A 72,089-nucleotide genomic window follows, 5' to 3' on the forward strand; every position below is an offset into this window, starting at 1 on the left:
TTTTCATCAATGTTAGGCCTATATATAGACCTTAAAACCCTAGCTCTCTTTTCCATACGAATTTCCTAACCCTAGCTAAGAAAGAGAGAGGAAAAGAGAGAGAAAGTGAGAGAGAAAGTTGGTGAATCATCTTAGATTTTTTCCTGTTGCTCTTCATCCTTAAACCTTCACTTTTGAATCGTTATTCCGGCGATTCTGAGTTCATCCTTGGGTAAGTTAACCTAACCCTAATATGTTTTAGAGCTTAGATGAGTCTATGTGTTGTTGTAGCTCATTTCTATTCTTGCCTTAGGTTGTTCTGTCGCCGTTGACGAAGACATATCGTCTGAAATCAGTTCGGTGTTCTTTTCTGGTTTAAGGTGCGGACTTTAATCGTATAAGTTATGGTTTTCAAGGCTTTCAATGCCAGCTAATGGTTTATTCTTGCTATGGATGAGATTTCACATGCCAAATGTTATATTTATTTTGCGTTCCTGATATGCATGTGTTATATTGAGATTTGTGTATTCTATGTATATGTATAAAGTACCGTATACGTATAAAATATGAACATGTGATTGCCATGATTATTTGTCCTGTATTTGTGCTTGATGTATGCGTGACAACGCCTTGGCAAAAGGAATTGTCCAAATGCGTGTATTTCAACATACGTCATGTATGTTGAACTTTGTAGTCTAAGTGTTTGTAGAAATGTCTGAATGATCTGATGCGTAATATATCAACCTAGTATGGGCGTTGAGAAGCGATTCTCAACTCTCCTATTAGTGTGTATGATTTCCTTCATGCAAGTTACATTCCTTGTTGTTTAATTTCAAGTATTACTTATGTGAAAATCCATGTTAAGTTGATATTCTTCAAATGCTTACATCCCACATGATTTGAGTTGTTATTCCATTATTATTCTAAATTGTCGATATGAACATCTGTTATAGTGGAATGTGTTTGGGACTATGAATAGTCCAGGAAATCGGTAATCGACCTTGAGATTGTGGCTGAGGCTGCTTTCGCCACAAAGGACATGATTTGACAAACCTGAGTCGTATTAGAGTTGTCGGCAGTGGTTTGGCCACACGGAGTGTTTGCGCACTCTATGTCGTTCAACCCAACGTGCGCTCGTGCTAGTCGAGTTCGTCAAGTAACCCGATTCTCCGATGTATGTTCACCATGTATGGACGCTATTGCTTGAATCTAAGGTACCAAACTTACCAGTGCAAATCCTATTAATCGTTGTACCTTGATCCGCTAAGACTCATGAGTCAGACATGGTGGTATGGGACACCGTGGTCGAGCTGTCGGCCTACGCTGGGGTGACGAGCCTCCCCGTAGTGACCAGTGAGCAACCAAACTCGTGAGCCGATTATGGTGGTATGGGACACTATATTCATGCTGTCAGCCTACATTGATTGGTGACGAGCCCTTTGTAGTGACCTCGAGCATACCTGGATACCGCATTGAGGTGACGAGCCTTAGTGTAGTAACGAAGGTATGATAGGCGTGCATTGATTGGTGACGAGCCCTTTGCAACGACCTAAAACTATATGATCGTATGAGATGATCTAGGACTGACGACCCTAGAATAGATCACTGTTTGGACATTGATATGAGGAAGGTATCTTAGCTTCCCAATCCTGCTATATGAAAAGGACTAATAACAACTTGGTAATCATGTTCATGCACAGCATTTGCATGTGCTTGGAAGAGGTGGCGCACTTTGAGGCAATGTCATGCGTAACGTAAGATGAAGACGCTGAGGGTGTACGCGTGAGGGCATGCATCATTCTACATACATCCTTGCATTAACAAGAGTACTTAGGACATGTTTGATTTTTTTGCTTTGTCATTACTGCTTGATTGAATTGATAACATGTTAACCTTTGCTTTATTGTTCCACTGAGTTGATCACTCACTCCCACGTTCTAGGATGGTGTTTAAACACCCACCAGACTCTATCTTAGTTGCAGATGTTGATGCGACTTTTGAGGCTGAGCCGGAGTTCGATGATGATGATGCTGCATTTTCTTTCATGCAGTTTTCAGACGGGTTCTAGTGAGCCTTGTTCTGATGCGTGGGATTCTGGGATTTCTTTTAGGTATAGATGATGTAATTGATACTGGTAATTTTGATAGTAACACTTGTAAGTATAACCTGGTATGTATATGTATTTCAGGGATTTACACATGTACACTTATATTCCTTTAAGTCTTCCGCTTGCGTTCTTCACTTATCCTTGAATTATATTTGTAGTTTGGCTTAATCTATTCCATGTTTTATGTACTCATACAGACAACATACATCCATTATTAAATATGTTGCATAAGTGATGTTTTGGAACTCGGGAGCTGAGTTATGCTCGACCCCCGAATTTCAGGGCGTTACAGTTGATGACCAACTACATGATGAAATTAGTCCATAAATTGATATAAAGGATGAACTGGACCCATGCATAATAGGTAAATCAGACAACAAATCCACTTCACCCCTTATACCTCAATCGTCGAACAACTTACCATTCATTAAGGATCATCCCATCAATCAAATCATTGGAGATCCTAATGATGGTGTGAAAACTTGACACCAGTTTGAAGGTATTTCAAGTCATCTGTGCTTCACCTCAAAAATTGATCTGAAGAATGTTATAGAAGCACTCCAAGATGAATTTTGAATTGCGGCTATGCAAGATGAGCTCCAACAGTTTGAAAGGAATGAGGTGTGGCAACTAGTTCCTAGGCCACTTGATACTAATATCATCGGAACCAAATGGGTTTTCAAGAACAAGTCCGATGAATCTGGAAATGTAGTAAGGAGCAAGGCAAGACTCGTGGCACAAGGCTACTCACAAATTGAGGGCATTAATTTTGATGAGATAATTGCCCCCGTAGCTCGCCTCAAGTCCATACGAATTCTCATGTCTATTGCTTGTGCTTTGAAATTTAAATTATTCCAAATGGACGTAAAAAACACATTTCTCAATGGTGTACTCAATGAAGAAGTATACGTAGAACAACCAAAGGGATTTCTGGATCCTAAGTATCCTCAACACATATACAAATTGAGCAAAGCGCTTTATGGTCTAAAGCAAGCACCCCGAGCATGGTATGAGCGCTTGACGCAATTTTTGCTCGACCACCATTTTTTGTAGGGGCATTGTTGATAAAACACTATTTATGCAAAAGACTGGGAATATCTTGCTTATTGCCTAGATTTACGTAGATGATATAGTTTTTGGATCCACTTGTAACTATGCTTCTCATGAATTCGCTGAATTGATGAAATCTAAATTCGAGATGAGCATGGTTGGTGAGCTGAATTTCTTTCTAGGACTACAAGTAAAACAAATGGTAAATGGAATATTTGTATTTCAGTCTAAATACGTAAAAGATTTGATAAAAAGATTTGGACTTGAATCTTGCCGCACCTATAATACTCCCACGAGCACCACTCTCAAACTTGAATCTTACCGCACTTATAAACTCCCATGAACAAAACACATATATTATGATGGGTCCCACTGTCCACGTGTGGACAGCGTGGACAGACACATACACCACAGCAGGCCCCACCGTCCCAATATCTGGATGGTAGGGATAAAACATATACATCACATGGGCCCCACAACTGATGGACGGCGTGGGTGTACCACATACATCAAGGTGGGTCCACGTGGTGGCCCACCAAAGTTTTGGATTAGCTGATATTTGTGATTTCCTTCATCTAGGTTCTCTCCCCCCGAAAAAAAAAGGGCAGGAGCAAGGTGGGCGTCATGATCGGACAGTCTGGATCAAGTGGGCCACAAGCCATCACAAGAGAGAGAGAGAGAGACGGCGTGCGATGGAGGGCTCCACCACATGAGCCCTCCCTTCCATGCATTACAAAACATACATCAAGTGGGTCCCATTACTTGTGGGCCCACGAATCAAAATTGATGGTGGAGATCCTTTTTTCCACAAAAAATGCAAGGTCTAGATGACCTTTTCTCAATGGGAAAAATAAACATCATAATAGGGTTCATGGAGAATGGCCCCATCATGGGATGAACATATGAATCAAGGCGGGCCATCGGCCACACTTAGGGTCCAAAGTGAGATCCATACCATTAATCGGTAGGCCCCACTTGGCCTATCATCAAAAGCATAATCTAATCCTACAAATCACCCATTGATTATACTTCTTCTAGGCTCATTGGAATGCTAAGCTCCTTGGCTTCAACTTTGATGGAGGATGATGAAGATTGAAGGTGGAGACGAGAGTTTAGGGGGTAGGAAGTGGGCCACACTTGGTTCTTCTCTTGGAAATGCTTGGACGTCCACTCCTTAATAGCTTGGAATGGTACAGAGAATGAGAGGGAGAGAGAATGTGATGGGATGAAAGGGATGGGATGTGTGTAAGAAAGGGATGGGTGTGTATAAAAAAGGGATGGGTGGAGAGAGAGAGAGAGCTAACTTTGGGGATGGCTTGTGTAAGAGAGGGATGGGTTGTGTACTTAATTAGTACTTGATTGATTAATGTGATGGATGGTAGAGATTCTCTCAAAATTCCCAACGTGCAGCGTTTTTCTCAAAATAAACGTGGGCTCACAACTCCTGGACTGGGTATCGCATCGGTGCGCAAGTTATGGCGTTGGAATCGCGGCGACGGCGCGGTCGCAATGGTATAAGTCTGGGGCCAAGTCGACTCAGATCTACGGGATGCGACTTAGGGTCACGCGCAAATGCCGATTATATGTCGCGGGTTACTGGAATTCGACGGGAAGGATCGCAGGAGTTTAAGAAACGGTACGAACTAAGATATAGGCCTTACAATTTTGATATCTTCTTATCTTATTTTGTAATTATGAGATCTGTAAAATTCATGATCCACTATTGTCTCTTGGGCATGGTGGATGGTTGAATTCCCTACGATCATCACAATGGTGCTTCATGTGGGAACTAATTCAATGAAAAGTTCAGATTTGGTTTAACTGCTCTATCATCCAACTGGATAGGATAGGACTTCGATTCCAATTATGTTTGTTGGATCAAGTAAAGTAGCATCTTAATAGCTACAAGTGGATCATTGGCGCTCTAGTTTCCCCTTTATTATTTATAGTTTATTCATAATTAATCTCTCTTATTCCATATTTTAGTTTAGATCTTATTCTAGTTATAGCTCTAATTATTTTCGTAATACGTACAAGGTAAGTCCCTATGGATTCGACCTTGGTCTCACGGAGTTATTACTATAATACAACCCTACACTTGGGGTTGTCAATAAGTTTTTAGCGCCATTGTCGGGGACTTCATCTGCATTTTTTGAGATTGATTAGTATTGGAATTAGTTTAGGATTAGGGCTAATTTTTTATTTTTTATTTTATGTTTTTAGGTTAGGTTTTTCTCAATTTGTTTTTAAAAACTAACCTTGTTTTCTGTTTCGTAGTAACTTACATAACAATTCCAATCTGGTTAGTTCTCTCCAACTCTTTTCTTTTCAGATTTCTAATTTATGTAGTTTTTGTTTTTCTTAGGTTTTAGTTGTTTAGAACTTGAAGGTTGTGAGTGTTTCATGCCCAAGTGGGTTCATGACAACACTTAAAGACTTTTGAGTGAAGGAGGTTTGGTTGAAGAACTCATAATCCATCGACGAGTTAGAAAACCCCCAAATATTCCTGAATCATCATCTAAGATCATGACTGAAGCGCATTATGTTGATAAGGATCCTGTGCATCACACACCACCTGTTAGGACAATGCATGGTGAGAATGAAGAGCATTGGGTCCCATCGGTTCAAATTTTACGAGATTATTTACAACCACCAAGAAGAAGTACACATTCCTATATAATTTTTCCAATCAATATAGGAAACATGGACTTCAAACTTGGGACAATCCAACTACTTCCTAAATTTCGTGGACTTGATTCAGAAAGTCCACATATGCATATTAAAGAATTTGAAGAGATTATTACAACCATACATTTTAATGATGTTCTTCCTGATACAATTAGCCTTAATTAAATTATTTTCATTCTCTCTAAAAGAAAAGGCCAAATCATGGTTTCATTCATTAAGGCCTAAATCCATTGGCAAATGGGCAGAGATGAGCCAAGAGTTCCTTAAAAAGTTCTTCCCAGCTCATAAAACCAACACTCTTAGATGAGAAATAATGAACTTCTCTCAGAAAAATAATGAGACTTTCTTCAAGTGTTGGGAACGGTTCAAAGACTTGCTCCTTGCTTGCCGACACTATGGTTATGAAACTTGGTGAACAATTGATCTTTTTTATGATGGACTTAGTCCAAATATACGCCAATTCGTACAGATGATGTGTAATGGCAAGTTCATGAATAAGGAACCAGAAGAAGCTTGGGATTACTTTGAAATGCTAGCTAAAAATGCTCAATCATGGGAGACATCAAACCGAGCTAGTAATCCCAAGGAAGTACCAAGAGAGAAAGGAGTACATGTACTCAAGGAGGAGGATGACATTAGTGCACGGTTGGCTAACCTCACACAAAAAATTGAGGAGTGAAAATCTAGGAAGGAATCAACTCGACCCAAAACAGTCATTGAAACCGTATGTGGAATTTATGAGAGCAATGTACAACTAACTAAAGATTGTCCTACAATCCCGTCTTTTCAAGAGGTGTTACAAGTTCAAGCAAATGGGTACCAACGACCCTTCAGTGCATCAAATTCCAACACGCACACTCCTGATTAGCGGAACCTTAATTGGAGAAATGGTCCAACTGTAAATGTAACTAATTATCCCCAAGGGCCATCTAGTGGACCCCCACCCAGGAGAACCCTCGAGGATACTTTGGATGCATTCAGGCAGGGGCAACTGCAGGCTATGAATGAACTTAGAATGTTGGTTGCAAGACTTGAGACACGATTAAATGTTAGGGAGACTAGAGCCTTTCTAGCCCAGCCTCAACCTAACCCAAAAGGTCAAGTTCAAACAAGTGGTCTCAACTCTTCAACACAACATATGGAACATGTTCAAGCCATCACCACCTTAAGAAGTGGAAATGAAATTGACAAAGAAATTCTGAGGAAGGTTGAGAAACCTAAGGAATCCAAAAATTCAAAGGATGGTGATGAATCTAACAATGCTCCATATGACAAAAAGCCATCGCGGGAATACAAACTTGTGGCCCCATTTCCCCAACGTCTCATCACATAAAAAAGGCCAAGTGAGAATCAAGAGATTTTAGAGGTTTTTCAACAAGTCAAGATCAACATCCCCTTGTTGGATGCAATTAAACAATTCCCTTCCTATACAAAATTTCTGAAAGATTTATGTGTGGTGAAGCAAAAGCTGAACATACATAAGAAAACATTTTAACTGAACAAGTGAGTGCCATCATAAATCAAAATACTCCCCAAAAATATAAGGATCCTGGAAGTCCCACAATCTCATGTGTGATAGGAAACTTTCGGGTTGATAAAACACTTTTAAACCTTGGGGCTATTGTTAATTTGGTACCATACTCAGTATACAAGCAATTGGGTCTTGGTGATTTGAAACCCACTAAAACAATGTTATAATTGGCCGACCTCTTGATTACAATACCAAGAGGTATGTTAGAAGATGTGTTGATCTAAGTTGATAGATTCTACTACCTGGTTGATTTTATCGTCTTGGAAACGTACCCGATTACAAATGTGGGCACTCAAATTCCTGTCATATTAGGCCAACCATTCCTAGGCACAACTAATGCCATAATTAATTACCGGAATGGAATTATAAAAATATATTTTGTGAATATGACCGTAGAATTGAATGTGTTTAACTTGCATAAACCACAAGAGGATGAGGACATGATTCATGAGGTGGACTTGATTGAAAATTTGAAGAAGAAGAGCCTCTTTCAATTCAAACTCTTGAATCATTGGAAGTCTGCTTGGCACACTTTGCAAATTCAAATGATCCCATGATACAAGAAATAGTGAATGCCGTGCGAGATTGTGTTCCGATACCTGATATTGGTTGGGAAGTTGATAACACTCCCTCTACTAACATTGAATTTTCACCATCACAGGTGAAGGAGATGCATTCTAAACTGAAGCCTACGACTTCAGATTTTAAAAAGACCACGTAGAACAAAATTTCTATTATTCAATTGTTTATGGTCTCTCATTCACCTCAGCTTACTAATATTGAGAAATTGTCTGCTGCAAGTGAATCATACATTCATCGAACACCTCAGGACATAAAGAAGAAATTCGTTAATGAGGTGATCAAGTTTCTCTGGACGGTAATGGTCCAGGACATCCAAACTTGCTTTAAAGTATGTTATTGGATGATCTTGTTGAACACTTTGTTGAAAAATTTGTGAAGTTATTTGCCAAAGGAAGAATTGTTGCCTTTAGATAATTGTTAGATTAGGATTAAATTTCTTGCTTTCCTAGGATTACGATAGTTGTTTTAATTGGTGTTTAGTCTTCGTGCTAACCCATTACATGCTGAACTTTGGAAAAACTTCAACTTCTTCTTTAGGTACTATCTTTCTGTCGCTTCCCTTTATTTTTGTTATCTCATATGCATTACATGTTCACATTTGTTACATTGAGGATGATGTAGATTTTAGGTTGGAGGGTGTGGATTAAGTGGACTAATAAATGTTTTCTTATTTTTCGAGCAAGAATTTTGAAATTTTTCAAAATTTCAAAGTTAAAAACTTGTTTGGAAAGTGATAGTTTGCGTAATTAAGAATGTTTTGAGTATGATGATATGATAGAGAGTTGAACTTTGAATGGTTGGAGTTTGATCAACTGAGTAGACCATTGATAAGACCTTCCAATTGATTGATTAAAAGAAAAGTTTGAATATTACTTTGATCCAATTCACACATTCATACTTGATTTATTTTCCGTGGAGAATACTAGAATTTGTGATTATTAGTATGTATATTACTGATAAGCATTGAGAATCAAGTCTAGAGATCTTCATCCACCTTAAAAGAAGAGAAAAACCAATTAAAAAACAATAAGATTGACAAAAAGGCCATGTGTTCAAATGAAAAATTCTCTGAAAAAGAAAAAAAAGACTGAAATTAATATAAAAGGGGGCCATCGATATAAAATCAAAAATTGAAAAAAGAAGAAAAATGGGATAAGTTTGGAATCAAAGTTTATGTTAATCTAATTGACTTGAAATGATGTGCATTGCTAACATTATGAAACAATAGTTGTTTTATATGGAAAGTAAGTTGGGAATCACTGAGCACATTAGGAAATTGATATATAAACTTATACTATTAATTAATTGATGAAGGAGTACTTGACCCAATTTTTTACTTGTGAAATTTGGCTCTAAGTTTTTAATTTTCACTCACTCCTCTTTGAAATCCTACTCATTTATACTTGATTGCATAAAAGGTTGTTTTCCAAGAGAAGTTTTGAAACTCGAGGATTGAGGATTACTTCACACATGTTTTGCTTGGGACTAGCAAAATTGTTACACCCCAAACTCAGAAACCAGGCTCACAAAATTTCCAATCACCGAATCCGGTGCTGACAGTCTCCGTAGTACCCCATTCTCAGCTCCCAGCGCCCATACGCCAGATTCCGATCCTGAGATCCTACAAGGAGGATTTTCCAACGTACATTTATCTCATAAGAAGCATAACCATAAGTTTACCCAAATCACAAAGGCAACATCATCATCACATATCCACTAATATAAACATTTGAATACAATGTTGAAAAGGAAATACATATGTCAAAATCAAAGCTCCAGGGGTTTGCTGCACGCTCCAAGCTTAACGCTGCTGCGACCTAACGCCAGCTGCACGCATCTATCGTGTATAAGCTTATAGAAACCTTAGAGGGTGGCGCAAGTGTGTGTATAAGGTAAGTGCCAAGTATACAATACAGGTCCATAAATCATACAATGTCAGAAATACTAGCAACTCTATAAATCATATAATATCAGAGTATGCAATGCAGATCAATTATGCAATGCTGAGACATAAAGAGACAAATATCATATGCCGAGGATGGCAAGCAATATGCAATTCCTAATGAGTTCACGAATACCATTAGCCGTATCTAGGCCATATAAATGTAGAAACATAATAACCCAAAATGCTATATGCCGCGGATGTAATACAATATGTGGTACGAATGAAATGACCAAGCTGAAGTGTGAAGTTGGAATGATAGTACGTAGTATCACAAGCTATGGGGTCCATCACAAGGGACTTCTATCCAAACCAATCCCATACCTAAATTTGGATAGTCAGACTCAATGTGGTAGACTCCTGATCTCAGGTTAGTCACGCACCCCAACCGAAATCCTGGCCATTGTGAAGGTACATAACAATTAGTTGCACATCACCAGCCTGAGTGGATAGTGAATGAATGAATGAATAAGTAAAATGCTGAGTATACAACTCCTACTCGATAAGTCCACATATCGTACTGTATATCTCTGAGATCATCACCGGGATCTAGTACACTCTACATGCAATCGCTGCCCACAGGACGCGTAACCATGCAATTGGAAGAGACCTCACTATTCGCCTGACCATTAATCAGCCAATATCTACCTGGCATGTCGATAGCGGACTCAATTACGAGCTGATCAAACTCAGCCTAGCTATGCCCACTACCCTCAGGCGAGTAAGGCCATAAACCCTTCCCAACCAACCACGACATAGTAGGAGACGCGGCCTACTGGTATTTGGCACTCAGGCGCTCATGTATCCACTCGGTCTAGATATTGGGGCATCTCTTAGCCACGGAGGTTTATGAATTTCTATCCAGGAATATCTATGTCGCCCTGATGCTAGTAATAGATTTTTCGTGTCCCATCTGGCCATCCACGACATGCATGTGGAGGCTATGGCCCTGATGTCGCTAGGGCGTACAGTAATCACAACACACAATGCAAGATGCATGAGTCATACAATCCAGTCATGCATTAATCTTGCGCATACCGTGCACTTATGTGAGACAATCTCCGCCTATCAGGGAGTCTCATAACAACCTGCCCAATGACATATGCAATGGTTAACCACATCACATAACAAACATGCAGATGATGCGTATGGGCATGTATCATGATGCTATGCTGTCACATCAATATTGACAACCGGCATCGATAATCGGCCTAGATAATTAGCCCGACAATCAGAATCGGTTTCGATAATTGGAATCGGTAATCGACCTAACAAAGGGCCTAAGGGAAGGTCACAATGTGGACATTTAACCATCATTGCTCCCAAGGAGTGGCCCACATAGAGCCAAATGTATCGTGGGCTCATGGCCTCATACAAGGACCTAATACACATCACTATAGGCCTCACTTATGGGCCGTATATACATCACAATGGGCCTCGGCACATGGGCCATAATTACATCTCATCGGGCCTCACTCATGGGCCGCATATACATCACAATGGGCCACATCTTAGGGCCTCATAAACATCACAATGGACCACAACAATAGCCCTCAAATGAACCATAGTGGGCCTCGGCACATGGGCCATAAATACATCACATCGAAACTCACTCATGGGCCGCACATACATCACAATGGGCCTTGGCACATGGGCCATAAATACATTATATCGGGCCTCATATACATCAAGTGGACCGTATCAACAGGCCGCACCAATGGGCCTCATAAACGTTGAGTGGGCTGCATCAACGGGCCGCACCAATGGGCCTCATAAACATCAAGTGGGCCGCATCAACAGGTCACACTAATGGGCTTAATATACATCACAATGGCCATTCACACGGGCCTAATATACATCACAATAGGCCCCATCGCCTGGCCCTCAAATGCATCACAATGGGCCTCGTCACTTGGGCCCAACATACATCACAATGGCCCTCATTACATGGGCCAAATACATATCACAATGGGCCGCATCACACGGGCCACATATACATCAAGTGGGCTGCATCATATGGGCCTCAGATACATCAAATGGGCCACAATACGTGGACCTCATATACATCAAATGGGCCACATCATATGGGCCATAACTCCATCACAATGGGCCTCATCAAATGAGCCACAAATACATCATATCGGGCCTTATCAATGGACTATAAATCCATCACAATGGGCCTCATCAAATGGGTCGCAAATGCATCAAATTGGGCCTTAAACAAGGGCCACACACACACATACACACACACACATATAAAGGTAGGCCCCATGATCTGGATGGTTTGGATATAATATATACATCGCATGGGTCCCACCGTCCATATCTGGACGGTGGACAGCATGAATGAACTCATGCATCAAGATAGGACCCAACGTCTAGATCATGGTGGGCCACGTCCAAAAAAATGGGTGGACGACTTGGAATAAAACACATATTATGGGGGGGGGGGGGGGGTCCCACCATCCTGATCAAGTGGACGGTGAGGATATACGATACATGCATCAAGGTGGATCCCACCCCACACATGTGACACGTGTGGGTCGGCCCCACGTTCCAGACAAATGGACAGGGTGTATAAAACACATACATCAAAGAGGGGCCCACAACACTTGCTGACGTCAATACCTCAGCTATCTAACTGGTGTGAGGTACTCCAGCCAATCCGCATCCACCATCCATGGATTGGACAGTGTGGATGCAATACATTAAATCAAGGTGGGCCCCACACACTGCCATGGTGGGGGCCACGTCCAGTGAATGGACGGTTAGGATATAACAAATACCTCATGTAAGATCTAAAGAACTTGCTTATGTCAATCAGCTATATAGCTAGTGCGTGGTAGCCCAGCCAATCAGTTTCCACGGTAAGTGGGTCCCACATGGGGCCCACCATAATGTTTATTTTCCATCCCATCTATTTATAAGGTCACAAAGACCTGAATAAAGAGGAAAAACAAATTTCATATCGATCCAAAACTTTTGTGACCCAAAAAGGGCTCAATGGTAGACATTCAATCTCCTACTGATTTTTGGTGGTGTGGACCACCTGGGTTCCGTGTATGGCTGATTTTTGGGGTGACCCGCTGATTAAAGGGGACCCATCAAATGCACGGTGTTGATGTTCAACACACATCATGGTGAGGCCTGAGGTGGGGCCCACTGATCTTACCAGTTCCAAGCAGCAGGACACTGCTTGCTGTAGTGTCCTTTAGACACTGGTAGCAATAACGTCCAGAGCTGTTTAATATATATATATATATATATATATATATATTTCTAAGAATTTTTATAGGTGGGGCCCACATTAGGAAAATCCACACTGATTATTGGTCTCCCCGGCTTGTAACAGATCTAACGAGTCCAATATACATATTTTTTGGCATATAGAAACATCACAGCGGGCCTTAATAGTTTAAATCACCCAAAACCATTATTTTCTATATTATGGCCTGCCAGAGATTCGGATTGGCTTCATTTTTCGGCTTAAAGCTTAAAATGAGTTGGGAAAAAGGGTGGATGGTGTGGATCAGATACATTCATCAAGGTAGGGTCCATGTGTGTGGACAGTGTGAGTATATATAAAATATATACATCACGTGGGCTCCCTAGGTGCACGGTGTGTAGTTAACACATATACCATAGTGGGTTTCCACCATCCAGATAGCTGGATGGTGGATGGCATGGATGAAACGTATACATATGGTGGGTCCACATGTGTGGCCCACCCACTTATATCAAGCTGACATTTGTGTTTTCCTCCAATCAGGCCCATCCAAACAAACTGCCAGGTGGGCCCACTCGGTGGACGGCATGGATAAAATACATTCATCATGGTGGGCCGCAAAATATGGAAGAGAGATAGAGAGAGAAAGAGAGAAAGATGGTGTAGTGAAGGGACCTCGCCACTATGGGCCCCTCATATGATTACAACATATACATCGAATTGGGTCCCATCTCAAGTGGGCGATCAAATTAAAAATCAACGGTAGATCACCCGCCGTTAAATCTTAGACTTCTCTTTCCACTGATGCGTTCTAGAGCTCTAAGGGATACATTTTAACGGTTGAGATGAAGCTTGGAGGGTGGGATTGGATGGTAGGAAGGTGGGCCACACAAAGCTTCTTTCTCCATGGAAGCTTGGACGTCCACCTCTCTCATGGGTGTTGCTTGGGAGATGGGTTTGAGAGAGAGAGAGAGATGATGTAAGAGAGGGAGAGAGATGGTGAGTGATGGGTGAGTGAGTGATGGGTGTACTTGACATGTATGGGTTGTGTAAGAGAGAGAGTTGACTTTGGGGATGAGTGTTGTACTTGGGGATATGTGTTGTACTTTGACTAGTGATGTGATTGATTTGAAAGGTTCTCTTGGGTTTGCAAATGCGCAACATTTTCTCGAAATAGATGCGGGCCCACATCTCCTGGCCTTGGTATCACATCAGCGCGTGAGATGCGGTGACTGCGCGGTTGCTAAGATATAAGTCTCGGGTCGAGCCGCCTGAGGTTGACAAGGTACGACTCAGGGTTACGCGTAAATGCTATCTACGTGTTGCAAGTCACCGAAATTCAATCGGGAGGATCGCGGAAGCCTATGGAACGGTACGGTCTAGGATACGGGCCTCACAAAAATGCTAGTTGGGGTGTGTGTTAAGTGTCAAATATTACATATTTTTCCCTTGTTATTCATTGGCTTTGGGAACATAAATGTGCTTAATTGATCTATTTTCACTTGTTTTCTTTTACGAGGTGATTTTGAGAGCTAAGGAGAAAAGAACACTTAAAGGAAAGATTTATGCTCAAAAGATTATTCAATGAAGATTGAGAGATTTAAAAGTTATTAATGACGATTTCACATGCTAAAGATCCAAGCAAACTAAATGAGGAATGAAGAGAATCAAAGATTTGAAGTGAAGAAAATGAATCCTGAAAATTAGCCAGAAAAAACATACTTTGGAATTCAGAGTCTAAAATAAAATTAAAAAAAATCCTGAAACAAACTTTACTTTCGGTCCCATCGAAGTTCAATTTCGATCTTACCGAAATCATGCAAAATTGTCCAGTGAGAAAGTGAGATTTTCAGCCTTAATTCAGTCCAACCGAACCCAACTTCGGTCCGTCCGAAGCATAACTTTTTGCATAAGTTTGAGGCGGTTTCAAAGTCAGTCTAAGTAAAGGTTATAAATATGGATTTTTAGGAGTTTCTGTGATGGTGTTCTGGTTATTGTTGTGGGTTATACTTATTATAAACAAATTTATATTGAAAATCCTCCTTGTAGGATCCCAGGATCAGAACCTAGTATATGGGTGTCGGGAGCCGAGAATGGGGTACTACGGAGGTTGTCGGTGCCGGATTGGGCAATCAAAAATTTTGTGAGCCCACTTTCTGAGTTTGGGGCGTGACAATTTCTAAGTATAAATTAGGGTTGGAGTGGAGCAAGGTGTTGGAGAACTTAAAGGAAGTTTTAATCATGTCTTTTGTTGGGTAATCTCTTAGTTAGAGCTAAGAGGTGAAGCTTGTAGTTTGTTTAGATAATTATCTTACTTTGATTCAAGTTTATATTAAACTTTCATTGATTATAATTTGAATGAAGGAATATTTTCAATTTTCTATGGTTTTTGTGACTTCAATTACAGTAAATGCTTGGAAAGTTTTTGATATCTTCTTATCTTGTTTTGTAATTGTGAGATCTATAAAATTCGTGATCCTCCATTGTCTCTTGGGCATAATAGATGGTTGAATTCCCTACGATCATCACAATGGTGCTTCATGTGTGAACTAATTTAATGAAAAGTTCAGATTTGGTTTAACTGCTCTATCATCCAACTGGATAGGATAGGACTTGAATTCCAGTTGTGTTTGTTGGATCAAGTAAAGTAGCATCTTAATAGCTATAAGTGAATTGTTGGCGCTCTAGTTTTCACTTTATTATTTATAGTTTATTCATAATTAATCTATCTTATTCCAGATTCTAGTTTAGATCTTATTCTAGTTATAGTTCTAATTATTTTCAGAATATGTACAAGGTAAGTCCATGTGGATTCGACCTCGGTCTCACCGAGTTATTACTATGGCATAACCCTGCACTTGGGGTTGTGAACACACTACAGAATGTAAATCAGCAGGATAAAAAATAGACGATTACATCAAGAAATGTAGTTGGCTTAACAGGAAAGTAAATGAAGAAACTATGAAATATATATATATATATATATATATATATATATATATATATATATATATATATGACAAAGGCAGAATTGCTGCTGCTGCTGAGCGAAGAGGTGCCGTAGGCAACCAGAGTGGTGGGCAGACGCGCCAGGGGGGGGGTGGTGGTGAATAGGACTATGCCAAATAAAAAAAATAATAGAGGAATTTAAACAATTAAATAAAGATAGTACTTAAACAATCCACAATGTAGAAATGTAAAACAACCTCAAAAATCTAGTATTGAGAAGTTGATACAAACTTGGTTCTAAGGACAACCTGATATCAAAAACCAATGGTTTATGGCAGGACAACTTTACTAGAACGTGGGTGAGTATCAAAAACTCAAATTGAAGAGGATATGAAAGAATTAGAAACTAATCTATTACAACATTCACCACACAATGCTGAAATGTAAAAATTATAACATTCACATCCACAAATACATCCTACAATCTTAAATCACAAAAGATAAAGAAAATAAACCACACATCCACCAAACACAAAGAATTATAGTGGTTCGCTTGTGTGTACACCAACTATTAAACAACAGCCACACAACTACTCCACTCCTAATATCCTCACACAGTGGATATTAACGTTCACTATAAAAATAAGTTTTTCAAGGTTCACCTAAAACCCTCATAATTGTCTTTCAAGTGGGCTTACACAATTTAAAAAACTCCACACTCTGAGTTTTCTGGATCACCTCAGACAAACCAAAACAAAGAGATTTTTCTAGCACAATCTCTATGAAACCAAAATAAAGAATTTACAAAGTTGTAAAATACCTGGATATTCTCCTTTTGATACAGCCGGAAAGAACCAAATCGGAGTAGAAGTTTAATGTCTACACTCACTTATAAAATGGTTTTAGGTTCTAGATTGATTTTAAATTAAATCACCTTGGGCTAGCTTGATTTGATTTTGATTCCAAGAAATGAGAATACTTCAATTCTTTTTTCAAATAAAATTGAAATGCAGAATACAAAATCAAATACAAAGAAAGCTAATTAAAGAAAATATATAATGAGCACTAAATACCTTAAAAATATCACTAACTTATCTCTCAGAGTGACGTATTAATTTTGCTTGAATTGAATTTCAAACTCTGAAATTCGTGCTTTATTTATAAGTGAAGAAATCGCATTCTTGACTAGTCCTGAGGTCGGCATGACTGGTCGTAAGATCAAGAAACTTTTAAAATTTGAGCGCGATAAGATAATGTCGTTCCATGACTAGTCGTAGGGTCTGCTCGACCGGTTAAGTGGCCTCCATGACCGGTCGAGTCCTGTTCACGACTGGTCGTGTGGAACCCAATTTAGTTGCTGGACTTTGAGTCGAGCCTGCAGCACTGGTCGAGCACTATTCACACGACCGGTCGAGCAGTCTCCAGGACTGGTCGAGCCTTAAACAAAAATTTTTAAAAATCAGTAACAAACTTAAGATTGGTCGAGGAATTCTTGGACTGGTTGAGCCAGTGCTAGGACTAGTCGAACATAGTCCAAGACCAGTCGAGAAACAATCTATGCACTTATAAAATGATCCAATTTAAATTATGTATTCAAAATGACCTACCTTATGGTCAATCTAGGGTCATTCATACCTTATACATAATGTATGAACATTGAAACTTCTTTTCCTTTGGTTGATAGATGATCTTTGAAGTTCACGAAGCTTGAGATCTTAACATATATAAAAGCTTGAACTTGAGACCTTTTGAAGCTCGAATTTGACTAACATTAAAGCTTGAGCTTGAGGTTCAAAGTATAGGAACTTTGTCTTAACTTGAAGCTTAAACTATGAATCTTGAAACATTGAATTCACACTTGATGTTGTACTTGAACATGAACATGTAATCTTGCATTTGAAGTTCTTGAAGTAATGACCATTGTCCTTGCATTGTCTTGAATATATCGATGCGCTACACAAGACAGATTCCAAGATGTTTTGACACTACAAAATTTGACAATTATAAGAGCTAGAAACCACAACACTTACAGAATTTCTATGCCATTTATTGCTTTAATTAAGTCGTTCTGAATTATTTCCATGTTCCTATGATTATTATAATCATTATCTGTTACTTCGCTTCTGGATGCTTCTCACGTTCTGCTTCCTTTGTTTCTCATTTTGCCATCTATCACACGATTGTGTGAACTCAATCGCTTCTCCTTATCTCATGTAATCATCTATGCTCGGTCGTTTCCCTTCTTGATCACTCTAGTGATGCTCAAAGACAATTGATACATTATGATTCCACTTTTCGAGGAGTTATAGTACATATCCACAGGAAATCCTTTAGTACACCATGCGTATCTGTACAGATCATATATAAATGCCCCTGATTAGGTGAGCCAGACTATGGCCTAAACAAGTACAAACATTGCTCTCGTTGTGTTGTCCTTTAGGTGAAAGTGATAGTGATGTTTGAGTCTTCATTAATGCCATAATAAATGCACACACGTTCCACCCGAATGCGAATCGCCTTCGATCATTTTTTATCAAAATCATGCACGTCGAATCAAGACGTCGGGTAAATCTAGTGCTTACATGTGTCCACTCTAGCTATCATGCTGAAATAGTAATGATGCTCCAATAAATTCTCTCTCTCTCTCTCTCTTGCTCTCTCTCTCTCTCTCTCTCCGGCCAATATAAGCGCTATTTCAAATGATTCTCACTTGCACTTTTCAAATTTTCTTCCTTCTCACAATCTTTTTCCTAAAACCTTCTCTCTATTTTTCTTCTGCAATGGCTTCTTTTTCTTCCTCTGCTCCTACATTTGATCAACGCAACATTATGGGCATCATGGAACTTCTGGCGAAGAAATGTACTAAGGATACGATCTTTGAATCATGTTTGGGTGATGAGATCATCTGCCTAGGTTTGACATTCTCCATAGAAGTTACCGCTGATGAGGTTTGTTGAGTGTCAAATATTGCACGTTTCCCTTGTTTATATCTTGGTGTTATGAACATGATAATGCTTAATGGGTATATTTTATACATGTTTGTATTGTGAGGTGAATCTGAGAGTATGGATTGAAAAGAATATTAAAAGCATCGATTTAATGCTCAAGAATCACCAAGGCAATGGATGGATCTTAGGAGAGCAAGATTGAAGATTTCAAGACCCCAAGATTCAAGGAAACCAAGTGAAGAAGGGAAGAAGTTGAAAGTGCAAAGTGCATAAATTCACAGAACATGAACTTCACTCTCTATGTCATTGACCGCCGGTCGATGACATCGAAGCCAGTGTTCGATGAAATCGAACACGGGTCGATGACATCAAAGAATTATATGAAAATCAAGTTTGGTTGTTGGACAAATTGGATGCAGTTCTCGATGACATTGAAGCCCTGTTCGATTGCTCAAAGACCTGCTCGATGACATTGAAGGCAATTCGATGACATTGAGATTTTTGTGAATTTCTTAAGTAACTCGCTGGAACACTCTGGACATATTCTCGATTGATTGAATACCCTTTGATAACATCGAAGGACTGTTTGATGACATTGAAAGTATGTTCAATGACATGTAGAGTTACGCAGTGTGAAAAGTCATGACTTTCAGATTCAAGTTACGTTCAATGAAATCGAAGGCCTTTCGATGACATCGAAGGCGTTACGCAGAGTGTATAAATTTAAGGTCGTTTTCAAAGACGGTCGGACAAAGGCTATAAATATGGGTTCTTTGAGGAGTTCTAAACATGAATTAGGTTTTAAGAAGTAGAGCCAAAGGAGGGAGCAGCCTCCTAAGAGTTATTCTTTCCTTATTTATTTTTAATGCTTTCTTTTAGGGTTTTAGAATCAATCATGTTTATAGTTGGCTAAACCTCTTAGTTAAGGCTAAGAGGTAAAACTTATAGCGTGTTGGGATGATTTTCTTACTTTGATTCTTATTTTTCTTAAACCTCATTGATTTCTAGTTTGAATTTAAGGAATGTTTTCAGTTTTTTTATAATTTATTGAAAAGGAAAGAAAGGAAGAAAGGGGGGAAGAAGGGTATGTTGCTGAGTTAACTCAACTAGTCAATACAAGTTCTACTCAAATATGATGTGAGTTCAGTCCGACGATACTTGAAAATCCATTGAAGGAGGGATCAATGTGTCAAACTTTGGTTTATTTTGCTTTCTTACAATCGAGTTGCTTAGGGGTCGCTTCGAATCTAGTCGAGTCGAGTTGATATAATCTTACTAGGTCAAATCCAATGCATCATTGTGTTGAACTTGTTCGGATGGAGTTCAGTTCAACCACATTAAAATCGTCATGATTTTGTGTACAATCATTGCCAAGGATTCGAGCCTTCCTTTAGTTTAAGTCCGAGTTGAATTGGTCCGGTGAGCAAGGTAAATGGAGTTCCACATTTTCTAAAAGTTCTAAATCTATTTTGAATTAAATAAGTTGATGATTAATTTTTAATTAAATTGTAGAAATTGTAAGTTTGGAATTACTTCATTCGGATATCGAGATTGAAGTCTATTTAAATGGGAATTTAGGTCAATCAAGGTATGTATTATCTCAAGCTTCTTTTGAGTTCAAATTAGAGGCTATTCTAGTTTTATTAAATACCATATGGATGATTAAATGTAGGAATTGTGCTCTCCCAAAATTCCTCATTAGATGGCATTTTAGTCATCAAAATCCTACTTAAAGGTGAGGATCACCCTTCAAGCATTTTTACATCATGATAGTTAGCTTAGTTCATTTACTTTATTGATTGCTTAATATAGTATTCACTGGAAATGATGATAAATGTTAGTTTCTATTTAAGTAATTTTTTATATATGAGTGATGATTGAATTTAAATTCAAGTATCAAAACATGTTATAGATCTCAAACATATTTATTTTGGTTTAAGATGACTAATTTACATGTGCAATTGCTATCGATATTATACGTGGTTTGTTTTGTCGCTCTTGATTACTTGATGAAAATTTTGGAGGTCCTCGAACTAGTGGCCATTTATGTAATAGATTAAATGAAATTATGTGTTGGACTTACAATCTTGTTGATCATTTGTGCCTATGTGGCTTTTGAGTATAATCCATTTATATCGCATACTTGGATGAAATATTTTTCCTACGTGGCTTTAATGGAATATTTACCCTATGTGGCTTTGATGGGTTATTTTTGTATAACCTTGGGATGATAAGTCATACTTATTGAATTATGATTGGATACTAGTTGAAGATGTTACCATTAAACATCTTAGTTGGAGTCTCATGAGTCATGGATGGTGGTATGGAACACTATGACAAAGCTTTCGACCTATGCTGGATGACAAGCCCCCTATAGTGACCTTTGAACTTTCTTAAAATGGTTGTTTACAATTGCAATAATAATTGTTAGGTTAATCATGCATTCATGGCATATACGCGATTACGAGTGGCTATTTTCGGATGTTGTAACATGGATCCTTTGTCGTGGTATGTTTTGTTAGCTCCCAGATCATCGACAGTCAACCTAATTTGTGTGAGCTAATCATTTTAACATATACTTAATGTATGTTCGTTGATGAGTAGCCAATTGCATGTGGGTTCTGCCCCACTCATGGGTTTTGCCTAAAAGCTAGTTGGATGAGCATCCCCAGGCTGATGAGCATTTACGCATCCATGCATTTAAATAAGATTGCATTATGAATTGTTTTGAGTGATTCTTATTTTAGAACTATCATTAATTAATGTGATGGATTGTAATATTATTTGTTATGATCATTATAAATGGTTTAGCATAGATAATCTGCATTTAACTGTTGTGATGGTTTGGTAAATCTTAATGGGTATACCTCATTCGGATAGTCATTGATATAATCGAACCATATTCAGTTGTTGGAAGAGACGTAAATAATGCACAATTTGGTGCTCATGGGGAGCATATGAAGCTAGATGATCTTGTGGCTCTAGATTCTAGATTTCACTTATATCAATTTTGTACTTTCCTATAATTGTAATTCTTAAGACATTGGTTTGTATAAGCCCTAGAGGCTGCCGCTCATATATCTTGAATATATATGTAGACTTTCCTTTATACTTGATTGTTTCTCTTTCGCTGAAATGCTCACTCTTGAAAAAGAAAGAAAAAATATATGTGAAATTTCAGCTATCTTTAAGGGTTAACACTTAAGATTCAGAAAACGAGTAGTAAACTCGGGTTATGAAAATGGGGGCATTTCAGATGGCTTTGCTAAAATGAAGAAGTTAGGTCAGAGCTGCAATGTCTAAAATTGTTGGACTCATAGGGCCTCACCCAAAGAAAAATATGTTGGTGGATGAGCTCCAAAATATCGAAGCTGATGGGTAATCGTGGATGGATAGTTTAATGCATTCGTAAATTCCCAAATTCCTCCATGTTGTTTCATATTGAGATGAGATACGAACGAACCAAATATCCCATTTTGGTAGTGGTCTCGGCCATATCTAGGATTCTTTATAGCATTGGTGGGTTCGGGGATGGATTCAGACTGAATCAATAAAGTCTCGCCTGCATAGATTGGGAATATGGGATCCATCATTCTAACTTTATCGACATTAGTCGTAGGAGAGAATGCCGGTCCCATACAATAATTGTCTTCAATAGGTGATTTGAAGACTATATTGTTGGAATAATTTTTAGAGAAAGCATCAATTACTGTAACCATGTCACCTTGATAAAAAAGATGGTGAAGAAGACGATGAGGCAAACATTGTTAGTGTGCAAGAATGAAAAAGGAAATCGTAAGTTCTGAGGAGAAAGGAAGTGTATAATGAAAGAATATTGAAACAACACTTACATCGGCCAAGGCGATGGAGTATTTATTAGATTATCATTAAAATTTTGCTTGGTATGATGCGGTTACACGTGTCGCAGCGGGGTGTAGCTCTTATTTTGAAAAAAGTGTGGTTACGGCTGACGTGTGAGGATGTATCGGCCAAAAACGTTTATCGTGATACAGCCGCGTGTATAAGAGTACTGTTGCATTAATGAGGGGTCACATGTCGCTTTCACCTTTTTCCAAAGGCAAAGAAACGTGGAGGGCAATATTCATCCCCATTATCTCCAATTATTGCGGAAACCAATCAAAATGAGTTATATGTGATCTAAATGGATCCATGTGGTGTATTTGAAGATCTCTGGAGATATACGGAGAGGATCCTATGATTGTACAACTGGAGCATCGAGTAACGCCATTATATTACTTAAAGCGGCCGATGGAGGGGCAATCGTGTAGAAATGGTTATAGGACAGATGGTGAGAGCATAGGCAAATAAGGTCATATAGTGTGAAATGGTTATAGCAACCGTCAAAATGTGGGAAGGATCTAGATGACCAGGGTAAGCCTATAAATAATAGAGGAATTTAGTAAGAAAGTTTTGTCTCATATCAACCTAATTAAACCCAACCCAATTCTGGCACGTTAATTATACCTTAGTGTAATCATTTACTTTCACTGACTATTTACATTCTATAGTATAATCAGTAGCATTAATTAAGTAGTTGATCTTAAATGTAAGTTGGGTCTATGCTCATAATTAGGATTTAATTCCTCACATGGGAAGGTACTTTGCAATTGTTTCCTATAATCGATGGTAAGAATTCCTTTCTTGTTTCTCTTTCACCTGTATGGAAAAATTCTTTTTATATGGAAGGCAAATTTATAATCTATCATCAGATGATAAACTTTGTCCCCTGAATATAGTCTAATAATTCTATTTACACATTGAGAGTGGTTGACTAGGCTATTGATCTCATCCTATGTATCTGCCTATCTCAATGCTATCTCCACGTTTTACGTTATAGTTGTTCCGTTTAAATTAAGCTGCAAATCTAGTTTTTGTGCAGCAAATTCAATTCTGCAACGCCACCATTCATCACGTGGCCAAACTGTTGAAAACAATGGAAACCAAACACGGCCGCCCATACAAAAAATGGAAAGAAATGGAACATTTATTATCAGATTTGACACGTGGCAGATCTTCTTACTTGACAAAGAAAATTACAAACCTACATTGATCTACTATATATATCGCATGCTCCACAGTTCTCACACGTGCACACTACCCTAATACACCGAGATTGGGTCTATGCACTGTTGCCACCAGTCCACCACTTAGAGCCAGTTGCACACTTGCAACCCTTTTCATCATTCTCATTATTTCTACTGTGAAATAACACTAAGGTGATATGGTTCACCACCATTTTATAACTGCAATAACTCATCCACCACACTAATCTGGACCATCCAAATTATGATCTCCAGCGTGAATTTTACATTGCTGAAAATCACAATGCTTGGATTATATCAACCGTCTGATCTCAACCCGGTATTCTTTTCAACCATCTATTTGATAGCCGTTGATTCGAACCTTACGATTCTTCTGTCGGTCCAATTTTCAAAGCATGATCGTTCGAGGATGGCCCGACAGTCCAGATCAATTTATTCACGCGTATGAGTAATTGATGTTTCTAAAATAGTGGTGAACTAACACCATAATAAACTCCCGCTAATGATGATGCATGGAAATCTCCCGTCCAAAATCTCAACAGTGGCGAGAGATTCTCCGCAAGGACAGAAAGAAGATGATGTCGTCAGCCCTAGGATTGATGGCCCTTTCGCAAGCTCGCCCTTATTCAACGCTTCCCGTAGAGGCCGTACCATCGAATTCTTAAAAAGTGAGGTCACCACCAAATGAGAGGATTTTTTTAATTTTTTTATTTCTTCTCTGGACGACGTCATTTCAAGATAGGGTGGGACATGGGGAGCATTGTTTCAGATCTCTCCATCTCGTCAATATATCGTCTCATGATAAATTGAAATCTGCGGCCAAAATATCGGAGAACGTCAGTATCTCGAGACTACGACCGATCATGTGCGTCAACCAGTCTATTAAATCATCGCAGCTCATCGCTGTATTTTCACCGTCCAAATAATGGGCATTGTTTTAGATGAAGCATAGCCTTACAAGTACGACTACCAGACAATCTTAACCATTCAATTTTCCACAAACCATTTGGATGATGAAAATTTTCCTTCTAAGCATCCATTCGATAGCCATTGATTGGATGGTTACGATCACACCCTCCAATAACGTGCCCACCATTTGGATGGTCTGAATGGTCCATGAGTTACGAGAAAATAATGATCCGGAGCAACTCCAATGCACCAGATGGCATGATGCTCGTCCGTGGATGTGTGGACCACACGATCATCCTTCTGGACTGTTTTTTAGTGGGTCCCACATAGAACTGTCCATGGCCCGAAATCCACTTTTCCGGACAATCCTAACCGTGCAATAAATGTTTTACTGGCTGATGAACGTGGGTCCAGGTGTGCATTTGCATGGTGTTGCATCGTATCATGTCGCATGGGAGTTGTAATGAATAATCGCAACTAATCCAAACTAATATATAAAAATACAACTAAAATTTTAAAACCAGCCTTAAAATTACAACCAGATAAAGAAAAGATGGCATACACTGAAATCAAGCACTTCTAACAGCCGTCCGATCGAGTGCCTGCACTGAAAATTCCGCGTTAGTTGGCCCATCGAATCTGTCCTCCAAAGGAATGATCTAATGTAATCACAGTAACGGATTTGTCAGGTACCTGTGCAACGCATGCGAGACATATTAAGTGGTCGTGTAAGAAGGGGGGCGAAGGGATCCAGATTATTTATTTTATACTCTGGTAGAATGTGATGGTTGATACTCAGTTACTTTGAAATTATCCACGTGAATATGTCGACATACATTAGCTCAAGCCATGCAAGTCATGATAATGACTTGTGATGGGTCATCTTTAAGAAATAGAGTTGATTTATGTTTTTAATATCTAATTAATAAGTATTATTTATTGATTAGACTATTAAACATATTCATTTGACTCTCTCTTAAAAAACAATTTAGTAGTCAGTTACAAATATATAAATCACTGCATATTTAAATATGTTTAAGGGAAATTGACCGTACTCACCTCGAAGTTTAGGCAAATTACCTAAAACACTACGACACTCCATATATTCCCTGAAGGGCCTTTGGATAGCTTTTGAAAAATTACTTGGACTAAAATGCCTTTGTCCTTATTTCAGTAGTTGTACAGTTTTTTCGAGAAGAAGAAGTTACGTCGTATTTAATGTCAAAAAAGGGTTCCGTACACATCACTTTCTTGGCATTAAATACGCCGTAACTTCTTTTTTTTCTGAAAAACCGTACAAATACTGAAACAAGGACAAGGGCATTTTGGTCTAAGTAATTTTTTAAAAGCTGTCAGAAGGTCCTTCTGGAAATATATGGACTGTCGTAGCGTTCTAGGTAATTTGCCCAAACTTCGAGGTGAGTACGGTCAATTTCCCTATGTTTAATATCCATCTGAATTTAAGCACATCAGAAAAAAAAAAAAAAATTATCTTGAGGTCAGGTGACTTCACTTGCACAATTCCTTGGTACCAAAGTATCAACCATTTACCGTGCCAGAGTAATTGAGATTAACTAGTTCTGAAAAACTGATAACTTTATTGAATAGACACAGTTGATGGTCAACACAAAACCCTAAACTTAAAACCCCTAAACAATTAACAAGAATATTACTCCGATACATTTCTTTTAAGTGAATTCCTTCTCACATCCATTAATAAGTTAAAATTATCTATACTATAAGACTTATTAAAATTGTTAAACCCTAAACTTTAAGTTGATTGATCAACTTGGTTTAGGTTTATTTGAAGGAGCAAAGGATTAAAATTGGATGAAAGCAAGGTTTAAGGCCCGTTCAGGTGGACCATTGATCGTTGACTTTAGGAGGATAATTCAACTGCCATTTTGTGAAAAGCTGATCACGTTAGTGTTTGAAATATATATAATTATCAATTAGCGTCTAAATCTTTGGTTGTCTCCCAAATAGACTAGGGCTTCAAATTGAAACCATATTGTTGGTCTCCAAGCCCTAGTTTCGATGGTTGCATATCGGGCTGAAATGGCTGATACAAGCTAGTATGGTGCAACGAAACAGATTTTCAATTGCTTGGATGAAACAAACTCCAAACCAAATAATTCAGTTTCATCAGCAACTTAAACCAAGATCTCATCACATTGGGTAGCTACATTTTGGGTGTAAGCAACCATTAAAACAATTCAGTTAAGATCAGACGGTTGTCCTGGTAATTAAGGATCTAAGCTAACAGACAACAAATGGGGCCCACCCGTCTAGCTAGTAGGTGTTGGTCCTCACATGTGACAACCTTCCAATCCAATATAATATCAGACAGGGAAATAAATAAATAAATGAGACAGTCGTCCAAATTTCAGTGCAAGCCATCACACCGAGTCATCCTAGTTGGGGTTATTCTAGAGGCTGGTTCTTCTGCAAGTCCTTGTTGAATGAGCTTATTCTACCAGGGTTGTGTGTTGTCCACTGTAGTGTATGGCAATCAACCTCTCCAACATAGAATGAAAGTGGGACCTTAAAATAATCAGGTTGATCTAACCATTACGTGGGCTACCAAATGAATTTGAAGGTCTTTAAGTGGTTGTTGATTGTTTTCTATGACATGGCCCACCTAATGATTGGGTAGGCCTGAATTTTGCGTGCATCTAGTCATCATGGTATATATCAGTTAGTTAGTGGGTTAGATGGTATATACACATCATGGTGGGCCTCGTATAGGTAATAGTGTATATGCAAGTGAATTGCTTCTAACGTAAAGGTGAATAACTTGTAGAAGAAGCTTATTCTACGGCGACTCACAATACAGGTGATTTGCGCGAGGTAGATATCATCTATTTCCATACACGTGCCAACACAGCGCATATGTGAGTGATCTCAGCCAATCATTAGGTGGATCTGACCTTGAACATGTTCACGCGCAAAAGCAATGCTGATCTGATCACCATATGATTTTAAAAAAAAAAGAAAGAAAAAAAAAAAAGAGTGGTTAAAAAGGTAAGTCTTGCCACCATTCGACATAAGCCTCATCTGGTAACGGCGCAGATCTCGTCCACGTGCTCCACATCGGCATGTATACGTTGTATTAGCATTTCTCATTATAAAATCATCTGATGTTTATTGGATGATTGTCTCGCTTGGTGACCAACGGTCGAAATCAATCGTCTTACTGACAAAATAGCTGGTGCTGGTCCCTACATGTGACGACCGTCCAATAAAGATCAGATATTATTATTATTATTATTATTATTATTATTATCATCATTCAACCTACAGTGTGAAATGCCCGCATCGTATTTCAGTTCCAGACGTTTCCACAGCCGTCCATCCAGCCGACCTTAGTTGCGTGACCACGAATTTCATTGGTTATAAAGTGGTGGGCCCCATACCACTGGATCATTATCGGAGACACGCTGCATAAATTCTCGCCAATATCTCGCGACAAAATGAATGAAGAAGAAATTGATTACTCTCGTCTACTTCTCGCGTACCTTGTAGTGTGTTAGCTGGAACCGTTGAACTGGAGAGGGGAGAAGCTCATGTGGGGTCCACTCCTACTCGACAAACATGAGCCATTGGGCTCGTCGGGTTCGGGTCCGTCGGTCGGGCAGTCTAGGTTGACTCCGAATAGCCTCAGCCGCTTTGAGTTCACCGGCGTGGTAGAGCTTCCCACCGCGGGCTCACCTGTATACGTGTATGCATACGTCACAAATATTTTTCTCTTCAATTTCTCGTTTCGTTCAAAATATCATGATTTGACAGAGACTGTCCACAGCTCATCATGCGATGAATAATACTCGGTTCATCTCCGCTCTCCATTACACCCTGTAGCAGCAGGTCCATCTGGTGGAATGTGGATTGCATCTGAACCCCGGTCGGACAATAAGCCGTCCGACCAGAGCTCCTGTAGGGCCATCATAATGTATGTGTTTATCTACGCCGTCCATCCATTTTCAAGGTACGAGCCCGAAAATGAAGCAGATCCAACGCTCAAGTGAACCACACCAGGGATGACTGTTGCATTTAATGCAACCCAATCTCAGGTGTGGTCCACTTGAGCGTTGGATCTATTTCATTTTTGGACTCGTACTTAAAATAATACGAGAGAATGGATGGACGGCATGGATAAATAGATACATCTTGGTGCGCCCCACAGGAGCTCTGGTCGATCGGCTTATTGTACTACCTAGGTTCGGACGCAATCCGCTTCCCATCTGGTGAGGCCCATGTAAATGGATCCTCCGTACAAAAAACACACTGTTTAGACAATTACAGCCGTCCAATCTGGTGCCTTCAAGTGAAGGCTTAAAGGTAAAGAACGGTAAGTGATCGAAATTTGCAGAGCATGAACTCCCCCTACAGGGAGAACCAGTTCATGAATTTCATCCTACGGGCCATCCAAATTTTTGGATACCAGATGAATGGTAAAGATGCAACTCTCACATAACAACGTTTACGGCCCTGAGTGGCGATGAACCAAGAGCATTTCATCCCAATGAACTATTGAATTCCTCCTGAGAACGAGGGTACAGGAAAAAAGGCGCGTGTAAAACATACAGTCTCCACCGAAAGTGAAAGTCGGTGCACAACGCCAATCGACGGTGGGTGGGCGAGAATCCCAGCGCAGATTTCAAAATGAGATTTATGTTTTTTTTTTCTCTGATATGCCTGTTTTGATTGCCGCCCACCAGACATGGAGCGTGGAGTATGAGATTCGCTGCGTACGTAATTCCGGTGTGCACTATGCGTACCGTACGGGATATTAGTTTATTATGCCGGAGCAGTGGTGGTTCATGATCATACATCATGCGACGTCCCGTGGGACCCACATGCAAGGATGGAAAGATGATCAGAACCGTCCATATTACGGGTGCAACTCTGAATTTCTCATAATCCGAATTGGATCCTGGATGCTATAGACCATCCATTTTAAATGGTAAAAAAGAAAAAAAATTAGATAATATTAGTTACTATGCCTGCATGAAGTAGACCATCACGTTGCCCTCCAATGCAGCAGACAGCAGGGTGCGCAGGATAAGGGGAGTGTGAATGATAGAACGCTGGGCCCCACTGGATTCCGGCCCCAGCCGGAGATCCCATCTGCATCGCCTGGGTTATAGGCGCGTCTCGCCGCCTCCACCCGATGAACAGCCTCTCCCCGTTAGGCCGATTACGGTGGAAGAAGACGATGTCGCCGGCGTCTAGCTGCTTCTCCTTGACAAACCGACTCCACCCTTTAGTCAGCACGTAGCTCTGGCTGCTGTTCCAATACGAGTACCGGAACCGCCACATCTTCCCCGCCTCGTCCTCAAAGCTCAGCTGCAGCCCCTTCTCCCCAGACTCGCTGCTGCCGCCATCAAGAGGGAAGTACCTTTCGGCGTGCTGCTTCGGTATCACTAGCCTATTCAGCTTCCCGACATCGCTCGGTGTCAGCGGCTTCTCGAACATGGCTTCCATCTCATCACAATCACTCTCTCTGTTTTGATCACACTGTTGGCCCATCAACTGAGCCGCGTGATCATATTCCCCATTATGGCGATCATCACCGTAGAATTGAACGAGCATGCGGCTATTGGGGTTGGAGATATTAGCTTTGCGGTCGAGATCCATGTTTGGGATTTGTCGATCGGCTTCTCGAAGGTCTTTTAAAGCCACGGCTTGATGGGCATTCGAGCAGCCGGCGTTCGGATGGATGTGGATGGAGTTGGAGAGGAGAATGAAGTATTTTTGGGTAGATTGATGTGGATGGAGTTAGAGAGGAGAATGGAGTATTTTTAGGCACTTGGGTGCCAATGAGGATGTTCTTGATGAGAAATATGGCAGTAATTATCAGCTGTGGTTGGTGCGAGAAAATGACAAAGCCTTACTCCTCACCGTCAGTGATAGGATGGCTAAGTGCCATCCTACTTATAAGTTTTATAGGCCGGTTTTCTACTTAAAAGAAAAAGATTTGTGTGGGCCAAGTGTCCATTTGAAATGGGTGGACGCTTAAATCCCATTTTAAAAGGGATTAGGGAGAATATGAATATTGTATTATGGTTACATTCCTTTATATATACCATGAGATAATGTGTACACAGCTCTTTTGGAGGTGGGCAAAATAGGTGATGTATTGATTGGTCAATTTAACCGGCGATCCAGTCATAGGTGGCCCACCTAATCAAATCTAACAAGCAATTCGATGCAGCTTAGTTGTTTTGTTGCCTGCTTTCATTAAATTTCAACCGACAATTGTTTTTGTCTTCTTTTTAGTTTTTAAACTTTTGCTTTGAATCATCTCATTTGTGAGTATTTTGAACCATTTTTCATTCACACTAAGAGTCATTAAATGTATTGTTTGCGGTGATAAGTTTGAAAAGTTCTTACACAGTTGGGCAAGAGTGGACATTTTTGGATCCTTAAATGCGGTTGTCAATTGTATGGCCCGCCTTCGTATGGATATGAGTAAGATTATGAAAATATCACCACCATTCTTGTGAAACATAGACAAACAATTATCGATGCATGCATGTCATCGGGAGTTTCAAAATCTTGGATTATTTTAATTATGGGAATTAATTTTAATAAGAATTTATAATTTTATTTTAGTTATTTTGTATTATTTTATTATATCTTTATGATATTTAACATGAGTAACTTGTGTGGTAGCAGATGAACTCTATTTCAACATTGAGATGATGGGGGTTAAGTGCACCCTAGAGGTGTAGGTATGGGTGTGGATTGTCCCAGCTCAACATAGGTTATGGCTGTGAGGGGTCATCCTGAAGTATGAGTTTTATCTAAATCCTTTATTCATTTTTTGTTTATAATATTTTAATATATAAGTTCAGAAATAAGGTAAATCCAAGACTTAAGTGAAGTACATAGTTGAGATTAAACACCTCCGGTTGAAAACTCAACAAAAGGCCATAAAAGTTTTGGATCAAGTCAAATCTATGTTTTTACTTCATAGAGGTCTATTGGACCTTTATTTATTTATTTATTTATTTTACACATGCACACACACCCCACACACACGCTTACACACGCACACACACCCCACACACGCACGCCATGGGATTTCACCACTGGTGGGTCCAATATAAGGTCTATTGGACCTTATGAATAGGTTGAATAGAAAATAACATTACATTGCACTTTAAGAAGGTTTTAACAGTGGCTGTCATTATCACCGCTGCTTCACGCGGTGCAGTTTACTTTAGCCTTATATTTGCCATATTTTTGAGTTGATACTTTATAACTATGTGACAAAAATAGATAGATAGCATGTATAAAACCTGTACATCATGGTGGCCCCTTAAAGCCCCGGCCTATGTTGAGCTTGGAATGGGTAGGGGTGGTACCCATTATAGGTCCATCATAGAAGGCCGTGCAACAAAAACTTTATAGACGATTGCAGTGATGTCTTTGTGAAATCCATTCCATCCATTAGTTTTGCCTGTTTATGATAAAATGTGATCTAAAAAATCAGAAATTCAATTGAGCCACACTTAGAAACAATCAATATATGATTAGCTGTTATGGAAACTTTCCTATGTCCACGATAATTTTTAATCTAATTCAAAATTTTAATGATTAGGATTATCATTTTATTTTTACGATGTGGCTCACTAGAATTTTGAATCTTTTTTGTTTTTGGGTTTAATCCTAACATTTAATGACGCAATGGATAAGGGGGTGGAAGTTAGGCAAAACTCTTCTCCAGTTGTGTTGTACATCCAAACATTTTAAGATTATCTATTAATTAACTTATAATAATTTTTTTCCTTATAATATATTGGTTTTTTCTTTTATTTTTAGTAAGATTTTATTAATAATATCTCGATAAAATTAACCTTCGAAAATTAAGAACGTCCTCGGAAATTTCTAGACCTAGAAATTGCCCTTAACTTATTCGGTCACTCTGCAGCCACCACGTGTTAGGAATATATGAGTCCCACAAGCGAGTCTTGCAAGTTGTTGTCCGCCGTTCCTTTTGGTTTTGGTAGGTAAGGGTCGGTTTGGAGGGAGACTTATAGTAGGCAGTACAATGCAAACCTTATTGGGAATTGGTTCGTCATGGTGGTGGCAATTTACCGGTACATGGACCTTTCAAGGTGGGCCCCATCTCCCACTGCGGGGCACAACCCCACCTCCACATGTAAGCCTGGCACATGTGTGGGATCCAAGACGGTCATTTGGTGGTCCACAAGGTAACTGAAAGATCCAGCCGGTCCTTTTATCAGGTGGGTCACACATTTCACACATTCGTGAAAAAAAATGGATGGTTAGGAAAATGATAACCAACGATTTATATCGAATCGGACATATGTGGCTCACCTGATGAAAATCAGCCTTCCAGACTTGTAGGATCGCAATATGCCATGTTGGCATGCTATTGTGCGCTTGTATCTGGCGGTTGGAGTCACCCACCACCGGGCACCATGAAGGACGCGGATTTCCTGCAAAAGCCTTTCCCAGGAAGTTCCTGCGCTGGAAACTTAGGTGGGGTCAACTGTGATGTATTTCAGGAATCCAGTCCGTTCATCCGTTTTGTGAGCTCATTTTAGGGGACTAAACCATAAGTGAGAAGGATCCAAGACTTAAGTGGGCCATAATAAAATAAAAGGTAGTTAGAGAAATTCTTATCATTGAAACCTCCCTGGGTTCGACAGTAATGTTTACATGCCATCTCTAATAATGTTATTCTTACTTGGATGAACTGAAAACAAAGATATTAGCATGATTCAAAACTTTCGTAGCCCCATGAATATTTTAACTATGGAAGTTCAATTATCACGTTTTTGGACCACTTGAGCCATGGAAATGGTTCATTTTTGGCTTCATGTCTTAAAATGAACTCAAAAAAAGATGGACAAGGAGAATTTCTAAAAATCATCACAGTGGGTCGCACCTGTGTTCCCAGCGTAGGAACTCCATGCGGAAGCCTTTCCGAGGAATCCGCGTCCCACAATGAAAGCGGACACAGATTGCGTACTACCGCCGTCCATCCCTAGCTCCGAACGGGCAGTTTTGTGGGCAGGCCCACCGTGATGTATCTGTAAATCGAAACTGTCTATCCCTTTTCTCATATTATTTTAAGGCATCAACAAAAAATGAGGCAAATCTAACGATCAAGTGGACCACACCAAATAATGATCTTGATTGCATTAAAATACACAAAGTATTAAATGTCAATTGCATTAAATGCAAGAGTCATTTGTGGTGTGGTCAATTTGATCGTTGGATCTACCTCAAATTTGTTTTGATGCCTTAAAATAATATGAGAAAAGGGATAGACGGTTTGGATGTACAGATACATCACAGTGGGGTAGCCCACAGAACTGCCCGTTCGGAGCTAGGAACGGGCGGGGTAGTACGCAATCCGCGTCCCATGAAAGCGGGCGTACGTGTAATTCCTGGACCGGAATCCTCTACAACACCTGCTGTATGATAGCCCTACAACAACCGAGCTCTGTGGGCCCAGAGTGCTGTATTTGCAACATCCACTCCGTCCACCAAACGTGCCTCACGTTTGTTTTTATTTTTGAGCCAGAAAGCATTAAGAAACATAACTCAGCCATATCAAAAGAAACAGTGGGGAGAGTTCGTGAAACATTGGTTTGCATGTAAGGCCTACCATGGTGTCCGTATTCCATCCCATCCGTTTATAGGGTTAGCTGCACTAAGGTTAACTTCAATTAAAAAAAATATGCGTGATCTAAAACTCAGGTGGGCCACAACACGCGACGAAGAAACTGATAAAAAATCAGGTTGGTCCACTTACCATATGTACCACACGGTAGAAAAAATACAACGGCCGATCATATCCAAAGCACATGTGTGGCTCACCCAATGAAGATATTGGCCCTGTTTTTTCGCTAGGTGATCTTGATGATGAGACCAACCTCTTGGATGGGGTAGATGTCATTCACCATCCAAATTGTTGTGTGTGGGGGCATACTTAAATTGTGGTAATTAAATATACCCACTTGATCATACATCTGTAGTGTTTTCAGATATCAGAATCGAAATCCGTTTGGTGGATGAGTAAAGCCCATACTGTATATTTTCTACATGGACATTTTCCATCCAAACAGGCCATATTTATGTTTTTGACTCAGTAACTCGTCATGACTCTTTGGGGTACGAATCAAGTCGCATCCGATCGAAGTGGGGTTCCAACCTAGTCTGAATAATCGACTTGTCCGAGTTGGATATGACTCAAATGACTCGACAAGTAAATTGGCCCAACTCACCTGATGACTTGTGGTACCGATCCATACCATCCCAACTGAGTTCGAGTCAACTCAGTGAATCGGCAACCCTTAAAACATCCCAAAATTGGAATTGTGATGGTTTCCTGTAGTTTAGTGGCTATTCAGGTGAATTGTGATTCTGCCCAATTCAAATTTAATAATGACCAAATGCACTCTGAAACCATTTCGCATGAGTGCATGCACCATTATTGGCAATGTGCTCATGTGGGCCATGGCCAATTTTAAAATGAGGTACAACCAAACAAGCCTGCAAAAAAATCCAGAGATCCTTTCCATTTCCAATAACCAGACGAGATAAGATTATCCAATCCTCTTTTGTGGCTGTCGTGTCCTAATCCACTCCACACAACCCCTTTTCCACGTTCGATTTGCTACACTACGCCCCTCCATGGCCGTTGGATACGTCCAGAGTAAAGCCGCCAGGTCTGGTATTATATTTCAATGATCCACATCGTTTATAATATTAAAGGCCTTATGTTATATAGAAGACAACTTGAAAATCTTATAATTGGACGGTCCTAAGCTTCCTATCAACTGCTCACAAAACCATGTTATAACATAAGGGCTTGAATTATCCAATCTGAGAGTGTGGTTTTGGACATTGATCATTCACGTTGAGGCCCATGTTATAAATGGTTTGGATGATTGAGAAATAACCCTAGATGTAGTGGCTATAGTATGGGAGTATGTTATAACAATACACCGAGATTTATTGTAGCAAACCTCTTCAATCAATCTACTTTCTCTAAAAATAGAAAGTCATGTGTCATTTTATTAGTTTTGTTGGAAGTTGATGTTGCAGATACACATATAATGTACACGAGTCGAGTCGAGCGGAGTATCGCACTACTCGTACTCGGCTCTTAATGCCCGAGTCGTGCTCGTACTCGACTCTACTCGGCCAACGAGCATGGACTCCCTGCTCGTACTCTACTCACCCGAGTACAAGCCGAGTACGAGTAGATAACGAGTCGAGTCGAGTCCAAGTTTTCGAGGCGAGTTCGAGTACGAGCAGAAATTGGCCAGATTTAAGGCCATCCAAGGTCCATATTTTGGACAAATTTGTGGGCCGTCTAACAGTCCAAAAATTGGACAGATTTAAGGCCATCCTCGCTGTCCAAAATGGACAGATTGTGGGCCTTTCTCATGGCAAAAAATTGGGCAGATTTGAATCACATTAGGCATACAATAATAAAAAGAAAAAGAAAGTATGGATAAGGATTAGGGACTCATACTCTTTGCGGACGAGTAGGGCAGGGACGAGCGTGCAGGGCAGGGACGACGGACGAGTATCTCCACCCTTTGCGTGCACCGGTGCAGGGCACCGGACAGGCCACAGGGACGAGAGAGAGAGAGGGAAGAAGAGGGACAGCCGGACAGGGGACAAGGGAGGAGTGAGAGAGAGAGAGAGGGAAGAAGAGGGACGGCCGGCCGGTCGGGAGGGGAAGGAAGGACAGATAAGGGGAGAGGGAAGAAGAGGGAAAGAGGAGGGGGCAGCAGGAAAGGAAGGGGAGGGGAAGGAAGGACAGATAAGGGGAGAGGGAAGAAGAGAGGAGAGATAATTTTGTGTGTGCTCTGTTTTATAGAACGGGCGCTTTTTGAAAACGACCCAGACGAGTAGGGTTTTTTTTAAAAGCGAGTTATATATACCGGTACACGAGTCGAGTACGAGTCGAGTACTTCTCAACTCGTACTCTACTCGTTTTCTAAACGAGCCTTATAAACCCGCTCGTACTCGGCTCAAAATCACACGAGTCGAGTAGGAGTCGAGTATTCCGAGTCGAGTCGAGCGAGTGCTCAAGCCTTAGTCTGCTCGTGTACAGCTCTAGTCACATATAATATCAGTGTGCGCAAATGCATCCCGACTCATTATCCTATGACACATCGGACTTTAGCCTTTGAATCTGAGTCATCTTCCAATGATCCGGACCGTTTATATGACAATTCCTCAATTTTTATACTTGAAAAATAGCAAATTAAGGCTCTCAATTGGATTATTTGAACCCTTTGTTAATTTAGTTCTTTTGCTTTGAACATGAACAGTCACCATACCATTTGTATGATCAATGTATTAAAAGATTAAATCTAAGTTTTATTTTGGTAATCCCCTACCCAACGAATAAACGGTCTGGATCATTGGAAGAAGACCCATGTTTAGAGGCTAAAGTCACGATGTCTAGTATTGCAATACCTTTAGATGTATTCAAGAAAACCTCCATGTGCGCATGTTCTTCGGCTAAAACGTGCACCATATATAATTTCATATTTTAAACACCTTAAGGTTTTACTCAGCCGACGAGCGTGTGGTACCCTCTCAAATCACACATGCAAATATAGAATACGTGTGTGAGATTCAACGTTAGCATCAAGTGGGCCACAGGCAGTTTGGTTCTTCACGTGTTCCACGGTGCCCTAAAAATATGGACGGCTGTAATTTTTTCCATCCATACATTTGTTTCGTACCCTGCGGTCCATCTGAGGATAGAAATAGTCTCCTTCCTAATGCCAGAATATCAAAGCAGTGTACCTGATCACCTATTGGAAAGCTCCGATGTCACATACGTGTGCCATACTAGCACCAGAGGTTGAGCGAGTAGATGGACAGAGCTCCGGTGCAGTCCTAGCAAACATCTTAAACGCTCACTTCTGATATTTTCAATGACCCAATTGTCCTGCTTGACTAAGGAATCTAAGTAGAATCCATGGGCAATTTGGTAATTTTCTATTAAGTGTGTGGAAAAGTCAGGAGATATTTGAGGAAACTGATGCAAGGAATAATAATCAATTAAAAAAAATTAAAAAAATGTCAAATATTTGGAGTTTCCCAGGTAACACCCACCTGGATGTTTGGGTGCATGTATCATTGTTAAAAAATAATAAAATAAATAATTTAACGTAGACAGTCTAATTGATAGATCTAAACTGTCTATTGAAGTCTAAAGCACATTTTAGACAGGACAATCCATCCATTTTGATTTGTCTGAGCCATCGGCGAGATGGTCAGGAATGACTGATAGAAGTGACTCTTTGAAATCATAAGCAATCTATGATGGGATCTAATAAATAGCTTGATCGAATTGTTGATTGGACCTATTTTTGTGTAGATGATCTTGACCGTTCATATTAAAGGCTAATGATCATTGGATTGGTGTGATATTTTGCATGGTACCCCATGAAATCTATATAGGACCTTATGGACGGACTAAATCAATCAATTGGATTGTTTAATTGTCCAAATGCAACTAGCAGCACTACAACTTGTTGTAGTGCTAAGAGTGCATTGGAGCATACCTTCTAATTTTAGTTCATGAACGCCAAACGGCAACTAGATCAGATATGCAGCCGATTCCAACATGGAAGTGCGAAATTCCAAGTTCATGAATGCGTATTTTTTACATTGTTTATTAGTCATCATTGTGGGAAACTAATATTAGGGGTGTTTGGATGCCACCCATTTAGGTGACAATAAGATGTACGGCTGCATTATTTAGGTCTTCAACCAAAAGAAGGTTTCCCCAAGGGCAGGGATGTGGAACCCATAGAGACAAATCCAATCCGTCAATCAATTTTGAGACCAAGTAGGATAAGAGTCTAAAAACGAGGCAAATCCAAAACCATGCAGACCATATTATAAGAAACAATGGCGATTAAATGCCCACCTTAGGAAACTTTGTGGGGTGATGTAGAGCAGGTCGCGGACAGTTTCATGGCTAAGATGGATCAGAAAAGCGGACCTTAGATCGGGCGTATCTTGCAATCAATGAGTTGACGTAAAATATATGATTTTGGCGCAGACCGGAATTGCGAAAAACTCCTGGATCGACGGTCATTTCCCTGTTTTAATTTCGTTTTACTATAAATAGTAAGTTTTAGTTTGATTATAACTCTTCATCCGTTGGGCTTTGAGAGTGCCCAACGTGAAAGAGCTTAGAATAATTAGGAGAATAGTTTGGTGAAGCCAAATAGGACACTTACTATTTTTGGCCGAAAACCTCACGACTAGTAGACATCACGACCATCTATAAATAGTAAGTTTACTATTTATAGTAAGTCGCGGATTCTAGGAGTTTGAGTTGTAGTTTGATTATGATTTCTTTCCCATTGCTTGATACCCTTATTTAAAGGGTTGTGAACTCGATTTTAATCATTCATCAATCAATTTCGAATTTATTAGAATTTATTTCTATTTTCTGCTTTCTTTCCTCGTGGATTCGAGAAGTCTCTGTGAGGGGTCCAGAGAAGTTCCGTGGATTCGGAATAGTTATCCTCTTGAGGAAGACGGTGCTCAACCTCACGTCCTCCCCTGCGTCATGGGGGCATATAAGTTTTGTATTTGGATGATATTTGTGCCTATGATTAATTAAGTGCAGTAAACTTATAAATGATTTGGATGGCATATAAACATCATAGTCAGTTTCAGAAATGTCTCAAATGTGGACATTTTCATTGCTACTTTCTCGTTTAGTGTGGCCTAATTTTTATATTCCTATAGTGGTCTTGTAAAGTTGATGGACATAGTGAATTTGTCACGATAATATCCATGAGCCCCACATAGCTTCCAACAACTAAGGGAACATGAGGGGAGAGCGCACATCTTTGAGAATTAGTGGACTAACATGAATTGGACGTGCTCTATGGCTTAATGGTAGACATACATACTTTGTTTCAACATTAAGATCATGAGATAAGTATATATATTGTATGTATAAATGTGTATAAGAAAATAAAAATACAAAAAAAATTGGATGTGCTCCTTTAGCACATTCTCTATATAAATAGAATAGCTTAGGGGTTACTTGGCTGTCTTACACACGTGTTATCAAAGCATTAATTATACTCATTATCACAAAAGATGCATCAAGTGAAAACTTGGACCTGTTTTCATGTGTTCGTAATATCTAACCCGTTCAATAGGTTGGTTGCATAATAAGGATTACCTTCGGCAAAAAATTAGATGTATCCATTCATAAGGTGGACCACATTATTTATTATTTATTAGTGATGACATTATTTACTATGGTGTAGTCCACCTGATGAGTATATGGAGTTGATCTTTGCACCCAGTTATCCTCATCGTGGGATTAAACTATTTGAAGGGTTGGATTTCGCATAGACAATTGGCTGGGGCCAATTTAGATGGGGAAATCATAAACAATATAAATTAGGATCCAAGGAATAAATGTTTTAAGATGAAGATCGGACCTATTTTGTTTCTTCACTTAATCTCCACTGTCCATCTCTAGGATGCCAGGACTCTCTCTCTCCCCGTGCGCACATGTATTTGTGGATTGGAAGGTGTGGGAAGGCGTGCATGATGGTCAGAGCATATATCATCAACACATCACGGTGGGCCCACATAAATAGTTTTACAGTTGTGCATGCACAAAAATACAAACGCTCCATGATATTGACAATACAATGAGCTAGAAAACATATGGGTTTGATATGTTAGACTTATAGGTTAGTGAGACAGAGGCTGTGGGAACCTCGTTTGACTTTAAACCTTTGCACGATTCCTTCACACTGTCAGAGAGAGAGAGAGAGAGAGAGAGAGAGAGCATGATTTTGTACAGACCATGGTTTTGATGAGGACAGTTTGATAGTATCGAGCCTACCTGAAGTGTACGTGGAATGCCAAAAAATTCTTCTATTGGAAATCCCCCAACCCTCTGATTAATGGCCTATAAATAGACAGCTAAAATAATGGGAGTGGGGAGGAGGCCCTACTTGATGATCCTTACAATCTGGGGGACTTTTTGAGGAATTCCTCAACCATGGTGGGGCACACTAGATCAACAGCCCATATAACTGAATCATGGGCACCACTCACCTGCATACCTTTAATTCCTCACCTGTATAAAACCACTTATAGACAGGTTAGGAGTGAAAGTGGGTCCACTACTTTGGGCAGGTTTGTTTAAGGGTCGATAATTGTCTGTGCTTCGGCCTAGCTTGTGTGGGCCCAACGCTGATGGGACGGCTTTGGGCACAGGTGTTTAGAGGCCTGAAACTAATTGGGCTGGCCCAGCCGTACTGATTGGACGGCTTTGTGCAGAGTTGCTTAGAGACCCGATAACTAAATGGACTGGGCCAAATCCAGATCAGATGGATTTGGACAGAGTTGCTTAGAGGGCCCACAACAAGACAGACCGATGTCCTGAGTTATTTTAAGGGCTGAACACATACCCTGAGTTTAGCACCGTTTCCATTTCAAAATGGCATTGACTCGTCATCCTCATGACACATGGCACTAATTTATTGTGGGTCCCATTGTGGGGGAACCATTTGTCTAAATCACAAGAATCAAGGAATCCAGCCATCCAATTAATGGCAATCAATTGAATGGTTAAAAGTAAAATGTTGAGTAACCAAATTTAAGGGAAAAATAATTCAGACCGTTAATATTATCTTGTTAGTGCATTCTCTTTTCTTTTCATTTTTAATGCCTAATCTACAGGTGGGTCATTTATTTGGAGCTCTAGATTGCAGAACAACTGTACATCGCGCTTGGATGGTTGAAGAGTCAACTGGATTTTTACATGATCTAACATGGGAGTCTAGCCTTCTTCCAGGCTGGGTACTTGACTGGCTGGATGGTGTTGAGAATAATTTGTGAGTCCTAATTCAATTAAGATATTTGCTTATTAAGTAAATTTTGTTTAAGTAAAATTAGAAAGTAGTGAATTAATTTTTTTTAATCACTTTTCTTTTTAGACTTGAGATGCAAGTACAATTAGAAAATAAGGAGCCTTCTTTCATACAAGGGCCAGCTAATATGTACACAATATATATATATATATATATATATATAAAAGCTTTCTTTCGCCTCTCTATCCCTTCTACTTTTGAATAAAGTGTTTTTTAATCTCTCTCCCTTAAATTTTTTAATAAAGAGCTTTTCCATCTTTCTCTACGCCCTCTTCTTTTGCTTTGTTTTGTTTTGTTTTCGTTTTTTATTTTTTGTTTCCTTCTCGGTGCATACTAAAACTCTTCTCTATAACTTTGCTTATATGATTTTGTATATCGTATAAGAGACATATTATTAAATAGATTGATCTTTTTTTTTTCACTACCACTTTGTATTAGTTCTTCTTTACAAGCTATTTTTCTGGCGTACATGCGCTCTAATGTATTGAAATCGAGTGCCATCATTCTAAAAATTGAAAAGTATTTATGAAGATTATGATAGTCTAGGGCCTCTGGAATATCATCAATGATATTGTTTCAAAATTGGTGGCAAGACAAACTAACGTAGGTATGAATGTGATGAGGTCGAGCAATGTCTTCCTCAATGATGACTACTCCGAATGAATCCATGGAGTTTCTCTAGATCCCCTCATAGAGATTTCTCGAATCCACAAGGAAAGAAAATAGAAAATAATTCTAATAAAATCCTAAATAAATTAATTGATAATAAAAAACATGTTTACAATCCCTTAAATAGTGATATGAACCCTAGGAAGAAGTTTCAGAATCAAACTCTAACTCAAATTGTCTAAAATCGTGACTTACTATAAATAGTAAACTTACTATTTATCGACGGTCATGATTTCCACTAGACTTCATGGTTTTCAGCTAAAAATAGTACGTGTCCTATTCGTCTTAACCATGTTATTCTCCTAATTTTTCTAAGCACTTTTCATGTTGGACACAACCCCTAAAACTCAATCGATCAAAAGTTATGACCGAACTAAAACTTACTATAAATAGTAAGAATGGAAATAAAATGGATTTTCGACGGTTGATTTAATGGAATTTCGCAAATTTGGCATGGGAAACTTGGCATGTCCAAGTTGGTTGGTTAAAATAGCTTCTCCTACCCCAAAATCATATATGGTATGTTGAATAACTCATTTCAGTTTGCAAGATATGCCTGTTTTAAGGTTCTGACGATCCAGATCACTTCTGCCTCCAATCAGGCCTTCTCTGGTCCATCCTGGCCATGAAATTGTCTGCGACCCACTTTACATCAGTCCCCTCCACTTCAAAAGAACTCATCCCGCTTTGGTTGATGATACTCGGTTAGGTCGATGACGTTGAAAGTACATAGGATCTCTAGGTTATCCAGAAGATCAACAATGTAAGCATTATCATTGATCTTTCAGATGATCGGTACCGATCCAATCTTCTTATTCTTTAACTTGTTGCAAGTCTCAGTCGAAAATCTCTCATTGCGTAGATGAACCATAACTTGGTCGCCCGCCTCGAACACCTTTTGTTGTCGATGCTTGTCGGCTTACTCTTTGTACTTATCGTTCGAGACATGTAACTTGGCTTGCACCTTTGTGTGAATGCCCATGATTCTATCTGCCATATGTTTTGTTGCAATGCTTATGCTTGAGAGCTTGGGTAAAGGGACCAAGTCAAGTGTGTGGCGAGACACTCAATCGTAAATAATCTGGAATGAAGACTTTCTTGTCGAGCGGTTCATCATGTTGTTGAATGCCAACTCTGCTTGAGACAAGGACAAATCCCACAGCTTTGGTTTTTCACCTGAAATACATCAAAGCAGGTTCCCTAACGTGCGATTTACAACTTCATTTTGCCCATCAGTCTATGGGTGGTAGGCACTGCTAAACTGAAGTCATGTACCAAACTGATCCCACAAAGTCTACCAAAAGTGGCTAATGAATTTCGTATCATGGTCAAAGGTAATGGTCTTGGGAACCCCGTCTAGCTGCAGACCTCTCTAAAGAATAGATTCGTTACGTGTGTCACATCAAGGGTCTTCTTTATAGGATAAAGTGCATAATCTTGGAGAAACGATCTACCACCACAAACACTGAACCCATGTCGCACTGTGTTCGTGGGAAACCTAGTACGAAGTCCATAGGTAAGTCCTCCCAAGGATCGTCAGGTATAGTTAACGGGGCGTAGAGATCCATATTCTGAGACTACCCCTTGGTGGTCTGACAAACATGACAATGCTGCACCGCTCTACCCACATCACGTATTAACTGTGGCTAGTAGTACCGTTTCTCAATAAGAGCTCGCGTCTTATCCCACTTAAGGTGTCCAGTAAAGCCACCTCTATGTATCTCTTGAATAATCTGCTCCCTCAGCGAGATTTTAGGGACATACAATTGATTCCCTTTGAAAAAAATTGCCTTGCATATGTAGGTCACTGGGGGGACTTTCTTGGCATCTAATCCATGCATCCTTTAAGTCATCGTCGTCCACATATGTCTTTGAGGCGCTTGAATCCGACAACCCCATTACTCATGGTGACTAACAAAGTTATATGATGCCTAAGTGTATCAGCCACTTTGTTTTGCTTCCCAGACTTATGTTTTAGTATAAACATGAATTCCTGCAAGAATGAAATCTACCTAACATGCACACGATTTACGTTAGTTTGGCTATTAATGAATTTGAGAGCTTGATGGTCTGTGTAAAGAATGAACTCCCTCTGAATTAAGTAATATCGCTAATGTCGCAGTGCCTGAACCACTACGCATAATTCGAGCTCATAGGTTGACCACTTTTTGTGTGCATCACTAAGCTTTTCACTGTAGAAGGCTACTGGCTTGCCTTCTTGAGAAAAAACTCCCCCAATTCTGATATATGAAGCATCACATTCGACCTCAAATAATTTGTTGAAGCTGAGAAGTGATAGAACTGGGGTTGTGAACAATCTGTGCTTAATTTCAACAAAGCTTCTATTGGCTTCTTTAGTCCACTAAAATTGTCTATTCTTCATGCAATTTGTAATTTGTGACATAATGGTGCTAAACCTTTTCATGAATCGATGATAGAATGCCACCAATCTGTGAAAACTCCGTGCTTCGTGGATGTTCATTGGAATCAGCCATTCCCTGATGGCTCTCACCTTTTCATCGTCCACCTGGATGCCCATGGACATCACAACAAAGCCAAAAAATAACAAGTTATTAGTCAAAAAGCTGAATTTTTAAAAAATTAAGATACAACTTATTATCCATGAGCACTTGAGGGACCTGCTTGAGATGTTCTATATGGCTTGCTTCGTCTTGACTATATATCAAGATGTCATCGAAGTAGACCACAATGAACCTCCCATTGAACGACTTTAGGACTTGGTTCATCAACCTTATGAATATGCTAGGCGTGTTCAAAAGATCGAAGGGCATGACCATCCATTCATACAACATTTCCTTGGTCTTAAAAGTTATTTTCCACTCATCACCCAACCGTATTCAAATATGATCGTAGCCATTCTTTAAATCCAATTTAGAAAATAATTTTGCAACCTCAAACATGTCCAACATATTGTTCAACTATGGTATGAGAAATCTGTATTTCATGGTAATCTTATTGATCGCCTAGCTATTAACACACATGCACTAACTCCCATCTTTTCTAGGAGTTAATAGAGTCAGTACAACGCATTGGCTTATGCTTTCTCAGATAAGACCCTTACGGATCAATTCCTCTACTTGCCCTTGCAGAATATTATACTCCTTCAGACTCATCTAATAGTGAGGACGATTGAGTAAGCTAGACTCAGGGACAAGGTCGATATGGTGCTGAATATCTCACATGGGATGCAACCTATCAGGAAGGTCATCAGGCCAAATTTATTTGAATTCATACAACAAGGGTTTTAGTTTCTTAGGGATGACGGTGGGCTCGAGTTCCTTCCCCTTTATGATTAATGCATAGACTTATCTTGTTTCTTTGGATTCCTCCGCAAAGTCTCGTATGGTTAAGAGAAAACAACCCTCTACTTTAGAAGTTTCGGGTGCCTCTTCTGAATCCATAAGGGTTAGTACAGTTTTCTGAGCGTGCTTAACGAAAATGTACACATTATCTTGCCCTTTATGAGTGGTGTCACAATTGGATTGCCATGGTCAGCCAACTAGGATGTGACAAGCATCTATGTCAACAACATTACATACTACTTGGTCTTTATTATGCTTGCCAATTGAAAAAGATATAATGCACTGTTCAGTTACCTTCGCATCGCTGAATTTTTTAATCAAACCAATCGTGTATGGGGAGGGGTGACACTCCATTTTTAGTTATAATTTCTTTACCATGACCTTGGAGATGATGTTCACATGGCATACTTTTCGATTCTCTCATTCAACACTGTTTCCTGTAATGTGGTACACTTGAGATTTGGATATATGTTCACTCCCCAAGTATAGGGTTGTGATGTAGTAATAAACTCAATGAGACCGAGGTCGAATCCCAAGGGACTGATACCTATACGTAATCTGAAACTAAGTAGAAATAGAATTAGACTAAAATGAAATCTAAATCGAGTGTAAATTGAGGAATAATGATGAAATAATTTTCTAAAACTTAAAGAATTCAGGGAAAGGACACTAGGGATTCAGAGGATCCACTTGTAAAGATCAGGGAGATCTTATGCCTATTTCAAGAACTCAACTGGACTTAGAGTCCATCTTCATCCAGTTAAAGGGTGTAACCATGAAAATCAAACTGAACTTCCTTTGATGTAGTTTTTAAGAGATGAAAGGCATATCAATTAGAATGGATTCCATCACCAAACCATGCCTAGGAGACAAAGAAACAATAGAATTAAACTAATTACCAACCAATCAATAATGTATGAAGGTTTAGGAAGGGTACCGTCATCCAACCATGCCCAGGAGACGATGGTGAACAACATGGCTTCCTGACGTCATAAACATCAAAAGGAGAAAGAAATACTCAAAGCCATCGCAGACCCATTATAATTTTAGTCACAACAGACCATTAAAAGTTAAAAACATTCCCTTAATAATCAAACCACAATCAAGTTCAGTTCACAAATTAAAATTAAATTAAAGGCATAAAATAGAGTCTCCCATCTCACTACAAGCTTCACCTCTTAGCCCTAGCTAAGAGGCTTAGCCACACATAAAGATGAAGACGCTCAGTATCTTACAGGAAAAAAATAATAATAAAATAGCAAAAATAGAACAGCTTCATGTTCTCCCCTTGGAATTGAATCCCCCCTCTCTCTCTCTCTCTCATTCTTCTCCTTTTATAGAGCAAGGAGGGGTGGTGGAGAATCGGCAGAACCGACCCTGTTTCTGCAGTCCAAATCACACAAGAACCGGACTTTGTTTTGCACAGCCTTGCGTACAACCAGCTGCATTTAGAAGGATGATCAGGACACTGATCGTCCCAGCTTTTGCATCTGTCTTCATGGCTAGGGTCAGTCCTGGCCTGGTCTCCATTTGGATAGTTCGGATCACTGATCCGATCACGGACAGTGGCCCACAATCGTCCAGAATTTCTGGATTTCCCGGACGCGCGTAAAGCCTACGCAGATGTGCTGACATGTTCGGTGGGCCCTGTAGTGATGGTTTCAGAGAAATCCACACCGTTCATTAAAATCCTGGCGAAAAACCAGTCAGGAATGGGTACCTTTTCTCTAGTTTTGGTGTGGTCCACTGTATTAACTCACTTCATCTTACGTTTTTCATCAAGCTACGTCTGTACATATGAATGGGACCAAAAAGGCACATAGGCGAGGGTCACGTCTACCCAAGAGATTCAATGGACGGTCTAGATCATCTATTTAGATGATGAGTGGGCCTTACTACTGAAAAATGGACGGACAGCGTCCGTCCGCTGTTTCCTTTCGCAGGAAGGAGACGGGTCAGCCCGTCTTTGACCGGGCTAACCGTCCGGTGCGCGTCCAGTGTACGTACGCACTGTGCACACTCAAGTGCAGGTGCGGTCCACTATGATGTTCACGAGAAATCCGTACTGTCCATCCTTTTCCCCATCCAATTTAAGATGTTGAGTCCAAAATTTAAGTGTATCCAGAGATCAGGTGGGCCTCAAATCACTAATTTATGGGATGATCTGTCCGTTAGGATGCTTCCACAAGGATCCAATAGACGAACTTCGATGTGTACGGTTAATATATGGTCTTCAGACCCTGTATGAAGTTTCGATCTGAACGGATGGTTGGATCCTCGTGATTGTAATGCCACAATTCGGAGTCGAGCATAACTCAGCTCCCGAGTTTCAAAACATCACTTATGCAACATATTGAATGATGGATGTATGTTGTCTGTATGAGTGCATAAAACATGGAATAGATTAAGCCAAACTGCAAACATAATTCAGGGATAAGTGAAAGACGCAAGCGGAAGACTTAAAGAAACATATGTGTACATGTGCAAGTCCCTGAAATACGTATACTCTGCCAGGTCATAATTACAAGTGTTGTTTTCAAAATATAAGTATCAAAATGACATCATCTATTACAATTACAAAGAAAACCCAGAATCCCCGCATATCAGGACATGACTCACATGAACCCGCCTGAGAACTGCATAAAAGAAAACGCGTCCTCATCATCCTCATACTCCTGCTCTGCCTCAGGGGTCGCGTCATCATCTGCATCTAAGACAGAGTCTGGTTGGTGTTGAAACACCGTCCCAGAATGTGGGAGTGAGTGATCAACTCAGTGGAACTATACAGTAAAAGTTAACATGTTATCAAATCAATCAAGCAGTAATGATAAGGCAATACAATCAAACACGTCCTAACTACTCTTGTTAATGCAAGGATGTATGTAGGAATGATGCATGCTCTCGCCTGCACTCCCTCAGCGTCTTCATCTTACGGTACGCATGACAACCTCCCGCAGTGCCAACGACTCCTACGCACATGCAATGCGGTGCATGAACATGATTACCAAGTTGTTATTAGTCCTTTTCATACAGCAGGATTGGGAAGCTAAGGTACCTTCCTCATATCACTTTCCAAACAGTGATCCATTCTAGGGTCGTCAGTCCTAGACAATCTCATACGATCATATGGTTTTAGGTCGCTGCAAAGGGCTCGTCACCAATCAATGCATGCCTATCATACCTTAGTTACTACCCTAAGGCTCGTCGCCTCAATGCAGTAGCAAGGTATGCTCGAGGTCACTACAAAGGGCTCGTCACCAATCAATGTAGGCCGACAGCACGAATATAGTGTCCCATACCACCATAATCGGCTCACGAATCTAGTGTGCTCACTGGTTACTACGGAGAGGCTCGTCATGCCAGCGTAGGCCGACAGCTTGACCACAGTATCCCATACCACCATGCTCGGCTCATGAGTCTTAGCAGATCAAGGTACAATGGTTAACGAAATTTCATTGGTAAGTTTGGTACCCTAGATTCAAACAATAGCATCCATACATGGTGAACATCCATCGGGACAATCGGGTTACTTGACGAACTCGACTAACATGAGCGCACGTTGAGTTGAATGACATAGAGTGCACAAACACTCCGTGTGGCTAAACAACTGCCGACAACCCTAATCGACTCGGGTTCGTCAAACACGCCTTACGTGGCGAAAACAACCTCGGCCACGAACTCAAAGATTGTTACCGATTTCCTGGACTATTCCATAGTCCCAAACATCTTCAATTATAACAAATATTCATAATAACAATTTAAAGCAGGATTGAAACAACAATTCTAATCATACAATATGGAAGCATTTGATGAATATCAACTTAGCATGAATTACACCTAAGTAGTGCTTGAAGTTAAACAACAAAGAATGTAAATTGCATGTAGGAAATCACACACATCAATAGGGTAGTTAAGAATCTCTTCTCAACGCCCATAATAGGTTAATATATTACACACTTAACCATTCAGACATTTCTACAAACACTTAGACTACATAGTCCAACATACATGACGTATGTTGGTGATAACACACATTTGGACAATTCCTTTCGCCAAGGAGTTGACACACATACAACTAGCACAAGTACACGACAATTAATCATGGCAAACACATGTTCATATTTTATACGTATACGATACTTCCTACATATACATAGAATACACAAATCTCAATATATCTCATATATAACAGAAACGCAATATAAACATCGCAGTTGGCATGTGAAATTGCATCCACAACAATAATAAACCATTACCCAACATTGAAAGCCTTGAAAACCATAACCTATACGAATATAGTCCGCACCTTAAACCAAAAAAGCACAATAGATCTGATTCAGACGATAAGTCTTCGTCAACGGCGACTAGAAAACCTAAGGCATGAATAAAAATGAGCTACATGAACACTTAGACAAGTCTAAGCTCTAAAACAGACTAGGGTTTGATTAACTTACCTAAGAAGGAACTTAGAATCGCCGGTATAACGATTCAAAAGTGATGGTTTAGGTATACAGAATAACAAGAAAGAATCTCAAGATGATTCACCAACTTCTCTCTCACTTTCTCTCTCTTTTCTTCTCTCTTTCTTAGCTAGGGTTAGAAAATTCGTATGGAATAGAGAGTGAGGGATTTAAGGTCTTTATATAGGCCTAAAATAGATGAAAATAGCCCTAGGGCCAAGGTATACTTAGGTTATAACCAAATTAGGCTTATTCCGATCCAACGGAACACTTCTGGTGGTCCTTTCTCCACATGCGGTCGGACTTAAGCTCACCGACCATGGATCTAGGTCAGATCTGAGTTTTCATACCGATCAATTCTGATCAGCCGTGGCGGACCACTCTCAATTCAACGGTCACCAAACTCGATCGGTCCATCGGCACTAGGACATGCCAGGCCATTTCCCCGATCCGAGGGTGAAATTGGGTCGAAATCCAATGGTCAGATAGCTTAGAATCGGCGCGCAACACGACTAAGATTTCATAAATTATATTTAATTTCTCAGCTTTCTCACACTCTTTACTCCGGACTCAAGCAAATCGACCCAGGACATCATCTGGACTTGATTTTTGAGGTGATGGTCAAGCCCAACAAGATGACCAAAATTGTCTAAGATCGACGCTATCGGACTTTCGATGCGCGGTCCAGTTCCGATACAAAGTTTCCCAGTACTCCCGAGAGCAACTATATTTAGCGTTGAATCTTAGATTTCAGGGTAACATAGCGTTGACGATTCTACAGGTTTAAGGTCCTGCAGATCAAATTTAAAGTGATTGGTGCAAATTTCACAAGCAATTGAGTTTAGCGCTAATTAACCCACACATAACTTCTAAGGAAAAATAGAGGTAGTACTCGGGTCTTGGCACGAAATTTTTTGGGTCATTACACTAAGTTTCTATTAAGTCACAACTTTATAATGGGAAGTGTTGATAAGACATTATTTGTAAAGAAACATAATGATCACATTTTAATAGTGCAAATCTATGTTGATGATATTATATATGGATCTACCTATGTTAACATGACTATTGACCTTGCATCACAAACACGATTAAATCGGACTGTTAAATAGTACCTTGTTCATAAATCTAGGCAATAACTGGGGTCTAATATATAATATTTGACCCTCAACACAACCCCCAACCAGCATTTTGCTACTCCGAGTAAAGTATGTGAAAAATACGTTGTGAATTACAGGACAATTTCTATAAACTCAGGTGATTTTTGAAAAATAATCTAGATATGAGAATTCTAAGATTCATGAATGTTGGGTATTACTTTCTCCTGGACTCAAGTGCATGGCAAACTTCATAATCAAGTTCAAAGTATTAATCCATCAATTAGAAAAAAAAATTAAACATTAGGATCCATGAGTGTATAGTGTAATCTCGGCTTATCAATATTAAGATTCAATTCATTATTTGATGATATCATTGGTGACCAACAAGAGAATTCATGACAACCAAAACATAAACTAAAACTTACCTCATAGATCATCCTTTATCTTTCTTTCAAATTTTGATTTTTCCATTAAAAGTAACGCTAAGGAGGGAATCAATTCTTCACCTATAGGGAGCAAACCTATGGTGAAGACCAATCGCCCAATAATTTTCGGATGTCAACCTTAAGGAATTGAACCTTCACCTCTAGGGAGCAAACCTATGATGAAGACCATTCACCCAATCCTTTCAATTTTCTCAGGTTGGTTCCTTTTATGCTTAGTGATTACCAAGTTAATCCTTTGATATCGAATTGAAACCTCAATATGTAAGCGAGATGTGACATATGAAATCATGATTCAATCAATGTTTAAAACTTCTAATCATGGATTAATAACTCAAACTTAATGGTGAAATCTAATAGACAACTGAATCCAAGAGTCATAAATTACCGTCAAAATCACATCGAATTCATAAGAAATTCAGAAAAATTCAAAAAAAAATCGTAATTTTTGTTCAAGGCCAAGAAAACACTGATTAGGTAACCTAATTTCTCACCCCCAACCTAAAATCTACATTGTCCTCAATGTAAAAGCATTAAGCATGTAATGCACATGGGATAACGAAAGTAAATGAGAAGTGATGGAAAGATAGTACCTGGATGAAGAAATCAAGAGGCTTTTTCACAGAGATCTCGGCATGAAAGTTGGTAAGCACGAGAGTGAAGACACGAAAGAAAACTATCCTAAAATAATGCAGGAAGCAAACTAACCTAATGGCATAAAACCGTCTATCCTAGAACAACATAAAGCAAACTACCCAAGTCCTATGAAAGCAGGGAAAAACCGCTTGACCATGCCGCAGGGTTCCTCTTTCAACAAATATCTTGATAAGTTTCTCAGTAAGCTCCTCAACAGGATCATCCAAAAGCCCTTTTTGCAATAGGCTTGGATGCCCTGGAGCTTGACTTTTCAGAGAAACTTACGTACCTCATTAAAAATTTGTCGTTGATTCACTTGAGGTATCCAAAGTATATATGATTCACCTGTGTCAGAAAAAGTTTCAAAGTTAGTATCCCATGGTGAATCAGAGACTACAGGTAAATCAAACTGAAAAAATATTTCAGGAAGTGGTGTAGTCTACATTCCAAAGTTTCAAACTGAGGTTCAATTTTTAGCTCCTCCTCCCTTAATGGTAAACAGTGAGGATCTAGGGAGGAAGGGGCTTCAAAGTAAGGATTCTCTTGGTCAGTGATGACTACCGAGATATTGTCTTGTAAGGCATTCACTATGTCTCTTATCATGGGATCGTTTGAATTTGCAAAGTGTGCCAAGCAATCATCTAAAGAGTTGGGAAGTTCAGCTGAGCATGACTTATTTTCCACATTGGAGCTTGTGATAATCTGCCCAAGGAATCCATCGTCCTTGAAAGTAGATGGAGGTATGCTCTCTTGCTCTAATCCTGCACAGACATATTGAAAATCAATAGGGGAAGCATCGATGTGATCACTCTGTTCATTGAAACTACTCAATTGAGGCATTGAATCGTCAAAACTCGACAGTTCAGATGGTGGCCTCAACTGGGTGGTTTCAAATTCTAGAGTCGTATCGAGCAACTCGTCCCTCTCCTAAATCATATCATCATTCAATTCAGGAAAGTGGTCCAAACATATCTCACAAGAAATAGAAGGGTCAGTTGTAAGGAACTCATCCTCCACATTTAAATCAAGCATGTCAGATGAGTGGAGTAGATGCTTATAACCGATCACTTAGTGTACTTCTTAATCACTGACTTGGACCATACTTGAGACTGATTCTAGGGAAATTTGGGCTGAACATTCATGATTATCATCTCAATACGCATCATTGTCTAATTCCTTGTAGTGCACAATTGGGATGAGATCGCTTTCCTCACATTCTATTCCTAAATTCGGTTGAGATTCGAATAAACTAACCTCTCTCTCATCATTGAAATCACGTGTGTCATGGGAGGGAAGTGTGTCATTATCATTGTATTTGAAAGACACTCACGTCTCTTGATCATTCCTTTAGACAGTCATCGAGATCGACTCATCGGAAAATTGAACCATATGCTCATTAGCACAAATCAACTCTTCATTCCAAATTCCAGAATTCTCCATAAGCGAGTTAAGATCACTTTCCTCACTTTGTTTCTCTTGATTGGGTTGAGGCTGGGATAAACTAGCCTTATTCCTCTTATTGAGGAGCGATTCAATTACTTCTAATGATTTTATCATGTCCACAACATGTTGGTTGAATAGTTTTCGATTAAAACATGAATCCTCTTGGATCGTTTCTAGTTGGGTCTCAAAGGTAGGGTATCCAAGAGAATACTCATTATAACATGCTGTTGGTTCATTTTCTTAATTTTGATGTTTCCACTAGTTATAGTCATACTGATCATACATGGGAGAATATGATGGTAGGTAATACTTATTATCACTCATAATATAATCACACATTGTTTTCTTCTTATCTGATGGGTGATAATAGTCCTCATGCCCATAATTATGATAACCCCAACACTCACGTACTGTTTTGTTAATCTGTAGAGTGTAATTGTTCTCCTGCATATGATCGCGTAAAGACTTTTTAACTGGTGAAACATTATATTCCGGTCGGTTCTCGATGACGGTTTCAGAAAAGTTTTGAGACATGTTGATTTTTATCATAATCAACATCCCAATATAGGTTATTCTTCTCAGCATACTGATGTTCCCACTCGTGCATATACATGGTGAAACCCTAACTCTGAAGCTAATCCTAAGAAAAATCCTACTACAATAAGAAATCTAGAAATAGGAAGAGAGATAATTAGAAAGAAGTTACCAATTTAGAGGTCTATGTTAGAATCCTGCAAAAGAAAACAAAATAAGTTAGTTTCTAAAAATAGAAAATCTAAAATTAGAAATTTTTTAAAGAACAAAGAAGAAGAGTTAGTTTCTAAAAAGGAAGGAAATCCTAGAATTAGAAAGTTACTAAAAATAAAAATAGAAAGTTAGTTTCTAAAAAAGAAGTTTCTAATCTTAGAAATAAAAAGAAGAGTTAGTTTCTAAAAAGGGAAAAATTTCTAAAACTAGAAAATAGAAAGTTTCTAAAATTAGAAAGAGTTTCTAAAAAGAGAAATCACTAACCTAGTTTCTAAAAGTAAAAGAAGAAAGTCTCTAGAAAGAAAAGAAAAGAAATAAAAGATGAAATAAATTAGGAAAATTCCTAGAACAAAACCTAATCTAGAAATAGAGGATTAGAAATCAGAAAGATATTACCAATTTAGAAAGCATATATCAGAATCCTACAAAACAGGAAAAATAGGTTAGTTTCTAAAAATCAAGAAAGCCTAAACCTAAAATCTAAGGTTAGAAAAATTCCAATCTTAAACTAATCCCAAAACTAATAAATTTCAGAAAGACGTAACCGTCAGTCCCCTGCAGCGGCGCAAAAAACTTGTTCACTCCCCAAGCAAAGGGTTGTGATGTAGTAATAAACTCAGTGAGACCGAGGTCGAATCCTAAGGGACTGAAACCTGTACGTTATCTAAAACTAAGTAGAACTAGAATTAGACTAAGATGAAATCTAAATCGAGTGGATTTGAGGAGTAATGATGAAATAATTATCTAAAACTTAAAGAATTCAGGGGAAGGACACTAGGGATTCAGAGGATCCACTTGTAGAGATCAGGGAGATCTTATGACTGTTTCAAGAACTCTACTGAACTTAGAGTCCTATCTTCATCCAGTTGAAGGGTGTAACTATCAAACTGAACTTCCTTTGATATAGTTTTCAAGAGATGAAAGGTATATGAATTGAATGGATTTCATCACCAAATCATACCCATGAGACAAAGTAAACAACCGAATTAAACTAATTACCAACCAATCAACATGCTATGAAGGTTAAGAAGAGTACCATCATCCAACCATGCCCAAGAGACGATGGTGCACAACAGGGCTTCCTGACGTCATAAACATAAAAGGAAAGGAACACGCTCAAAGCTATCGCAGACCCATTGTAATTTTAGTCACAACAGACCATTAAAACCTAAAAACATTCCCTTAATAATCAAACTAATATCAAGTTCAGTTCACAAATTAAAATTAAATCAAAGGCATAAAATAGAGTCTCACATCTCACTACAAGCTTCACCTCTTAGCCCTAGCTAAGAGGTTTAGCCACACATAAACATGATGAAGCTAAGTATCTTAAAGAAAAAATTAATAATAAAACAGAAAAAATAGAACAGAAAAAAAACAAGAAAAATCTCTTCCTTGCTTCACGTTCTCCCCTTGGAATTGAATGTCCCCTCTCTCTCTCTCCTTCTTCTCCTTTTATAGAGCAAGGAGGGGTGGTGGAGAATCAGCAGAACCGACACTATATCCGCACACAAAATCACACAAGAACCAGACTCTATTTTACGCAGCCTTACGTACAACCAGCAGCATTTGGAAGGATGATCCAGACGCTGATCATCCCATCTTTTGCATTTGTCTCCATGGATAGGGTCAGCCCTGGCTTAGGCTCCACTTGGACGGTTCGAATCACTAATCCGATCACGGAAAGCGGCACACAATCGCCCGAAATTTTTAAATTTCCCGGAAGCGAATTTCTTCCACTATGCTACTGGTGGGGCCCATGATTAAAATCAGTTGAGAAATCCACACCGTCCATTGAATTCCTGGCGAAAATCTAGTGGGAAGGGGTAGTTTTGGTCGAATTTTGGTGCGGTTCATTGTATCAACTCACTTCACCGTTCATCTTACGTTTTTCATCAATCTACGTCTGTACATGTGAATGGGACCAAAAAGACACCTATGAGAGGGTCAAGCCTACACCATATATTCAATGGACGGTCTATATCATCTATTTAGATGATGAGTGGGCATTACTACTGAATAATGGACGGACAGCGACCGTCCGCTGTTCCTTCGCGAGAAGAAGACGGGTCAGCCCGTCTTTGACCGGGCTGACCGTACGGTGCCTGTCCAGTGCACGTACGCACTGTGCACATTCAAGTGCAGGTGCGGTCCACTGTGATGTTCGCGAGAAATCCATCCCATCCATCCTTTTCCCTATCCAATTTAAGGTGTTGAGTCCAAAATCGAAGTGTATCCAGAGATCAGGTGGGCCCCAAATCACTAACTTATGGGTTGATCTGTCCGTTGGGCTACTTTCACAAGGATCCAACAGATGAATTTTGACGTGTATGGTTAATATATGGTCTTCAGACACTGTATGAAGTTTCGAGCCGAACGGATGGTTGAAACCCTGTGATCTTGCATTCTGGACTAATTTCGGGCCACTTGAGCTCCAGTTTCTCGATTATCTCGGATCTCTGGCATGTAAATCCGTCGATCTTGGTCTCCCGGGGTCTGTCCCTTGCCTTAGTTATTCTAAAGCATCAAATCCATGCATTTAGTACCCTTTTTCTGTCCAAGCTCTTAAATTCACCTTGTAGCACAAACACGATTAAAATAGTGCGTTAAATGTTCACATGGCATACTTTTCGATTCTCCGTATACCTAGTTCAGAAGATGTTATGTCGTTGTGGGTATACATCTTTCCTTAGTGCATATAATAATCACCTCGTGACAGGTGACTCGCCATGATCCTACATAACCCAATCTATCTCATCCGCTTCATCCTCTGTGACGTGCTCCATTCCCTTAACATATGGGTCTTCATCAGCGTTTTTAGCACTACCATCATTGATGGTGAGATTCGCCACTTGTCGTTGTGGACAAGTGTTTGATAGGTGACCCAGTTGGCTACAATGATAGCAATGGTTGGGTCTTGGCCAACCATAGGGGTTCGGGATCCTGCTTGGACCAGCAGTAGCCTTTGGGGCCTAACTTAGATACTTCCCTGATCTCAGTTTATAGGTGTAAGAGGTAAAGTGCATGCTCCTACAGGTTCTTTCCCTTTGGGCTATGAAGTTCCCTGGGATGGACTCGCCGCGGCGACCTTAGTGGTAGGATAGGTCCATGTGTTGGGATGCTCAAGTTGAGCTTTTACTCGGGTAGCCAACTTAATTGCATTATTCATCGACCACACATGGGTTACATCTGGACCTGATCCTGGATCGTCATACATAATCCACCATTGAATTGAGCAACTAGTTGCGATTCGGTTTCAACCAAATTGTTACGTACCACTAGGCGATAAAATTCTTCTGCCTAATCTCTCATTGACTACCCTGCTGACAATTTTGGTATTGTTGGAATAGTAACTGATCGTAATCACTAGAGAGGAATCGCGTGTGTAGCAGCTACTTCATCTGTTGCCATGTGCGGATAGGTGTTTTCATCTGTCTCGTCTATGCAAGTTGCAGTTGTTCCCACTAAGCTGAATCTCTGCCCTTTAACTTGTAGGCCACAAGCTTGACCTTCTTCACTTTAGGAATTTTCATATAGTCAAATAATCACTCAACTTCAGAAAGCCAATCGAGAAAATCCTTAATGTGAAGTTAGCTATTGAAGCTAGGGAGATTGACCCTCATCCTAAATTCTCAATCTATTAGATCTTCTTAATTGCCACCTTGTTTGGGATATTGGAGGATCATGTCATCGACCTCCTCATCACTGGATCTCACCTACTTAAGGATGATTCTGTGGTTCACTGCCAACACCATCCTGTGATTAGTGCAATTACGAGTTCCAACACCTACTGGGGTGGATCACCGCCATGAACACAAAGTTTCCCTAAGGCCTCTGTCATGGGATCGATGACAGCATGCACCCCTTGCATGACACTTCTTCGAAAGCTGTCGCGGTTAAAGGATGATTCCTTGGAGCATCATCCATGAGATTGTTGCCCGACTCGTCATTAGAAGTCATAGATCCAAGGAAAAAGCCTTGCTCTGATACCAAACTGACGTAGGGATGAACGTGGTGAGGTCGAGCACTGTCTTCCTCAATGATAACTACTCTGAATCCACAGTGTTTCTTTGGACTCCTCACAGAGATTCCTCGAATCCATAGGAGAAAAAAATAGAAAATATTTCTAATAAAATATGAAATAATTGATTGATAATAAAAAAATGATTTTACAATCCCTTAAATAGTTATATGAACCCTAGGAAGAAGTTTCAAAATCAAACTCTCTAAAATCATGACTTACTGTAAATAGTAAACTTATTATTTATAGACGATCATGTTTCCATTAGACTTCATGGTTTTCATCCAAAAATAGTAAGTATCCTATTTGGCTTAACCATGTTATTCTCCTAATTTTTCTAAGAACTTTTCATGTTGGACACAACTCCTAAAAGTCAATGGATCAAAAGTTATGATCGAACTAAAACTAACTATAAATAGTAAAAACATAAATAAAATGGATTTTCGACCGTTGATCTGATGGAATCTCCCAAATTTGGCATTGGGAACCCTGCATAGACAAATTGGTTGGTTAAAGTAGCTCCTCCTGCCCTAAAATCATATATGGTACGTTGAATAACTCATTCTAGTTTGCGAGATATGCTTGTTTTAAGGTTTTGACAGTCCGAATCACTTCCACCTCCGATCGGGCCTTCTTTAGTCCATCTTGGCCATGAAATTTTCTATGACCCACTATACATCACAAACTAGATTTATAAATTGGAGGAAGAATAATGAAAAGGCTGTACGTGTAATCTAAATATTTTATGGATCAGATATAGTTTCTTCTGTTAGATAATTAGATTCAATAAAAGAAGCATGAGATCACATGGTCACCATGTACAGAAAAATAAGCAGGGCTAGAAACGAGTTTTTAAAAGCATAATTAAGGGTGGTCAAAGAAGGTAACATCTTCGTGATAGAGTTTTTCTTTTAAGTAAAGTATTTATGTGATCGGATGAAAAGAATTGGCATCAAGATGGAAAATGACACTCGAATAACAATCATCTTGAAAAATATAAGGATAGATTTTGATACCATACGATTCCTAATTCAACAAAATAAGCCACTTATGGAGAAGTCAGTGAGTATGTTACTACAAAAAGAGACTTTTTTAAAAAGACAGAGATTGGAAGCTTAAAATACTTCTAGAAAAGGCAATAAAAGTAATGATGCTTTATTTTTATAAACATGTGGTCAACCTTATCAAAGGGGAAGGGCCTTGAATTGGGAGGAAATTCTCAATTTTTTTAACTAAAATTACCAATAATTCCAAAATATAAATAAATTTAGCCACCCACTATTAACAACAATTAAGGTGGTTCTCAAAGATGTATAGGTTGAAATCGAATTGAATATTATCGTTGTGAAAAATAGAGGCGCTATGCAAAATAGTGTAGATCTGATAAAGGAAACCACAATATTGAAAAATACAAGTGCGATGCAAAATAATGTAGATCTGATAAAGGAAACTACATTATTGAATATAATAATTCAAGTTTCAAAATTGGGTATAAATGAATAGTATAATGATTCAACATGCTTGAATCATATGACACTATAAGAAGATTCATTTTTTTAATAAAGAGCAACCATCAAATCAGGTATTATTATAAAATTTCTTTATAATATATTGCATGTGCTAAGGTTATGAAAAAAGTCTTTGTCATGCCCCAAGCTCAGAAATCGGGCTCACAAAATTCCCGATCATCGAATCCGGCGCCGACAGCCTCCGTAGTACCCCATTCTTAGCTCCCGATACCCATATACCAGGTTCCGATCCTGGTATCCTATAAGGAGGATTTTTAACATAAATTTGATTTGCAATAAGCATAACCATAAGCATAACCCACAAACAACAACCAACAATATCATCACAAATCCACTAAGACAAAAAACTTTGAGTACAATGCGTAAGGGAAATACAATATTGATAATCAAAAGCTCCAATAGTCAGCTGTACGCTCCAAGCTCAATGCTGCTGCATTGTCCTAGTGTCACCTGCATACATCAATCGTGCATAAGCTTATAAAAAGATTCGAGGGTGGTGAAAGTGTGTGCGCATGGTAGAAATGCAAGTATGTAATATCAGAGTAATGCAAAAATGCTGATAAGTCCATGAATGTCATCAGCCGTACCAAGGCTATGCGATATAAGGCATGAATACTATCGGCCATATCAAGGCCATGCGATGCAAGGCATGAATGATGTCGGCCATACCAAGGCCATGCGATGCGAGATGCAACTTAAGCATGCCAATCCTCATCCAAGTCCACATATTAATGCAGTTCATCACTGGAGCATCAAATATCAGTACAGTTCTCACTTTGGATAATCACCGGGGTTTAGTACACTCCAAATGGCACTGCCTCTTCCTCAGGTGCGCAGTCCAAGTGAGCGTAAGAAACCTCACTATCTGCCTGGCCAATAGCCTGCCAATACTTATCCGACACATCTATAATTGACCAATTTACGAGCTGGTCATACTCAACCTAGCAATTGCCCCCTACCCTTGGGCAGGTAAGGCCACACCCCCTTCCAACTGACCACGACACAGTGGGAGACGTGACCTCCTGATATTTGGCCCTCGTACGCTCATGTATTCACTCAGTCTCGATGTTGGAGTCATCCTCTAGTACCATCGGGTTTAGAAATTTTCACCCAGGAACATCTATGGCGCCCCGATACTAGTAACAATATTTTCGGTATCCAATCTGGCCCTCCACGATATGCCCGTGGAGGTCACAACCCTGCTGTCGCTAGGGCCTATAGTAACCACATCACATAATGTAAAATGCATGAGTCATATAATCCAGTCATGTATCAATCCTGTGCGTACCGTGCGCTCATGAGGGACAACACCACCTATCAGGGAGTCCCATAACAACTTGTCAAAAGGCATATGCGATGGTCAACCACGTCTCATATCAAGCATGCAGATGATGCGTATGGGTATTGATTGCTGTAATGACCCGAAAATTTTCATAGTAGTATCCCGTGAATATAGGGTCGATCCCACAAGGAGATGAATTGTGAGAAGAAAAAAATCAAATGCAAAATAAACTAAGTAATAAAAATTAATCTAATGATTTGATTTTGAGATTTTTGAATGGATGTAATTCAACTGAATAAAATAACACCCAAGCGTCAAAGTTCCACACATAAGTTAATGTTCCAACATCATGATGACTTGGATAACACAACTAGGATCTGAGCACTATGGTCAGCCTAATCGAAAAATAAAATAGTTTAAATATTTTAATAAATGATATAAAAGATTAGAAAATGATGGATTTGCACCATTGACATATATTCTCAAGCGCCAGTGATTTTAAGTATTCAATATCTATAGGATAATGAATATCAAAGAAATATAATAGGTTGAGAACATCTCCTATCTAGGAAATCTGATTGATCTAGGGGAAGCCTATCCATCAATATGGATCTCATATGATAGAAACATATGGATCTCACAAGAGGATAAAAAAGCAAAACCTAAATAATAAATAATATGCATACACCATTTTTCTCATCATTAAAACAATCAATCATCATAATCTTAAAGAAATATTAAACCCATGTGCTTCCCTTCTAGCTTGGGCTAGAGGGAACTTAGAAAAACATAATTAAATTGCAGAAATAAAAAGCAACAAGAAATAAAGAAAAAATTGCAAATAGAAAAGATCTAAAAAAAACAACTTACAAAGCTTTAATAAAACTAAAAACTCTTTAAAAACCCTAAATTTTGCTTTGGGATGCCTTGAATAATGTTTAGGAATGCCCTAGGAAGCCCTATTTATAAGTAGGGAACTCCAATTTTTGTAAAAAGTTGAAAAATCCTAGAAAGTGTCTAAAATATACGTATGTTTCCAAAATAGACTTCTCGCTGCATAGTTCATTTAAAACAGACTTCCTGCTGCGTCGTTTCCCAAAATAAACTTCACAGCTTCATAATAGACTTTTTCAGGACGATTTCAGGATTCTTCACTTCAAATCTTCGATTCTCTTCATTCCTCACTTGGTTTTCTTGGATCTTTAACATGTGAATTCTTCAATCTTGGTTTCCTAAGATCTATCCCTTGGTGATTTTTTAGCACAATTTTTCAATCCAAGCTCTTAAATTCACCTTGCAACACATACATGAGTAAAATAAAATATTATGATGATTTATGTTCATAAAACTAAGATATAAATGAGGAAAGCATGTAGATGTTGTGTATGGGTATGTGTCATGATGCTATACTATCACGTACTCATAATCGGTATCGATAATCGGCCTAACAAAGGGCTTAAGGGAAGGTCACAATATGGACATTTAACCATCATTGCCCATCAATGTGGACATTTAACCAACATTGCTCCCAAGGAGTGGCCCACATAAAGCCTAAAATATAGTGGGGCCCATGGTCTCACACAGGGGCCTAATACACATCATGATGAGCCTCACTCATGGGCCTAATACACATCACTATGGGCCTCACACAGGGGCCTAATACACATCATGATGAGCCTCACTCATGGGCCTCACCGAATGGGTCACAATTACATCATAATGGGCCTCCTCACATGGGTCATATATACATCAATTGGGCCTTACTTATGGGCCTTAAATATATCATACCAGGCCTCATCATATGGGCCTTAAATATATCACGATGGGCCACATCCCATGGGCCTCGAATACATCACATCGGGCCATTACCTATGGGCCTCAAACACATGATAATTTCATTCCTCTAGTTTCAAATGCATCCGTGCTTATCATGTGTATGAACTATTGTATTTCTATATGCATTTTGAATATTCACTCACTTGATTCTCCCATGTTTTTATGCTTTAACTTCAGTCAACTGATATTGCTATATATTGCTTGTCACGCCCCAAACTCAAAAAACGGGCTCACAGAATTCCCGATCGCCGAATCCGGTGCCGACAACCTCCGTAGTACCCCATTCTCGGCTCCCAGTGCCCATACACCAGGTTCCGATCCTAGGATCCTACAAGGAGGATTTTTCAACGTACATTTATCTCATAAGAAGCATAACCACAAGTATACCCAAAAATCAATGACAACACCATCATCACATATCCACTAATATAAATAGTTAAATACATTGCTGAAAGGGAAATACATATATCAAAAATCAATGTTCCAGAAGACAGCTGCACGCTTCAATCTCAACGCTATTGCGACTTAACGCCACCTGCACGCATCTATCGTATATAAGCTTATAGAAAGCTTAAAGGGTGGTGTAAGTGTGTGCGATGCACATGCCAACCATATAGATATCAGAGCAACCCAAATGCCATATGCCGCAAATGTAATGCAATATGTAGATCCTAGCGAGTCCATAATACCATCAAACTCATTTAGGCTATGCAATACAGAAGCATAGTAAACCAAATGCTATATGCTGAAGATGCAATGCAATATGCGATGTGAAAGAAATGACCAAACTGGAGTGTGAAGTCGGGATGATAGTACGTAGTATCACAGGCTACGGGGTTCACCACAAGGGACTTCTATCCAAACTAGTCCCATACCTAAATTTGGATAGATAGATTCAATGTGGTAAACTCCTGACCTCAAGTTGGTCGCGTGCCACAACCAAAATTCTAGCTTTGCAAAGGTACACATATCAATTGGTTGCGCACCACCAGCCCAAGTGGATAGTGAATGAGTAAAATGTTGAGTATGCAACTCCTGCTCAATAAGTCCACACATTAGTAATGTACATATCTGGGATCATCACTAGGGTCTAGTACAATCTACATGCGAACACCACCCACTGGATGAGCAACCATGCAAGTGGAAGAGACCTCACTATCCGCCTAGCCAGTAATCAGCTAATATCTACCCGCCACGTCGATAGCGGACCCATTTACAAGCTGGTCAAAATCAACCTAACTATGCCCCCTACCCTCGGGCGGGTAAGGCCACACTCCTTTCCAACCGACCACAACACAGTGAGAGTGCGAAGTACTGGTATTTGGCACTCAGGCGCTCATATATCCACTTGGTCTAGATGTTGGAGCATCTCCTGGCCACTGAGGTTTAGGGACTTTCACTCAGGGACAGCTATGACACCCCATGTAGGAAAAAGATTTTCGGTGTCTCATCTGACCATCCATGATATGCCTGTGGAGGCTACGACCCTAATGTCGCTAGGGCGTACAGTAGTCATTCATAAAATGCAAGATGCATGAGTCACACAGTCCAATCATGCATCAATCCCGTACATGTCGTGCGCTCATGTGGGATGACTCCGCCTATCAGGGAATCCTATGAACAACCCGCCCTATGACATATGCAATGGTCAAATACATCTCATAACAAACATACAGATGATGCGTATGGGTATGTATTATGATCCTATGCTGTCACATACTCATAATTAGTATCGATAACCAGCACCAATAATCAACATCGGCCTTGATAATCAACATCAATAATCGGCCTCGATAATTAGCACTGATAATCAGCATCAATAATCAGTACCAATAATCAACATCAGTAATCAGCACCGATACAACATCGATAATCAGCATCTATAATTAGTATCGATAATCGGCGTTGATGAGAATGGGCCTAACAATGCCTAAGGGAAGGTCACAATGTGGACATTTAACCATCATTGCCCATTAATGTGAACATTCAACCAACATTGCTCCCAAGGAGTGGCCCTCATATGGCCAAACATATAGCGGGGCCCATGGCCTCACATAATGGCCTAATATACATCACCATAGGCTGCACCAAATGGGCCACATATACCTCATACTGGGCCTCACATAAGGGTCCCATACACAACATAATGGGCCTCATCACATAGGCCTCACATACATCACACTAGGCCTCATCATATGGACCTCACATATCACAATAACCCTCGACCTATATCCGACATTTGTGCGTGATCCTAATTCGATTCCAGCATACTGAAGTCAGCTTGACCCGAAACTTGTACCCTAGCAACAGCGCCATTGCCGTTGTTCTAACATCATGACTTGCGCACCGATCCAATACCCAGTCTAGGAAATGTGGGCCCGCGTTCATCTCAAGAGAATCCATCACATCAATCCCATCAATCATATCAATCAAGTACACATCACTCTCATCACTCACACCCATCCCCAAGTACAACTACTCATCCCCAAAAGTCAACTTTCCATCACTTCACCCATCCCTCTCCCATCACTCCATCACTCACATCACCTCTCTCTCTCATCTCTCTCTCATTTTTCTCCCAAACTCCATGAGAGCAACTCACGTGCAAGCAAGCTCCATGAGAGAGCTTTGTGTACCATTGAATCTCATTAATTGGAGCTCTATAATGCATTGATGGAAGGAGAAGTCCATGATCAAAGGTGGGTGTTTCATCATCTCATTTTTTATTTAGGGCCCACTTGTAACGGGACCCACATTAATGTATGCAATGTAGAGAGGGGCCCATAGTGGCAGGGTCCCTCTATCTCACCATTTCTCTCTCTCTCTCTCTCTTCCTCTCTCTTTTGTATGGATGGTGTGTGTGTGTCGCCCACCATGAAGTATGTATTTTATCCATTTCGTCCATCAAGTGGTTGTCACACCCCAAACCTAGAAATCGGGCTCACAAAATTCTCAATAGCCAAATCTGGCGCTGACAGTCTCCGTAGTACCCCATTCTCGGCTCCCAGTGCGTAACCGCCAGATTCCGATTCTGGGATCCTGCAAGGAGGATTTTCAATATGAATTTGTCTCGTAAGAAGCATAACCACAAGTTTACCCAAATCATAAAGGCAACATCATCATCACATATCCACTAATATAAATGTTTGAGTATAGTGCTGAATGAGAAATACATATATCAAAAATTAAGCCCCAGAAGTCCGCTGCATGCTCCAAGCTCAATGCTGCTGCAACCTAACATCACCTGCACGCATCCATCGTGCATAAGCTTATAGAAAGCTTAGAGGGTGGTGTATGTGTGTGCACAAGGTAAGTGCCAAGTATTCAATACAGTGCCATAAATCATACAGTATCAGAAATACCGGCAAGATCATGAATCATACGATATCAAAATAAGCAGAAATGCTGACAAATCCATAAGTCATATAATTTCAGAGTACGTAATGCAGATCAACTATACAAACGAGGAGCCATATGAGCCAAATATTAGATTCCAAGGATGCAATGCAATATACAATTCCTGATGAGTTCACGAATACCGTCAGCCGTATCTAGGCCATATAAATGCAGAAACACAGTAACCCAAAATGCCATATGCCGCGGATGTAATGCAATATGCAGTGCGAATGAGATGACCATGCTGGAGTGTGAAGTCGGGATGATAATACGTAGTGTCGCAGGCTATGAGGTCTATCACAAGGGACTTCTATCCAAACCAGTTCCATACCTAAATTTGGATAGTCAGACTCAATGTGGTAAACTCCTGATCTCAGGTTAGTCACGCGCCCCAACCGAAATCTTAGCCATTGCGAAGGTACATGTAACAAATAGTTTTGCACCACCAGCCTGAGTGGATAGTGAATGAATGAATGAATGAGTATGCAACTCCTGCTCAATAAGTCCACATATCAATACAATTCATCTTTGGGATCATCATCGGGGTCTAGTACACTCTACATACAAATGCCACCCACTGATGCGCAACCATGCAAGTGGAAGAGACCTCACTATCCGCTTGACCATTAGTCAGCCAATGTCTACCCGGCACATTGATAGCGGACCCATTCACGAGTTGGTCAAACTTAGCCTAGCTATGCCCCTTACGCTTGGGCGGGTAAGGCCACACCCCCTCCCAATCGACCCGACACAGTGGGAGACGGGGCCTCCTGGTATTCGAAACTCGGGCGCTCATGTATCCACTCGGTCTAGATATTGGGGTGTCTCTTGGCCTCGGAGGTTTAAGGACTTTCACCCACAGACATCCAAAGTGCCAAGATGCTAGAACTAAATATTTTCAGTGTCCTATCTAGTCATCCAGACATGCCTGTGGAGGTCACAACCCTGATGTCGCTAGGGTGTACAGTAATCACAATCACACAATGTAAGATGCATGAGTCATGTAGTCCAATCATACATCAATCCTGCGCATACCGTGCGCTCATGTGGGATAACTTCACCACCAGGGAGTCTCATAAATCATCTGTACTATGACATATGCAAGGGTTAATCACATCACACAATAAACATACAGATGATGCGTATAGGCAAGTATCATGATGCTATGCTATCACATACTCATAATCGGTATCAATAACTGGCATCAACAATTGGCCTCGACAATGTGGACATTTAACCAACATTGCCCCCAAGGAATGGCTCACATAGAGCCAAACATACAGTGGCCCCATGGCCTTGCACCAGGGCCTAATATACATCATCATGGGCCTCAATTGCATCAAATGGGCCGACTAAATGGGCGGACAGCCTCACACTAAGGCCTAATATACAACACAATAGGCCTTACTCAAGAGCCACATATACACAACAAGTGGGCCTTGCTCATGGGCCTCAAATCCATGACATGTGGGCCCTACACATGAGTCTCGAATACATCAAATGGGCCATGCATCATGAGCCTAATACATATCACAATGGGCCTTGCCATAGGCCATGAATACATCACAATGGGCCTTGCCCATGGGCCTCAAATACATCACAATGGGCCCCATCAAATAGACCTCCTATTCATCACATTGGGCCTCAAACACGGGCTGCATATACATCACATAGGCCGAATACACCTCACAATGGGCCTTAACTACGGGTTGCATATACATCATATAGGTCTCGACAATCGGCATTGGCAATCGAAATCGGCCTCAACAATCAGAATCGACACTCGAAATCCTCCTCGATACTCGGCCTCGATAATCCAAATTGGCCTATACAATCGGAATCAACACTCGGAATCGGCCTCGACAATCGGAATCGACACTTGGAATCGGCCTCGACAATCGGAATCGACCTATACAATCGGCCTCGACAGTCGGAATATCAACCTCAACGCAAGGCGGGGTCCATAGATGGACGGCCGATGATGATCAATCAATAGGCCCCAAGCATATGGGTTAACCTACTAGCGAATGATGAGAATGGGCCTAAGAAGGCCTAAGGGAAGGTCACAATGCGGACATCCAACCATCATTGCCCATCAATGTAGACCTTTAACCAACATTGCTCCCAAAGAGTGGCCCACATAGGGCTAAACATACAGTGGGCCCACAGCCTCGCACCAGTGCCTAATATACATCACCATGGGCCTCAATTACATCAAATGGGCCAATTCAAATGGGCCGAATCAAAAGGGTCGATTTAAACGGGCCGAATCAAATGAATCAAATGAGCCGAATCAAATGGGCCGAACCAAAAGGGCCGATTCAAATGAGCTGAATCAAATAGGCCGAATCAAATAGGCTGAATCAAATGGGCCAAGTCAAATGGCCGAATCAATGGGCCGAATCAAATGGGCCGAGTCAAATGGCCGAATCAATGGGCCAAATCAAATGGGCCGAGTCAAATGGCCAAATCAATGGGCCAAATCAAATGGGCCGAACCAAAATGGTCGATTCAAATGGGCCGAATCAATGGGCCGAGTCAAATGGCGGAATCAATGGGCCGAATCGATGGGCAGATTCAAATGGTGAAATCAATGGGCCAATTCAAATGGGTTGCACCAATGCACAATAGGTAGGCCCCGCACATACAGCAAATGGGCCCCACCAGATGGTCGGTGTTGATATAAAATGCATACATCAGGTGGGTCACACGTCCCATGGATAGTGTAGATAAAACATACATCATGGTGGTCCCCTGTCCCCAAACGGCGTGGATGAAATCATATATCAAGGCGGACCACGCGTCCATCAAAATGGACAAACAGTGCGAATACAACACATCATCAAGGTAGGTCCATCGTCCTTGATAGATAGATGGAGCTAAAAAGTACATAAATCATGGGGGCTTCGAAAATATCTGAAAATAGGGTGGACAGCATGGATACAACACCTACATCAGGGGGGTCCCACTGTCCATATGTGGATAGCGTGGACAGCTGGCACACCACACATCAGGTTCCACCGTCCCATCATCACTGGACGGAGTAGATACAACACGTACATCACGTGGGGCCCATGTCCCACGTGGACAGTGCTTATATAGCACATCATTAAGGTAGGCACCACCTGTTCAGAAACAGATGGACGATGCGGCTCATAACGCATACATTAAGGTGGCCGTCCCACCATGCATGGACTATGAGTATACAAAATACATACGTCAATGTGGGCCCCACCCCCACATGTGCAACACGTGTGGGGTGGGCTCCACTCTCTGCCCAAAAGGACGGACGGTCTATATTTTAACCATACATCAAGGTGGCTACTCAAAGCTCTTGCCTGTCCCTGCAAATAGGATGGACGGTTTGAATGGAAATCATCCATCATGGTGAGGCCGTTGAATAAGGCACCGTCCAGATGGATAGTGCAGATGAAACACATACTACTGCGGTGGGTCCCACCATCAATAGACGGTGTAGATGTAAACGCCAGGTTGCTGCTAGTATGAAGTAATCTAGCTAATCCGCTTCTGATCTAGGTGGGTCCCATGTGGGGCCCATCATAATCACATATTTTAATATATATTATATTATATATTATAATATAATATATTATATATATACCCTCCAAATCCACTATCCAGATACATTTGGACGGTGTAGATAGTGTAAAGGTGGGTCCCACGTAGGAGTGGCCCACCATATCATGTACATATATTAATATAATATTAACTTAATATTATCCGACCAGCGTCTAGCATTAGGGATGCTAAACAGTCTGGATACTAAGTTCCAGCTATCAAGGTGGGACCACGTGGTGGCCCACCAGATATTTATTTTAATATATATATATATATATATATTATGATATATACATATAAAATACAAAAAGGAGGGGGGTGTTTGTCCAGCGTGTGGGACATCCCACTGTCCCTAGAGTGGACGGTGTGGATCTCACCTGAAATGTGGTAGGCCACACCATCTGATGGATGGAGTAGATTTAAAGCAAATTGATGGGGCCCACTTCATTCTAAGGGGGAGAGAGAGAGAGAGAGAGAGAGAGAGAGAGAGAGAGAGAGAGAGAGAACAACGTGCCATGAGGGACCCCGCCACTATGGGTCCCTGTAGTTTACAACACATGCATCAACATGGGTCCCATCACAAGTGGGCCCTTAACAACATTCAATGGTAGATCACATACCTATGGCCTCCTTCTTTAGCTCCTTAGACTCCTTGGCTCCTAAGCTTCAACTTCGATGGAGGATGATGAGATTTGAAGGGTTGGAGATGAGAGATAGAGTGGTAGGGAGTTGGCCACACAGAAAAATCTCTCTCACTCCATGGGAGCCATGGACAGTTTCCTCTCCATGGGTTTGCTTGGAAAATAGTTAGAGAATGAGTGAGAGATGTGAGGAGAGGGATGGGTGATGGATGTTGTAAGGAAGGGATGGAGAGATATGGGTGTGATTGAAATTTTAAAAAAGAGGGATGGGTAGGGAGAGAGAGAGAGAGTTGACTTAGGGAAAAAGAGTGATGGTTGCTTGTACTTGTGGTAGGGTAAGGTGGCATGGGGTATGGGTTTGTGTACTTAATTTGATGTGACATGTCAGAGAGATTTTCTCGAAATTCGTAACGCATGACATTTCTTTGGAATGAACACGGGACCACATCTCCTGACCCAGGTATCGGATCGGTGCGCGAGTCGCAACGTTGGAACCGCGGCGACAGTGCAGTTGTTAGGGTACAAGCTTGTCTACATTTTCCATTATGACACTTGCTATTAGCTCTACCTATAGCAGTCAGGTTGTCACAATGAATGAAAGTAGATGGTACTGGTTTCACCTAAAAAGGTATATCTATTAATAGAGTTTTTATCCATTCGGCCTCCTCTCTAGATGTTGCTAAGGCAACCAGTTCAGATTCCATCATGGAATGAGCTATATAAGTTGGTCATTGCCATAAACTTGGAAACCAGACTCATAAAATTTTTGATCGCCGAATCTGGTGCCGACAGCCTCCGTAGTACCCCATTCTTTGCTCCCAACGTCCATACACCAGATTCCAATCTTGGGATCCTACCAGGAGGATTTTTCAACTTACATTTAACTTGTAATAAGCATAATCACAAGTTTACCCAAATCACAAAGGCAACATCATCATCACATATCCGCTAATATAATATATTAAATTAGTGGTTATGTAATGATGATGTTGCTTTTATGATTTGGGTAAACTTGTGGTTATGCTTACTATGAGTTAAATGTAAGTTAAAAAATTCTCCTTGTAGGATCTCAGGAT

The 72,089-nt window shown here is 40.1% G+C and overlaps 1 protein-coding gene and 1 long non-coding RNA gene across 4 annotated transcripts; one reads left to right on the forward strand and one right to left on the reverse strand.

Annotated features, from left to right (window-relative positions):
- Positions 1 to 23,989: 23,989 nt before the first annotated feature.
- Positions 23,990 to 31,008, reverse strand: LOC131235228 (B3 domain-containing protein At2g36080-like). Of its 3 annotated transcripts, none has more exons than XR_009166003.1 (4): positions 29,973 to 31,008; positions 28,493 to 28,680; positions 25,537 to 25,581; positions 23,990 to 24,878 (listed from the first exon to the last, which is right to left on the reverse strand). XR_009166003.1 is itself a non-coding variant. In XM_058232371.1 (3 exons), the coding sequence occupies exons 1-2, from the start codon at positions 30,609 to 30,611 to the stop codon at positions 28,504 to 28,506; spliced, it is 816 nt and encodes a 271-aa protein (XP_058088354.1). In that variant the 5' UTR covers positions 30,612 to 31,008; the 3' UTR covers positions 23,990 to 24,878; positions 28,493 to 28,503. The 3 variants fall into 3 exon arrangements, 1 of the variants encoding a protein (XP_058088354.1); XR_009166002.1 differs by having other exon boundaries at positions 25,537 to 25,576; positions 29,973 to 31,001; XM_058232371.1 differs by lacking the exon at positions 25,537 to 25,581.
- A 23,646-nt stretch (positions 31,009 to 54,654) lies between these two features.
- On the forward strand, positions 54,655 to 54,966 carry LOC131234458 (uncharacterized). The gene is made up of 2 exons (XR_009165716.1): positions 54,655 to 54,856; positions 54,905 to 54,966. It is a non-coding gene; the product is annotated as an uncharacterized LOC131234458 (long non-coding RNA).
- The last annotated feature ends 17,123 nt before the right edge of the window (positions 54,967 to 72,089 follow it).

Source organism: Magnolia sinica, chromosome 19 (assembly GCF_029962835.1).
Source record: "Magnolia sinica isolate HGM2019 chromosome 19, MsV1, whole genome shotgun sequence".
NCBI lineage: Eukaryota > Viridiplantae > Streptophyta > Magnoliopsida > Magnoliales > Magnoliaceae > Magnolia > Magnolia sinica.

Excerpts from the sequence above, each read along its gene's own strand:
- LOC131235228 (XM_058232371.1), bottom strand. The coding sequence starts at position 30,611 with ATGGATCTCGACCGCAAAGCTAATATCTCCAACCCCAATAGCCGCATG. Across the intron at positions 28,681-29,972 it reads GTCTACTTCATGCAGGCATA|CCCGCGGTGGGAAGCTCTAC; the intron begins GTAACTAATATT and ends TATACAGGTGAG.